This window comes from Meles meles, chromosome 17 (genome assembly GCF_922984935.1).
Source record: "Meles meles chromosome 17, mMelMel3.1 paternal haplotype, whole genome shotgun sequence".
NCBI lineage: Eukaryota > Metazoa > Chordata > Mammalia > Carnivora > Mustelidae > Meles > Meles meles.
The window spans coordinates 7090644-7155126 of NC_060082.1; the positions used below are offsets into that span (position 1 = coordinate 7090644).

Consider the following 64483-nt stretch of genomic DNA (forward strand, 5'->3'; position numbering starts at 1 on the left):
AATGAAGTATACCAAATGTAAGTAAAAAGCAAGACACATTCCTTTGGGAAAAGGCTGTTAAAAGAAACAAAACAAACAGAACAAAAAACCAAAAAAACAAAACCCTCCAGTCTGAATATGCTAAAGTGAAGCAAAGAAATTCAGTCCTTAAATATTTAAAAATCTGTTTTCCCTCAAATATCATTGCACAAAATTGGAAGTGAAGGGCTAAAAGGTGAGGAGAAGGAAGGGAGAGAGAGGGAACATACATCATTAATACCAAAAGTAAAATTGTACAATCTTAGGCAGTTTATCATAGACCAGGGTCATAATCTAGGACACCAAATGTTGGTGTAAGAAATTCACCATTCTGCAGAGCCAGAAGAGTTGGACGGCTGCCTGAAGACCAGTGAGGAGCAATTCACTGCCTTGGAATAATTCCCCTTCCCACTCCAAATCCTGGTTTCTGCACCATGCCTCCATGGAGAGGGCTGCTCAGTCCACCATCCAGCCAACCTCCAGGGCCTCTAGGTCCTCACCGGCAGTTGTCTTGATGGTCTCCTTCCTGGGTCTTTTCTTCCACATTCAGATGGAACTCACCTTTGAACATGATGGGCCTGTGGCTAAGGGGCTTATAATCATCAAATACAACAAACCCTAGACTGGGTAATTTTCTGCCACTGTTAATGCAGAGTTCTACCACATTCCTATGACTTTGAAAAAAAATCTTGAAATTTCAATTTGTCCACTTCACAGGGCAGGTTGGTGGCTATCAGGGTGTTTCATTGTTCTTTGGTGTTTAGCATCACTTTGCCTACCAGCCTCATGGATGGGTCTAGGACCCCTCTGGGGAGGAATATTGATTTGTTGTTCTCACATTCTTTGATCCATCTGAGGCCTCAGCAGTGGAATTTGAGATTCAGACTTAGACTCCATTCAAGACTATGAAGCTGGTACTTGAACAACATGAGGTGGTATCCCAGTAACTGGAATAGCTCCATTGGATGAAAGGTCACCAATTCCCAAGAAAATGTCCTTAAGTCTTCCTGTATGGTCTGATCTATGTTCATAGGAGCTGGGGAAGAACTCTTCTGCATATCCTCAGGAATAGTTTCTTCTAATACTGGCTCAGATTTTCCTGTTGGATTTCAAAGATAGGTTCTTGCTCTGGTTCTGGTTCAGCAACAGGTTCCTCTAAATGTTCTTCCAAGTCATTGCTGACAGTCTGATCATAGAAAGTTCCAGAATCATCAAGTACCACCTCAGGTGTCTTCTGTCTTTCTTCAGGTTTCTCTCCCTCTTCCTCAGATTCCTCCTGAGGCTCAGTGACAAAGCCACCAAAGACCTCATCTTGGTATCTGGAGATATGAATGTAGAACTTATTTGCAACAGAGCCCTTAGGACCAAGGACAAATGTCTTATGAATCTCCTAAAAACCTGGCTGTTATTAGAGAGCAACCCCATCACTTGGACCACCACACCATCATTCTGAGATGGCATGAGGATTATACCTCTTAGTGTGACAATTGGGAAAGTTTTGTGACATCATTTTCTTATGAATTTCTTTCTGTCCATAAACTGCATCTGCTGACTTTCCATTTGAATACAACCCCCCATGGACATAAGAACAGTTCTTCCCATAAAATCTGTGAGGCATGTCTGGGGCCTGGTTTAACGGTGTATAATACTTCTTCACAAGTTCCTGCCCCACCCGCAGGGGACTAGGATTCTCTATAATGATTGCTTTGGTCAATTCAACCTGCACAGCTGAACAGGAGTGGAACAAGCTTTGCTCCACAGCATGGCAGAAGAAAAAATCCCCTCACATAGCTGTTTCCACCTCTACTTGTCAAAATTCTATACAAACTTCAGGCCTAATACCAGACTCATTTAAAAAAAAAATAAGTCCAACTACTTTATCCCTTCTAGTTAAAATGGCTCTTTTGGTGAATGGTGATTACAAATGTGACTTCAAGGTTATTTCAGTTATAATAATTGCTACCATTCAGGAGGCTTCTCTTACGTGTTAAAGCCCTATAGTGAATATGTCATGTGTATGACATGATTTAGTCCTTATCTAATGGGGTGTGTGTTATTTTATTTTTCTTTCGCAAAAGAAGGAACTACCTTTTAGGGCAGGACATCATCCAGCTCAGACCTGGATGGTCTCTCAAGCTGCTTGCCCATACCATACTCTTGCAATTCTTCCTGCTCAACCCATATCCCTGAATCCCATATGTGTGGAATCTGCCAGGACTCTAAATCCAAAGACGGATTTTACCATTAGCATGGAAATCTCAAGATTTAGAGAAAATGAACATAGCTTTCTTCAACCATTTACAAATAGGATCAAAGATATCTAAGTTAAGAGGACAAATTATCTGAAGTTTTCATAACTCTTTGGGAAGGGCACTGTACCAGAATCATAACTCTGGGCTTGGAGCTCTTTTGTCCTGCTCTTCCTTATCAGTATGACTTTCTCCTTTGGCTGGCAAGAATATTGTTGAGCAAGTTAATGTTCAGAACACATGAGTTTAAAGGAATTTTTCACCTCAGCCAAGATTTCTTTAGACTGAACATCTGAATTTGGAGCTCAGTAAAAAGCACAAGGAGAGATAGTTGGCCTAGGTACATTTCCAGTGAGTCAAAAGTGCTATAAAAAAATAGAAGGATAAAGATAATTGTGCTGTGCACGTCAGAGGTAAGCCAGAGGAAGCCCAGGCCAATATGATACTGTCTAGTTAGCTAGCTTGCCCTGCAGGCACCTCAAGGCCTTCCCTTGTGGCAAGGGGCTTTATAAGCTGCTGTCTACAAGCCAAAACAAGGGCCCGGTGCTAAACCAGATGCCATTTCTCCCATACCATGTCTTCCTGGTGAACTGAATTCCTAGGTTAATCAGAGAATGTTGACAAAAAATAGAACTATGAAGAAAAAAAAAAAGAACACACAAAATGCTACTAATTACAGTATTCTTAGAGTATTTTCTAGTGTACCAGAACACTTGAATATATTTTCAAATTTATTCTTTCCAACTGTGTGATGTAAGAATTATTTTATTATATTGGAATATATATTAAATTGGATTTGTTCTATGATGATGGAATTGAAGAATTTGATGTGCCCCCACTTTAGTTTCCCTTTATAAATTGCAGGATTGGGATTTAAACCCAATTCCTTGTATCCCTTCCTCAACACACTCACACACACACACACACACACACACACACACACACACACAACACATGCTAACATGCTCTCACACATGCACACCACTGTTTCAGTCAATGTTTAACCTAGGACTATTTCTAGGAAATATGATAAAGCAAAGAATTTATTTGATACTTCAACCAATAATTATTAAATTCCAACATGTGCTGTGTACTGTTTGAGATGCTTAGGTAAAACAGTGAACAAAAGCAACAAAAACATCTGCCTCGGGGGGTGGGGGGGTTGGGAGGTTGAGGGACCAGGTGGTGGGTAATAGGGAGGGCACGTACTGCATGGAGCACTGGGTGTGATGCCAAAACAATGAACACTGTTATGCTGTAAATAAACAAATAAAAATAAATAAATTAAAAAAAAAAACAACATCTGCCTCTTGAAACTTACATTCTAGTGGGTTGAGGTAGACAATAAAGATGAATAAAGTAGATAAGAAAATTATAAATTATGATAGGAGACAGTAAGGGCTATGGTATAAACAAAGAGGCAGATCATGATGAAGGAAATTAGGATTTATGAGGACAGGGAAGATTACAGTATTAATGAGGATGTTGGGGTGGGGGGGGTGGGGGAGATTTTAAGGAGACACTAAATGTGTCCTTGACATTGATGCCAAGGTTTGAAGGATGCAAATATCTGGGAAATCGTCTTCCAGGAAACTACTAGAGCACAGATGCTAACATGTGAAAATGCCTGACATGTTTGAAGAACAGGAAGGTGGCCGGGTGGGAGTACAGGAGAGAGACAGTAGTAAGAGGTGAGGTCATAGGTAATGGGGACCTGTGGAGCCTCACAGACTGTTACATTATGAGGACTTTGATTGTCTTCTGAGTAAGGTAGAGAGCCAGGTGAGGGCTTTGAGTAGACACATGACAGGGTATGATTTATATTTAGAGGATTATTTGCACTGTTCTGTTGGGAATAAATTTAGGATAAGAGTGGAAGCAGGGAGACCAGTTAGGGGCTGTTGCAGTGTATTTGTTTCCTAGAGCTGCTGTAACAAAACATCACAAACTGGCTGGCTTAACACAACAGATACTTTCTTCTCCCACAGGTCAGGAGGCTGGAGGTCTAAAATCAAGCTGTTGGCTGGATCATATTCTGTTTGTAGCCACTAGGGTAGGATCCTTTGTGTGTCTTCCAGCATCTGGTAGCTCCAGGTCTGTGGCTTGTGGCTGCATGACGCCATCTCTGCCTCCATTTTCACATGGCTGTCCTCTCTATGTGTCTCCATGTTACCTTCTCTCTGGGTGTGTCTGTCCATTCCTATCAAATTAAGCTCCCTCCTAAATGGCTTTTTCTTAACTTGATTACACCTACAATGACCCTATTTCCAAATAAAGTCACATTCAGAGGTACTGGGGGGATAGGACTTTAACATTTTTGTGTGTGTCAGGAGTGAAATTCAACTTATAACATGCAGTCATCTGGGAAGAAATGATGGATGCTTAGAACAGGGTAATATCAGGGGGACTGGTGGGCAGTGGTTAGATTATGGATGCATTTTGAAGGTAGAACACACAGACCAGATGCTAGATCAGGTGTGAAGTATGCGAGAAAAGTCAAAGATGACTCCTGGAAATCTTGTTGAGCGGCTGGAAGAGTAGGGATATCTGAGAGTGAAACACATTTTTGGAGGAGTGTGGATATTAGAATTTTAGTTTTTGAAACATTGAATTTGGGATATTTACTTAGAAAAATGAAGTGGTGTTGAGTGGGAAGCTGAATATGTGGGCCTGAACTTCAGGGGAGAGATCGAGGTTAAAGGTAGAAAGGTTTACATTTGTCAGTCTTCAGCAAACAGAAGAAATTTAAAGCCCAGTGAGTGACTGAGATCACTCAGGGAGTGAGCATCACTAGAAAAGATGACCCCTGTCAGAGCCTTGGGCCACTCCCACATGGAGTTGTGGGTACCAGAAGAACCCATGAGAGACAGAAGAGGAGGAATCAACAAGGCAGGAGGAAACCAAGACAGTGGACATCCCATGAGCCTGGTGAAGAGACTGCAGCCAAGGATTGGAGTGGTCATCTGTGTTCAAAGCTGAGTGTAGTTGAGGTGAGACAAGGAGACTGAGAATTGATCATTAAGTCTGGACAGAGAGAAGATTTCATGACTTTGACAAGAATTGTTGGGGAGGGGGGTTGAGGAAAACCCTTTTAGAATGGGTTCAAGGGAGAATGAAAAGAAAGGCTTTGGAGACAGCAAGTTTGGACAATGTTTTGGAGGACTGGGATGGTGGCATATAAGGACAATGGAGTCAAGGCAGGTTTTTCTCCTTGTTTACAGGTCAGAAGCCCAAACACATGGTTGTGTGTTGATAGGAAGACCAGGGGAAGTTGATCTCACCGTCTCTGTAATTGTCTCTCTGGTCTCCTAACACTTCCACATCCCCTCATCCTCATGCATCCGTGGTCCTATTTGTATCTCTTAGGGTCGCTGTCCAGGAGGAAGGTCCCATGGTTTGTACAACATCCCGCCTTCTTTTTTTTGGTTTCAGTTTCTTCTGAGCATTTCTTTCTAAAATAGTATCATTATATGGGAGAAACCCAAGTGTCCACTGGTGGATTGATAGATATAGAAGATATAAACACACATACACACACAATGGAATATTACTCCGTCATAAAAAGAATGAAATCTTGCCATTTGTGACAACATGGACGGACCTAGAGGCTGTTACGCTAAGTAAAATTAGTCAGACAGAGAAAAACAAACATATGATATGACTTACATATGGCATCTATAAAACAAATGGACAAACAAACAACAAAGAGAGAAATAGACTCATAAATACAGAGAACAAACTGGCAGTTGCCAGAGGGGAGAGAGGTGGGGGAGGGAACAGGAGACATAGGTGAAGGAAATGATAGGTATAACTTTCAGTTGTATAGTAAATTAAGGCACAGGGATGAAAAGTACAGCATAGGGAATATAGTCAGTGGTATAATAGCATTATATGGAGAGAGATGGTGGCTCCACTTGCGGTGAGCATTGCATAATGTATAGACCCACCATGTCATAATGTTGTGCACCTGAAGCTAACATAACATTATACGTCAACTATACTTCACCTAAAAATAGAAAGTAAGGAAGAAAAAAAAGAAAATACAAGAACAAAATTAATACAGGAATGGAGAAAAAGATAAGAAAGTATTTTGTTCAATTTTATGAAACTAAACTTGAGACCTTGGATTTAAGGAAGAAAAAGTAAGATGAAATAGCATCATTAGATGATTTCTCTGCCTCCTTCAAAGTGTTTAGGGAATGACTGACATCAAATCATGACAGTGACAGTGTTTTGCATGCTTGGAACCATACACCCATTTAGTTCCTTTTTCAAATATGATTTTAAAAAATCTACAAAGCATCCAGTGTCTACGTCAGACAGGAGTTCCCTCCTCTCTCCCCCATGGCCTTTGTCTTAGTCAGGTCTTCCGCTGCTCTCACCTGGTCTACTTAAGCAGGTGAATTTCCAAATGGTCATCTTTGGCCCAGATGGCCTCCTTCTACCCTACCCTGGCACTACCATCAGAATCCCCTTTCTAAGATGCAAAGCTAACCCAGGCCTTCTGCTCAAAACCTTTTGTTGGCTTGAGCTGTTCCAAAGTACCCATTATCCTCCAAATGGATCCTTTTGCATCTCTTTGTCTTTGTTTATAGGTTTTCTCTGGACTACCTTTCCCTCATTCTTCTGTACCTGGAATGAGTTCATCTTCATCCTTCAATACCAAATTCTAGTGACCCCTTATCCATCAGGACTTTTCTGACTCCTCCACCCAACTGTGGGCAGAATTCATTGCTCTTGCCTCTGGACTTCCAAAAGATTTTATAAATTACATTCTAATATATGTTCTTCAAGTATATATCTGTGTTTCCCCTTAGATGGTGCTATCTATGAAGAGGGAGACTGTGACTGATGCTTTTTGCTTTCACACAAGCCAGTACACTTCCTGGCACACAGTAGGAGGATTTAACAAAGTGTGTCCCATGGATGCTTCTTATAGCCTGCCTTGGCTCTGTACAGTGTACCCATCTCACCAGGCTGGTGGACATTGTGGAGACTTCTCTTCCACTCACCGAGTTCTCCTTCCCTGGAAGGATTAGTATATATACTGGGTTCCTTCTCTGCTAACAGAGACATCCCCACAGCCACAATTCCAGATTCTTATGTTGTAGCAGCATTGTGAAAACACATGAAGTTCACTGCTGTCCTTGGGTCCATGGAGAGACCTTTTTCAAAGGTCACAAAGACCAGAGATAGAATGCCAGTGACTCATGTGAAAGTAAGAAACATATTTTTGGTGGGAGTAGCCTGCCTGTCCCTTTGCAGGTGAGCAGAGACTCACCCTTTCTGCAACTGAGAAATACGTTTTCTTTGTCCTTGACAGTTAGCAAATGAGCTTCTAAGCTCAGATAGCAAGACATATAGAGCTTCTGACTGTTAGTGAAGATGCAATTTCCAAATACAATTCATAGCTTGAGTGATTTTCACTGCTCAGACCTTCTTCCATTTCTTATGATGGGGCTGACTGCACTGGGTGACCTTTAAGCCAACCCTGTTAATTAACAAGAAACCATAGACCAAACAACTGAAACGGAAGCACTTCAGACCCCCAGAAGGTCCAGTATGCTCAGAAAGTCTAAAATTAGGCCTGATGTTTGTGTATTTGAATTATCATAGATCCCTGGTGCCCTTGGTTATTCAGACACTGTCTGTGCAATTCCTGTGACCCAGAGGGAATATGGCAAAGGGAGATGTACATCTGGTGGAACAAAAGAGTTTGGGAGACTGGAGAATAATATGATCTTTCCATCAAGGCTGCTTTAGGCTATGGTCTAGTCACCGTTGTTTCCAAGTATTTTTAGCTAGGGAATTTGGAAGTTGTTAGTGTCTATTTATCTTTAGAAATGGAAATTTCTTGTGCTGTATTCTCTCTTGTATCTGGAGCCTGCGTCACTGAGTTCTTTCATGCAAGAAAAGGCAAGTGTGTATTGTAACAGGGAGCAATGGATGGGAGGCAAGGGGTTTGGGTTTGAGAACTAATTCTGCCTCTTTCTAATGAATGATTTTGAACAAGTTACTTAAATGCTATGAACTTCCATCGCCTCTTCTGTTAAGTAGTGATAGTATGCCTGCCCACTGCAAAGGTTTGTGGTTCCCTGTTTGTATGCTGTGCTCTGCTGCTCTCAGGGAGCTTCATGAATAAGAAGCCATAGGCCTTTCCTGGTGGGATATCCTCTGTCCATAGGAAGCAGTGCAGGCTCAGGACTTGCTCAGAGTAAAGAAGCTTGAGTCACTGATCAGAGAGGCCACCCAGGGGAGTTAACCTGTATTTCTGAACAGCAACCATTCTAACTCCCAATTCACTCATGGGTGCTTGAAATTCGAATGAGTCAAGCAACACCATTTCCTATGATGTTCTCTGTCTTTGGAGGAGTCAACATTTTTTGTTGTGAAGAGATCCTTGTCCTTGAGGATCATTATGAAGGTGAGACACAGCTGGTTACAGCCTATGATACGGGGAGGCCATGCAGCAGCAGCACAGACTGAGAGCAGGAGCCAAGGAGCAAATAGTCATTGGAAAGTGTTGATGAAGGAGGTGGATTTGAGGTCAAGTTTGAAAGAAGATATCATTATAACTCATAAGCTGAATGATCTTGGCCAAGTTATTCAATGTCTTACAATTGACAAACTATAAGAGACTCTTAACCATAAGAAACAAACTGAGGGTTGCTGGAGGGGAGGGAGGTTGGGGATGGGGTAGCTGGGTGATAGACATTAAGGAAGGCATGTGATGTAATGAGCACTGGATATTATATAAGACTGACGAATCACTGACCTCTACCTCTGAAACCAATAATACGTTGTATGTTGATTAATTGAACTTAAATTTTAAAAAATGGAAAAAAGAAGTTACTCAATCTTTCTGAGCATTCATTTCTTCATATGAAAAATTCAAGTATGAATATATTCTGATGATCAGGGTTCTCATGAGGTTTAATGTGATGTTGATAAAACATTCATAATGTTGTAATAAAACATAAACAACACCTACAAATTAAATAAATATAAATAAAATTACAAATAAATATTAAATTCATAAATAAACACAACCGATGGGAGCTGTTACTTTTGGCATCGAACCACTTCAGTGACGTGCACTTGCTGGGTCTCAGTCTGCAGGCCAAGCAGGCACTTGATGTCTTGGTGATCACTCTACAGAGAATGGAGCCCCGGCTGTTGGTTAAAGTTGAGAAAAATGAAGTCTGAGTTAATCTTGTGAGCAGGATAACTCAGCCAGGACCCAACAACAAGGACTAAGTCAGAAGATCACTTTTAGGGAAGGACTGCTATGGCAGGTAGGAAGACATGGGCCATGGGCAGCTCTGTTAGTCCAGGTCTAAGAGTCTGCTGCTGGGGGTTAGTGGAGGATGGACAGGTGGGGCACAGCTGCCTGCCTTGCTCTGAGCATTATGGCGCCTCCTTTCTGGTAAAGATCAAGGGGGACCCAAGAGTGAGGCTGGCGCCAGGAAATGGTGTGACAGGAAGACACTGTAGCTGTGGGATGACAAGAGCAAAGCAGTGTGTGCCAGGGAACCGAACAAGAGGCAATCCAGACCACTCAGCTTGGCTAGAGTGGAACGGTATATCCTGAGGTGGAGGTGTTTGGATTGTATCACACTGAATAGTGGACATTGTAGCTAGTGAGTCAAGGAAGAGAGAGACCATGAAAAATCCAGCTTGACAAGACTATTTCAGTGACTGTGAGAAGGATTAATTAGAGATGAAGGGATGATGGACAGACAAGTGACTGCAGGTAGAAAGATACTGCCGTCCGTTGTAGATATAAGTAGGACAAATGAAGCATTCAGAATCCAGGCCAGGGTCAGGGCAGGGCAGGCCTCCTGAGGTTAGAACCAGATCTCTTCTTCTTCTTTTTTTTAACTCATGCTTATACTATTCAGTAAATCTTGCATGGAACAGAGGCAATCAAAAAGGTCTCCTTTGGATCTGCCTATCAAACTGAGGTTTGCAGAACTAAGTGGGAAACAGCATGAAGAATGCAGGCACTCGTGGGTCTTCTTTTTCCAAGGGAGCACTTATTATTGTGGCCCAAGAGCAGAGAGGACTGAAGGGAATATAATTGCTTACATCTCTTGAACACACAGGGCCCTCTTAACCAGCTTCTCTGTCAAGATGCTTGACAACGCAATGGGAGAGAAGAGAAAGTTTGGAAGGGAAAAAGGGCTCTTTTTTTTCCAGCAAGAGTTAGATTGTAGAGGAGAATAATTGCAAGATGGAAATAAGGATTGTACCCTCCCTCAGATCAGAGGCATTTTTGGAAACTTCTGAGATGCTGTCAACCCCCACACATCACTATTTGTTTTTGCTGGGATGTGGGGCAGCTGGGAAGAGATTCAATATCTTCCACCTCCTCACTAGATAGAAAAGTTCTGTTGAAGCAGAACATGAAAATGTCAGAGTCTCAATAAAGGTAGCCTAGTGTCATAGAAAAGACAAATTATGGCTTGGCGTACTGGAGTCCTGATCTTCCCTGGGTTCCTTAGGAGTACTGGGACTTGGTCACATCACATCAGCCCTCTGAATACTAGTTTTTAAAAAATCTATAAAATCGTGTTGGAAGAGTTCTTCTACTTTTAAAATTCTTTAACTTTAAAATCTATTATATTATAGAAAGAAAAATGTAAGGGATCAATATTTTCAACATAAAATAGGGTGCATTTGCCATGTTTTCATGAAAAAATCGTTTTGAGAATCATCACAATTTTATTCATTAAATGGAAAGAATTTTGCCTATGTCTTTGTTTCTAGGCTCTGGGGTATTATTAATTTTCTGTGACTCACCAGAATAGTAAACGCACCATAAAGATAGGATGATTAGACTTTTTGCTTGTTTTAGGTTTTCATTCTCTGTTCTTTTAGAAGGCTTATCTTGATTTAAACTGATTACAAACTATCCCCAGGAATTTTGGTTGAGTCTTAAGTAGCTATGGATTTCAGTTTAATTATTTGCAAACTGATTACCCTTCCTTTTAGCTGCTATGACCTAAGTTCAAGTTATTGGCCTTATTGTTACCATGGTAATGATGGATGACATCACTGAATCCAGAAGCAGGCAATATCCCCATATAATAAGTATGTTGTAGCGATTACTCAAAGAAGATGTGGGCTTTGGGACTAAGCTCTGGAAGATAAATCTGTTTTGCCCACATAACTTTCTACTTTAAAATAAAATATATTAAATCTTTTACCATGACATCTTTCTCTAAGCAATACAGGGTATTTCAATCTTGATTCTTGCCTTACTGGAGAGAAGCTATCTGTGCGCATTTCTTTTTCATTCTAAGAGAAATAAATTCTACTGATTTGGGTGCTTACCATATGCTAGATTCTGGACACAGTGCCTTGCATGGATTGCATCATTTAATCCTCACAAAAGCCCTAGGAAGTGAGTAATTGTTTAAAAAATTACTTTCATGTTACAGATACATTTTGTTTTCACTGACCAGAGCCCATGCACTTCATCACCTATTGTACTGCCTCTGGGGAAGGGAGATGCCTGGAATCTGGTGTTTTCATCAGCTCGTGTCTTCCTCTTTTTAGGTGAAAAAGTATAATGGTGACATGGAAGTAGAGAACCTTCTTTTTTAATAGATTTAAGAAATCTGAAGAAGACAAAGAGCTCAGTAATTTGTGTTCTTCGTATGAATTGTTTTCTCGAATCAGGAAGCTCTTACCATGAAAATCTTTGCAAGACAGAACATAGCTGGTTGGCAGTCTCCACAGTGTGTATATCTTGCACACGGAGCTGGGGGAACATGAAGAGATGTTGAGGCTCTTTCGGGAACTTAAAAGCCAATCACATTTAGAGCAGCCTGAATTAAGTCTCTCTTTTCCAAGTGTGAGATAAGAAGAGTGCCATATAGATTGTGTTTGTAGCAAGAATGCTGGACTGGGCTTCAGGAGGCCAACACAAAGTCTCAGCTCTGGTGCAGACCCTGTACACAACTGAGGATTAGTCGCTGTACCTCTTTAAGGCTCAGTGAAATGGAGGATGGAATTACTGGTGTATAAGATCCTTTACTACTAACACTCATGTGTTTTTCTAGATGCCCTCCCCCTTCACAGCAAAGGTAACATGATGAATCTTGAGTGAGAGTAGCACGGAAACCCTGGGCCTCTTTACTAGTTTCTCTCCTGGTGTCTGGCTGCCCAGTCAGGCACACTCATGTATCTTTCAATGGCGGGGTGAATCTATTAATTTCTCAGAACTTCTGTGAGGCTGAAGACAACAGTTCCAGTGAAGAGATCAGTGAATTGGAAGCAGAATTCTAGTTCCAATTTCTAACCCTCCTCAACAAGGCTACTCTCCCCCAACTCTACATTAGGGAGTTTGACCCTATGTTACCATGAATTTAATAGAAGATTCTCCTGTGATTCCTGCCTCTGTGTGTGCTAATAGTTCGGGGAGGTGCATGAGCTGTATCTTTGCAAAATTTCTCTCTAGAAACATTGAAGAGAGTGGTTCTGATATTTCAGTTCATTACTCCACTACTTGATTGTGAGGTGTGAGTGATAAGTTACTTGAAGGACACATTTCAGAATAAAATGCAGATTAGTCACTCTAGGAGCCCCCCCCCCCCCCCCGCCGTCTCTTATGTGGCCAGCTTCCCCAGCCTCCTCACTTTCTTCTTGCCTGTAACTTTTCCCAACTTGTGCTTCCCCCTCCACATTGCCACAAATCCTCCTTCCTTAAATACAAATCTGATCATGTTGCTTTCATTATTAAAATCTTCCAGTAATTAACATTGTCTGTAAGGTAGGTATATTAGTTTTCTTGGGCTGCTATAACAAAATACCATAGACTGGGTGTCTTATGCAACAGAAATTGATTTTCTTACGGTCTGGAGACTGGAAGTCTGAGCTCAGGGTGCCAGTGGGGTTGGGTTCTGCTGAGGGCCCTCTTCCTGGCTTACACATGGCTGCCTTCTTGCTGCTCAGATGGCTTTTCCATGGTGTGGGTATGGTGTGGGCTTCCAATCCTATTAGCTTAGGATCTCACCTTTTATGACGCCATTCAATCTTAATTGCCTCCTAAAGTCCTTATGGGCAAATACAACCCAACCACACTGGGGGGTAGAGCTTTAGCATATGAATTTGAGGGAGACACAATTCAGCCCATAGAGGTAGGGTTCAAACTCTTCAACAAAAATCTTAAGCAACAACAACAACAACAACAACAACAACAACAAACCAAACAGAAAAACACAACAAACAAACAAAAAACACTTTACTATCCATTTTAATGGAGCTATATCTCCTACCACTTCCTTTTTTACACTGAAATATTCCCCATTCTTGCAACACTCTATTATTTATATAATACTTGTACATATGTGTTATTTGGATCTCATCTCTAAAATGGGAATATACATACCTATATTCCATGATGTTTATAAACCTAGCAGGACTATAATAAGTTGTTACTTTAAGAACTGAGCTTAGAATTCCTTTTGAAGAGTGGGAGCTCTCATTATTTAAGAAGCAGATTACTATGGAAAGTGTTACTTGGAAGGTGAGGCCTCTGGGTGTAAGCTGATGGGCCAGAGTCAGTTTAGGACTACTTAAGAAATGAAGAAGGGTTTGAGGAGTTGGACACAGGTAATAAAGGAAGGAGAAAGCGTTAAAGGAAAGTGAAGAGGCATCAACACCAAGTAGGATGACCAACCCTCCATGTCTGCTCAGGACAGAAGGATTTCTCTGGATGTGGGACTTTCAGTGCTTAGAATAGGGAAATCCCAGGCAAACAGGGACAAGTTGGTCACCCTAACACCATGTCAGGAGGCAGGAGCCCAAGTGGAAGAGAAAGCATCTCAAAGAGGAAATCTATAAAGTGGAGAGCAATAATTTATTTCTACTATTTTATAACCATAATGAAGTATTGGGCCTCGGAAAGGATCATTAATGGCAGGTAACTTTATTAAGTTTATTAAGTGAAAGGGTGTTGAGAGACGTTATAATGATTTGATCAAGGGGACAATGCCTGTACCCAATGAGTTTTCTTAACATCCCCCAAAACAGATTCTAGATATTATGAGTTTCCAGTATGATGCAGTCAGACGTACATAAAAATATGTAGAAAGTAATCTTGTCCTCTCAAAAAAAAAAAAAAAAAAGGAGAATCTAATCACACCTCTTATTCAAAATATAGGGGTTAAAGGATCATGTGAACACTACTGAAAGTCAAACAGCTTTAGAGAAAAAGAGAGCGAGAGAGAGAGACAAACTAAGAAACAGACTCTTAACTATAGAGTTAACTTAACTATAGACAACAAACTGATGGTTACCAGAAGGGAGGTGGGTAGGGGATGGGGGTAACAGCTGATGGAGATTAAGGAGGGCTTTTGTGACGAGCACTGGGTGTTGCATGGAAGTGTTAAACCACTGTATTGTACACCTGAAACTAATATACTGCATGTCAACTGTACTGGAATTCAAAATAAAATAAAACAAAATAACATAAAATAACATAAAATAAAATAAATGAGCTTTATAGATTTAGAAAGTGGAGAACTCTGTAGGACAAATGACCCAGTTATTCAATAAGTAAATGTAAAGAAAAAAAGAGGTAACCTCAAAACTAAAAGAGATTTAAGAGACATTGCAACTGAAAGTAATATGCAGACTTTTTAGGTCTTGATTTGCATAAACAAACCGTAAAATAAAATTGTAATTGGGGAAGCTTGGATAGAAGTTGGATATTTGATGACATTAAGGAGTTACCTCTCAATGTGGTCGTGCTATTGTGATAAAATATAAAAAGAAGTCTTTATTTTTTTTAAAGATTTTATTTATTTATTTGACAGAGAGAGAGAGAGAGATCACAAGTAGGCAGAGAGGCCGGCAGAGAGAGGAGGAAGCAGGCTCCCTGCTGAGCAGAGAGCCTGATGTGGGGCTCCATCCCAGGACCCTGAGATCATGACCTGAGCCAAAGGCAGAGGTTTAACCCACTGAGCCACCCAGGTGTCCCTAAAAAAAAGAAGTCTTTATGCTTTTATTGTAGTAGTTAATTAATGCTATGTAACAAATTACTATGCATTCAGGGGCTTAAAATAACACACATGTACTATCTCAGTTTCTGTAGGTCAAATCTGAATGCAGCTTAACTGGGTTCTCTGCAAAGCTATGTCAGGGTGTCCGCCAGGATGGGGAAGGGTCCATTTCTTTTTTTTTTTTTTAAGATTAATTTATTTATTTGATAGAAAGTACAAGTAGGCAGAGAGGCAGGCAGAGAGAGAGGAGGAAGCAGGCTCCCTGCCAAGCAGAGAGCCCGACATGGGACTCGATCCCAGGACCCTGAGATCATGACCTGGGCCGAAGGCAGAGGCTTTAACCCACTGAGCCACCCAGGCACCCCGAAGGGTCCATTTCTAAGCTTATGTGACTGCTGGCAGAATTCGGCAAGTTACCAGACTGAGGGACTTGGTCTCTTGTTAGCTCTCAGCTAGAGGCCACCTTCATTTCCTTGCCCTGTGACCCTTTCCCTAGGAAAGCTCATGACATGGCGGCTGGCCTCTGCAAAGCCACCAAGGGAGAGAGTCTCCTAGAAAGATGGATATTGCAATCTCATATTACTTAATCATGTGCATTCTGTCTCTTGTACCATGTTTTATTGATTAGAAGTAAGTCTGGTTAGAAGAGTGTCCTGCCCACACTCAAGAGAGGGAGATTATACAAAGGTGTGAGCACCAAGGAATGGGAACCATGGGAACCACATTAGAGTCTGTTTGCCATATGTACTGAATAAAATAAAATATATATGAAAATAGTATCACTTCTGGTAATAATACTATGTTTGGAATCTGCTCTAAAATGATCTGGTGATGGGGGCGCCTGGGTAGCTCAGTAGGTTAAAGCCTCTGCCTTCAGCTCAGGACATGATCCCAGAGTCCTGGGATTGAGCCCTGCATCAGGCTCTCTGCTCAGTGGGGAGCCTGCTTCCCTCCTCTCTCTCTGTCTGCCTTTCTGCTTACTTGTGATCTCTCTGTCAAATAACTAAATAAAATCTTTAAAAAAATGATCTGGTGATGGTAGGAAGGGGAAGAAATTGATTAGTTAAATTCAACCATGGATGGTTGAAACTGGGTGATTGAAATGTGAAGGTTTGCTACACTCTTTTCTTTTGCATCTGTTTTGCTAGTTTTCAGAATAAAATGCAAGATAATGTCACATACATTATTTAAAAGAAGGAACTGAGAACCAGGAAGGATTAGAAAAAATATGAGCCCCTTGAGACTCCTTGGAGATACTGAGAAGGGCTCTGAGTATCCGGATACACTTAAGATGGACATTCAAGCCAACTGTTACTTCCATGTGGAAAGACAAGACTTTAGGAAGCTGGAGCACTTAGGTACTCTCAGGCGCTGACTCTTAGGTGGTATAGGCTTAGATCTATCCTAGCAGCTGGCGTATGACAGGTGCTAATTAATGGTCACTCTTGTTACCAGATGTTCTGTAAGGTGACTAATAAGGGGCATAGAAGTGAACTCATGTAGATCCTCTTGTCCTCAGAGGTTTTGTGTTTATTCTTTTTCTTTCTCTCTCTGCAAGTTCCCATGCCATATTTGGGTTTTATATCACCCTTAAGAGCTACAGGACATTAGATCTACTGTAAAAACCTACTACTAATTGATGACTTCTAAAAATATCAGGTGTGCTTCTGGTGCCCCATAGGTGATATTTAATTCCCCCTCTATCTCTGACTTTCTCACCAAGACACAAAGCACCAAAGATGAAGGTTAGTGATAAACTCTGTCCCCCAACCCCTCACTGTCCCCACTGCCCTCTCAGACTCTGGAAGAGCAGCAGATGGGATCCAGATGCTCAAGCTAGCCCACAATGCTGTCAATAAAAAAATGCATTAATTAGTGGCAAAACCCTACCAGGAAAGGAGGAAATGTTACAGATACTCCTGAGGAGGCCAGAATTAGGGGAGGGGAGGAAATGGAGTGTGACCTCGCTTCATCACAGAAATCACTTTCAGACTGGCAAGAACACAAACATGGTGATTAGAGGAAGTGTGTGCTGGAGGGTTTGTTATTCCTGTGGCTGCCTTAACTGGCTGCACTTATCTCGTTAGCAGGCAAGGAGAGAGAATGCTCTGTCCCAGACTCTTGCACGTCTTGGAGTTGATGTGCTTCTGGAAATGAACTGGGTGCTGAGAAAGTGATCCAAATGAGAAGGAATCGGATGCATAGTCATCGGTGTTTCCCCACGGAGCTTTGCTCCTTAAAGTAAGAACCGGAGGGTCAGATGATTGGAAATGAAGAGGCTGGGTTCCCACTTTGAGAAAAAAGTTGTCAAGAACCCAAGAGATCTGGAAGTGAGTTAAATCCCACTGAAATCTTCAATCTGGGCTCTTATATTGGTTCATCACATGTAGAAAAATGGAACACAAAAGAGTCTGCAATGATCGGCAAGGAATTATTTAATGATTTACTGTGTTTTTCAATTAAATGTTCAACCTGAGGATAGGAGAGAATTTGATGAAGATTTCATAGTACCCCTCTTACAGTCTCATCCCTCACCACACACATACACACACTTTAAAGAATGATATAATGTGCACAACCAAAATAATAGCTGTCACATATATGCCTCTTAGAGATCAAGACCTCACATGTTACTTCATTGAATCCTTAGATAGTATGGTATGTGGCAGTAAAATGATAAACAATTCCCATTTTCACAATAGGAAACAGAGATTTGCAGTCTGGGGCAATAGGTCTGAGAACAATGACTCTGATAGAGTATTTGTAAGTATCATCTGGAGAAAGCTTGTGAGTGAGATCATCCAGTTCCCAAGTTGAAGATTCTGAACTTGGCTCCAAGTCTACCTTCCTGGCTTATATTATTTCTTGCCAGTGTCTCTTACTCCATCATCTCCATGCTCAGAATGGATGGGGACTTAATCAGAAAGGGGAAGGTACGCTTACAATCCTGAGCCATCCCACAGAAACATGTAAGCACTCCTGAGTCCCGCAGATCCAGGTCTCAGGCAGTTGGGGTGATGCTCTGATCCATGACTTGATGGGATTCTTTTGTAACTAGATTCAGAGAGGCATCCAGCTGGGGAGAAGACGACGAGTTAATTGGTGGTAAAAATAGGACAAAATAGATATAAACGTTCAACATATAAATACCTCGTCCACCTCAGCAAAGTCCTTCTTCTTTCTCTCACACACACCTCCTACTGCCATTTGGTGTCAAGTGTTTTCCTTTGATCTCCCTGAAAAAAATTTAACCAGTTTACACCCTAGGAAAGTTGAGAATATAGGGGGCAGAGAGGTTATCGATGATAAGTTCTGCTCAGGGACTCTCACGTTCTATAAATTTCCTGGGCTTGATTCAATCCCTACAGACCTTGGCAGGGCATTTGTTTTGGCCTGACTGACCTTTCTTTTGGCTGTCATTGGGCCCCCTCAGGGGTCCCAGTTTGACTTCTTCGGGGTCTTGTTCTTAAACTGATGATTAACAAAGATAGTAAGGTCAAGGTTCCCCAGAGGTCTGGCATACAAAGACACAAAAACAAAAGGTCTTGAGATTCCACAGGTAGAACTCAAGTGACAAACTAATGAGCCTTAGGATAGATATTTGGAGCAGTTTTACCCAGACCTTCCTTAGGTCATACCATAAAAGTGTCTGTTTAATGATAACATTATTCTCGTGATTGAGAATGATATTCCGCATGTAATTTTTCAGTCCAAGAGAAGGAAGATTGTGGAGCAAGCACTGAATTAGGAGTCAAGACCGTGAGGTCTAAGTCCAGGCTCTATTTCTAACTAGCTGTATCTCTGAAGTACTAGGAGTTAATTTCAATAGCCCTCAGTTTCCTATTTTGTCAAGCAAGTAGGTTTTGCTACATGCCTTTAAAATGGCCACATTCCCAAAGTCTTGTCAGAGTCAATGGATGAAAATTGTGGAAACTGGTTCTCTCTAAAATTGTCATTGGTACTTTGAGACCATCTGTTTTCCACCGTGCCTCAGGTTCCTCCTCTGAAAAGTGTCGGGTTCCCTTGCCCCTCTCTCTACTGCTGGACTGTTAGTAGAAGACCTGTGGAGTGAGGACCCACAAATCACCCTGATCTGGTCAATAGCTCTGCTAACAAGCAGCCATACACATGTTGCAGTGTCCCCCATATTAGATGGCCTCCATCACAGGGTAAAGAGTGCCTGCCTGCACAACTACTGGGCAGAACTGCCCTTCTCGTAACACACAGGAATATTTAACAGGAATCTAAATGTTCTATATGATGAAAACCAGTTCCTTTCCAGGTGATTTTGACTACATAAAACTCCATCCTATTCATTAACAAGAACATGTTCTGCCTCAGAATTCATTTTATATCTACCTGAAATCATCAGCTTTCAAATACAAGCTTGGACTAGGGCTTTGGCAGGGCTAATAGAAGAGACATGCTTTTGCATAAACAGGAGTGTATATTTGGAAGGAATACATTAACCTTTCCTAATGCAAATGATAGATCGTTTCAACAGTCTCATGATAGTCTGAGCCCTTAAAGGGGCAAGGGACAAAAACTGCCCCCAAAGTATACTCTGTGCACTGCAAGATGACCTTAAGGCTGAAAAAGAAAAATCCCATAATGCCTGTTTCACTTCCTCATTTTCCTTCATAAAGAATCTATCAGTCCATGAGCCTCAAAAAAAAAGTTTTGGGAAATTTTTTGAATTCAAAGATAGGGATTGTGCAAGCCCTAATTCTGGAGGGATGATGAGAACAGCTAAATATGCTTATCAAGAAATAAATAAAGGACACACCTCTTCTGCAAAATTGGTAATCAAGTAGTTTCCAGAAATAAGTTAATTGAATGGAGTACTGAAGAAAATTAGTTCTTGATATAATCTGCCAAATTATTATTAAGATCCGAATAATTTGGTATGAGCATAACTCTCCATTCTGATGCAGCCAACCACCTGCTGTCAGCGTGGGCAACACTCACACTCATTTACACATTCAAGAAGGTTCACTTAATGGACTTATCCTTCAGAGATCCTCCCTCTTGACTCTTCTCTCATGAATTCCTCCTAATAGTGATGGAAAATGGAGAATATTGTAACATCTGATTACCAGGATTCTCTCCTTCATTCAAGAAAGGACAGGTATGTTTACGTGTTTAGCTCAGGCTGGGGAAATGTTCCCACTCTCTTCTGGGTATAAAAAGGGAAATGGATGATCATCATATCTTGCACATCACCAAACAGAATATACACAAAAACTGTAGGCTCAGATTAATTTTTATTATCATATGTGAGCATAAATTAGATGAAAATCTCTCAAAGTATGGTCTTCAGACTGGACCAGCAGCATCAGCACTACCCAGGAACTTATGAAAAATGGAAATTTGCAGTCCCTGCCTGCTAAATAGAAAGTCTAGTGGTGAGACCTACAGTTGTTAACAAGCCCGCCAAGTAATCCTCCTTCATACAAAAGCTTGAGAACCACTGACTTAGACCATATACCCACCAGAGAGATCCTACCCCTAGAGAGAAGACTCCTTAAATGGTGGAAAATTAGGATTCATAAAGAGAGGCCAGTATTCTAAATTTATAGTCTTCAGTGGGCTAATGTTAGTGACCTTTGGTCAAATGCAGGAGTACGCAGTCACCTAACCAATGATCTCAGAAGACGTGTGAGATATCAGGTCTCAGTATCTAGTTTCTAGTAGGTGATGGCATTTGGTTTTGACTGAGGGTTCACGTGGGTTAATTCAGAAAACCAGTCAGTGGCTAAGGGTATTGGGAGCAGGGGAATCTCCTGGGGGCAAAGACTTAAAGACCTAGACATTGGGTTAGGGCCTAGAGAACAGGATTTATTGGGTTTCTAGTCCCATCTTATATTATGCACAAGAATTTCTTTGAAATGGATTAATGACTTAAAAGTAGGACCTGAAACTATAAAACTAGAAGAAACATAGAGAAAAAGCTCAGTGACATTAGTCTTGGCAGCAGTGATTTTTTTTTTTTTTTTTGGATATGACACCTAAAGCAACAGAAGCAAAAATAAACAAGTGAGACTGCATCAAACTCAAAAGCTTCTGCCCAGCTAGCCACCCTGCACCACTCCAGGGTTTCTCCATATCTCAGGATAGCAAGATAGAGGGATCTTATAGGTTATCTAGCTCAAGCCTTCCAAGCCTGGATAATCAGCAGAATCATCTATGGAGACTCTTGAAAATCAATTTCTGAATCACACTGCATATCTCTGAGATGGGAGCTAGAGGTGCGTAATTCCGAGAAGTTGTTTGGGTGGTTCTTGTGTTGTCAGTATGGGAACCACTTCTCACTCGTTTGACTGCTGAGAAAATTGGGGCACAAAGGGGTTACATCCAAGGAAAGCCTCATAGCCAGGGGATGGGAAGACAGCTCTCTCCCCACACTGTCATCTCTGGTTTCTTGTAAGACTAAACTGTGTTCCACTTGCAAACTTCCAAAGTCTGGGCTCCATACACCTGGATTTTTACTCTTCTAGTTTTTCACATTGGGCCACCTGTCTTCCCTCTTCCTCATCGCTGAGGCTCATGCCACACAATGGGAGAGTAAAAATCAGGAGAATCAGATTTTAGCTCTGGTTCTTTCTCTAATTCCTTGAGAGAGATTATGAAAGCCTCAGTTTCCTTGGCACAAAATAACGTTATAGTAATATCTGCTCCACTGAACTTGTAGAATCTATTTAGATAAGTATCAAATAAAATAAAGGCTTTTTATACCAGAAAGGAGGACACAAATATACGATTAATATAATGCTAGTGGTGGTTAGTGTTCTATGTACCTTCTTCTTAAATTGAGATCCAATAAATCCTTCATAGGAAATCATCCTACATCCTTTATGGAGCATCTGTTATATTATTTATTTTTATTTTTATTTATTCTTTTTAAAGATTTTATTTCTTTGAGAGCCAGAGGGAACATGAGCTGGGGGGAGGGCAGAGGGAAAGAGGGAGGGGCAAGCAGACTACCTGCTGAGCATGGAGCCCAGAATTGGCAACGGGGGGGCAGGGGGCAGGGGGCGCTTGATCCCAGGATGCTAAGATCATGACCTGAGCCAAAGTCAGACACTTAAATGTCCAGCCACCAGGCGCCCTATGAAGCATCTCTTATTTTAAAAGACTGCACTAAAAACTGGGAATTCTGGAAATAAATAAAAGATATGGCTTTTACCTAGTAGAATTTCAAAATTATTTAGTAAGATACACCATGAGCACATATAATGTATCCTCCAAAGATCCACATCAACACATGAATATTGAACAGATAATATGTAGAACTAGGTGTGACTCATTCCTAGAAGGGTGTCCAGGGTATATATTTCCTGTGATGCCACCTTCTCTGGGTCATGAATCCCTTTGAGAATCTGATGAAAGCCTGGGATCCTATCCCCAGAAAAGCAAACATGTGAAAAAGTGTACATATTCATCAGGACTCAAAATTTGTGTAAAAATACCACTTCAGGTTACTGACAAATTCCCTTGAAACTCACCTATAGACTTCTTGGTTAAAAACTCTTGATTTTGAAGAAGGTAATGGATAGTCATTCACAAAAAGAAGGAAACTGTGTTTCCTAGAGGGCTTTGTGAGAATCCTGTGGTTGATGATGTCCATGCTTTTCCTGTGACTCACTTTAACCAACAGAATATGATAGAAATAATTCTGTGCCACAGCACCTAAGCCTTAAAAAGGCACGGTAACATTGATTTTTTTGTGCTTGGGGGGACCCTGAGCTGCCAGGTAGAAAGTTTTGCTTGCCAGCAAGAAGACTTGGAGAGACCAAGTGGAGAGAGAGGAGGGAGAGATGGCCAGTTCTACCAACATCCCAGATCAGCTCAGCTCTTCATCTGTCCTTGCCAAGATATATGATATTGGATATTCCCACCAACCAAGATGCCAGATGACTACAGTCTCAGCAGGGTTGATGTAGAGAAGAAATGCCCAGCTACAGACTCCAGGAACCCATCAAATCATGAGAGATAATAAAACTCTACTTGTGTGAAACTATGAAGTTTTGGGTGGGTTGTTATATAGCAACAGATACCAGAAACAAAAGGCTACCACAAAAGCAGGGAACTAGGAATTCATGAGCTCCATGATGTGATGACCAACTGGCCCAGAACAGGGAGAAGTGAGGCAGTAGGAATGAGAAATGCCAAGTTTATGCCAGGCTTTGAGAGTTACAGAAAATTATTATGTTCCCAGGCATCACTTATGTCTGGGAGCAGGACGTGTGTCACTTTCTAACAGGCTCATCTTTAGGGTGAGATGAAGTAGAGGGTGCCAAGGGAGAGCAAGAACTATCACAGTCTGCATTCACCCACACACAGCTGATTCATATATGGAACATGGGACACCCACCCCAACATGCTCTAGCCCAGAGAGAGCTTTGCTTTTGATCCCTGAGAAAGCCAAAAGCATCTGATGTCTCTTTATGTCCCTCATTTTCACTTGTTCATTCATACAATTATCAGGAAAAGGTCTTATTCCAGCTTTTAGAAAATGAAAGAAGAATTCCTCTTTGGAGTAATTTACCAAGCCATCAGTTGCCTCTATTGGAGTCGTGCAGAGAGGGAAGAGAAGGGCAGAGACTCAATTGCCTCTGCTTTCATCTTGAAGAGAACTTCTGTGAGTTACTTTCACAGGCCAATGGAGCACTCGCAAAATTGGTATTCAGACTGGTCAATTCAGGCACAGCAGGGCTAACGATATTGCCAGTTTGAGGTTGGAAGGGACAGTGCCAGCAATGACATAAAACTAAGGACAAGGTCAGAAATTCTTGGATGCCGTTTCTTTCTATTAAAGATTTTATTTATTTATTTGAGGGAGAGCTGAGAGCTGGACTTGTGGCTTGATCCCAGGACCCTGAGATCATGACCTGAGCCCAAAGCAGATGCTTAACCAACTGAGCCACCCAGGTGCCTCTTGGTTGCCATTTCTAAAATTCTTTCCCAACCACAGCTTCTGAGAAGCTTCATGGAGTAGTGACAAAAGTTTCACCCTCAGAGATACTGGAATTTTGTTCTGGTTACACTACGGATCCTCAGGCAGGTCTTGGGCAAGTCACTCCTTCTCTCAGGGCTTGCTTTGTGATCCCTTGTTGGTAAAATTAGGAAAATGTGTTCCCCAAACAAACACAACCTGAGACCAGTGTTTCTCAAACTTCATTGTGTAAACAGATCACCTGGGGATCTTGTTAAAATGTAGATTCTGATTCAACAAGTCTAGGAAGGGAATTGAGATTCTGCATTTCTAACTATCTCCCAGCTTACACCAATGCTGTTGGTGCATGGGCTGCACTTCAAATTGCAAAGGACCAGTGGATCGCCCAAAGACCGTCTTTCAGGTATGTGCTTATGATGCCATTGGTTCTTTGAGCCCTGTATCCATGAGCATCGCGTTTCCTCCCTACCTCTGCAAAAATACAGGCATTTCTTTGGGTAAAGACACCCAGGGAGTTTCCAGTGTTTGTCAGGTGTTTGTCAAAAATATGGTGCCAAGCTATACACTCTGACCACATGCAAATGTGTGGCTCCCAATCTGACCTGGACCATGAGTCTGGCGTCTGATGAGAAGCACAATGCTTGGATCCTCTCCCAGGCAGCCAAATCATATAGGATTGCAAAAAGAATTTAGGCCCAGAAACAATGGGAAAAACTGTCCTTCGGCAAATCAGCTCAGTAGAGCAACACCCCACACTGGAAGTTATCCTCTTACCAACAAGCATGCAAATGACTTCTGACACCCTTTTGCTAACACCACTTTAATGCAGACATATGGGAGGATATTGAAGTAGAAAGCTGCCCTTTCAGATGACAGCAATTATTATTACATTTCCAGGAACTCCTTTCTTCGTTCCCATAGCAACTCAGACCAAATTAGCTTTACTGGCACTGATCGGGTTTGGTTTGGAGAGGCAGCCGTGAGACCATCCTCAAGCAGGAAGAACCATTGCCTGCTTTGCCTGCCACTTTACCCCTTATGTTCACCCTGCTCACTTTGTATGTGATTCATTTGAATTTGTGGGGATCATAATATGGCTCTCTAGTCCAGGAGACAGATATTCTGGCTTTATAGAAATAGAAATCTTTCTTCATATAAACATGAGTATAAAGGGTCCTGGTTCAGAGGCTTGGGTCTCCCTTCCTGAAGGCCCCTGTCACAGTAGAGACTATCAAATAAAAGATGCGCTCATCAGGCGTCATAGAGAAGAGTAGTGAGATGCCGCCCCTAGGGATGGCCTCCCGCGTCCACGTGGCCCATCCGTACCCATGGCCACGTGCATATTCGGTCCACCCATACCAAGGGCCACTCCTGCAGAGGTGGGGCAGAGACAAACCAACCTGCTCCAAGGGGCTTGGCCGTGGTTTCGCCCAGACTGCGTTCGCTGTCAGAATGTTCGGAGCAGACAGAATACAAATCTCTCTCACTTATTTTGTCACTTTAATGAACGCCCATTTTCTTTTCTTTTCGTTTCTCTCTTTCTTTCTTTCTTTCTTTGGAGTGTGAAGGGCTTCCTGGCCACCGGAAATCCCTGTTTCTGCTGTAATACACTGAGAAGGGAGACCCTGCCCTGCAACAGTGCAGAACTAGAAGTCTGACCATTCTTCTAACTTTGGCTTCACCGCTGAAGAGCCATGCGACCTTTAAAGAGTCACTCCCTCCTTTTTGGTCTGCAAAATGGAAGGCTAAGAATAGGTCCTGCTAGAGTACCTCCTTAGTAGTAAGATTCCTGATGATAAAATGGCAAATATTAGTAAGGGAGATGATGAGGTCAGAGTGTTCATTCTTTTGGATAAAGAAATGAAGAAAAGATTCCATTCCACCCCCTCTGCCTCTATCTTTACCTTGCCCCTCTGTCCATGACCAGCATTCCTCCCTCTACGCCCACTTACACAGCAAGAGCTCCCATGATGACCAACAGAAGCAGACCACTGAGGAGGGAGTGTGGGGGGAGGTGGGTAACCAAGGGCATATGGATCCCAGATTAGAATGCCCTGGTGCATCCAGGTGTTTGGAAAATCAGTTACTCAAATGTGAATGTGGTTTGGGAATATTGACTGGTTTGAGTACAGAGCTTCTGGCCCCTTTTTCTGGGCTTCTTTGAACACTCATCGAGACAGCCGGTTTCTTGTCTCTCTTTTTCCTGGCTTGGCATGGATCTAGGAGGAGCTCCTCAACTTTTTTTGCCCAAAGTCTTAAATGAGATTGTGCATGTTCTGGAAACTCAGTTTCACTGTTACCCTGTATTTCGGGGTCCCTGATTTGAAACGGTCATGTAAGTTGAACATCTAATGAGGAACCCACGGGAGATTGAAAACCAAAATGACCTGTTCCACAACCAACTTAAAATAGGAGAATAACGGGGTTGCATCGAATCACCCATATGGGCATTATTCTTTGTATTTTTATGTACAGTGCCTGGCCCAGCACGGTGAGTAAAGCACTGGCCGAAGCTGTGATGTGGTCTTGCCTGGGTCATGGATCCCTTGGAGCATCTTAGGAAATCAGATCCTATTGGGATCCTATGCCCAAAGACGTGCCCATGTGAAAAGTGTGCCTCTGGAGAGCACCTGCATTTCTGCTCCCATGTGTGGGGGCTGATGGCATTTCCTCATTTGGTCCTCTCTGCAGCTGTCAAGGCTGTGTTCTTTTCTTTGGCCTCAAGGGAGTTCAGGGACTAAAGCAAAAAACAAAAAACAAAAACACAAAACAAAAAAACAAACAAACAAAAAACTAGGTCACAAATTGCTTCCACCTCTGAGAAGAAAAGAGTTAAATGACACTGTTGTTCTTTCTGCTCCTCTTATCCGGAGATAACAGTGAAATACGTGTTACTTCAGAAGAGTAATTATGAATGTGTGAAAAGCTACAGTGATTCAGTGCCAGAACGCATTAGTCAAAAACCCCTTGGCAGAGCTGAAGCGTATGGCCTACCTACACCCAAAAGCTTCCAGAGCTGGAAACCAGATGATAATGAAATTTAATCACCATCATCCTGTGAGTCAGAGGCAAGTAAGCTGGCAGCCCCAGGCGTGGTCCAGGTGCTCCTGGCCGTCTCAGGCAGAGAAAAGAGAGCTCTTCAAGAGCTTCTCCAGCTCCTCTTCCTCCCCTGGATTCTCCCAGGCACCAGCACCACCCCAAGGATAATGATCTGCAAGGGGCTCTCCCCTGATGTGGCCGATGCAGCACCTGCTAACCCTTGAGGTTTTGATGTAGCTCAGATCCCTGGCCCGTATGTAGAGCCCTGGTGTGAGAAAATTTTCCTGTGTGGAGACATGAGGATGAAGAAGGAAGCAGGTGGTGAAGTGGCTTAACTACCCTCCCCTTCCCCCCCACCCCGCTCCCTTCTGTTCTTACGCCACAGTGCCAAACCCTGCTGCAGGTCAGAGAGTCCAAGACCCTTGAGGGAGCTTGCTCCTGGTCCCCAGCCAGAGCTTCCAGTGAGGACCATCTTTGTGATTACCTCTCAACACCTATCTATTCCTGAGCTCCTAAAGGGCCCCCAGAAGGTCAGGAAGTGAGGGAACCATGCCTAGGGGTAGGATGCATACATCTGTGCATGAGCACACAGGACTGTGTCATCTGAAAAACCAGGCTGCCATTTGCAGCAGGGAGAAGGATGTGCCAGACTCAGCAGAACACACAGCCATGACACTGGGTTTTGGCAAATCAGGTAAGGAAGATGTGTGTCCCGAGGAAATAGTGACCTGGCATAGCTACCTTTGATTCTAGGGATTCCCCAGAAGGCAGAAGGGGGAGAGGTGAGAAAGAATTCTACGCTTGGAAACTACATGATATTTAAAGAGTTTCAATCTAATGCCCCAAGATGGGGAGGGGAGATCGATTAATCACTTCCCCTACTTTGGTGGGAGACATTGGGCACAGCCATTCCTGATCTAATACCAGCCAGGTGCCCAAGAGTGTTCCAGAGGCATAAGGGATAAAGATAAAGTGGCCCCTGGAAGTGGAGAACCTGTAATGTCATCTTCCCTTGAGGACCACTAGGGCAGTCCAGTCTAGGGGTAGACAGCAGGGTGTGCTGAAGGTAAGGCCACGTCTGGCTTGGGAAATGATATGCCAAATGGGACAGATGGGTCGTGCGCCCCATTCAGCAAAGCCATCCTGCTTTGGAATGCTCCACGCCAAAACAAAATAAAGTTCTAATGGAAATCTCACGGGACAAAGTTCAAGTGGTTTCTTGGCCAGTTCAAGTGCACCCACATGCTTTTCTGCAACCAAATAAAGTGTAACGTTGAAGGACTGGAGCAGGGCTAAAGCCCTTCCAGTGTCCTATATCCTATGAACCTAAATACTCCCTCCCAGGCACCTCACCCAGCCAACTACAAACTCTCATCATTGCCAAAAATTCAACTAATCAGAAGGAATTGGCACATACTTAATTATTTCTCCCCCCACTTTTTATCGTGAAGAATCATACAGTTATGGAACTTAAGGGTCCAAATGGGTCGCTGGAAGAAAAATGGTAGCAATTGTGGAGTATATGCTCTCTGTGGAAAGAAAAGGGGTGTCCCCGAATCAAAAAGGCAAGAGTGGGGGGGGTCATCATTTCCAGTTTTCAAACGGGAAATCAGAGGATGTTAGAAGAAAGATAGGGTCCCTTTGTACCCTTAGGACCAGTGACAACATGTTCCCCAATCCACCAATCTCTTGTTGGACTCTTTCCCTAGTGCTTTCTCCCTCTAAACTGCATCTGTCATTCTCTGCTCTGCTCTGTCTAAAATCAGCTCTCAGCCCTCCTTGCACAGACTTTTTCCTTCAGACTAAAGCGTAGGCATTGGAAGGCCACTCCTGACTGAGGGCTTTGGAATGTAACCTGGTTTCAGTCCTGGGGAGCTCACTGCCTGAGAAGATCCATATTTGGGCAAAGGTAACTCCATGGAAATCCCTCCCACCCCCATCAAATCCTCCCCATTCCAGGTTCGCCATGAGCAGCACAGCCAAGCTATGTGTCCAGGGTGGGGCTCTTTCCTCAACAGAACTGATGAAGCCAGAAGGCAAAAAGATGGTGTTGACTTTTTTGACCAGTTCTCTTAGGCCAGGGGGCAATACTTGGACCACCGGTAAACATTCTTCCTTCTTTGGCACCTTCCACACAAAAGGAACACTGTCAACTTGGAGGATCTACGTTTTCCAAAGACTGGAAATGTTCTTTTAAAAATCTCATTACGCATGTATTTGCAGAGCCCTAGGAATTCATGTGTCTAAAGAGACAAATCGCCCTTGTTTCATCTCTGGTCTTGCAAGGTTGCACGCATGCCCGCCTTTCCCATCTTTGCGTGTCACCTCTCCCTCGAATCTCTGGAGTCAAGGCCAGGGCACTCTTCTGAAGCACTTAGCAAGCCTCCCTCCGAGCAAATTGCGTCAATGGAAAAGTCTATCGGTGAAGCAAGGAAGGTGACTTCTGGAGAGAATCAAAGGTGGTTTGCTGGGCTTCTTGCTGAGGATGGACCTGTCAGAGTGAAACACATGGCTTTTTTCAGTATACCCAAGGCATCTGGCTCTTGCCTTAACTGTTGTCACTCTCTTTAGCACACTTTACAGTCATGAGCCTTAAAGGCCATGGGCACTGGCCTTATTCAAGTCGGTGGTCCACATTCCCCTAATCATCATTGTCACGCCATCTAGGACTCTTGCCCATGAGCCATTGTGATGCTTTTATTCCCTCCCTATCTTATTTCCTGAAAACCACATGAAACACATATCAAACCTCAGATGTGCATTCATATTAGGACTCATTGGTTGTGGCCCCCAAATGACAAGACATCATTCCAGCCACCAAAGAGCTGCTACTCAGTTAGAGGAGGACAGCATGACAGAATGACAGTGTGGTGAGTACAAATAGAGGCAGATACTCTATCACATGGTAGCTAGAGGACAAATGAGTTAACTGTGTGTGTGCACAGGGAGAGGGTCAGAAGGAGCAGGCTGGGGGGAGGCAGAGAGGGGATGTTGCTCAGAGAAAATCATTAAGAAAGATGGGGTGTGAGTTGAATCTGAAGGTCAAAGAGGTTGCCAGACAAGGCAGAAGGAACAACATGTGCAAAGGAGTTGAAAAAGCCTTTTGGGTGTTCAGGAGACCACCAAAAAGGCACAGCATCACCGGAGGGTATATTTGGTGTGCGATGGGGTAGGGGAGCAGGCCATCTGCCCCCAGAAAGCAAAGGCAGGCAGAAACCAGCCTAAGAAGGAATGTGTATGCTGTATAAGACTTAAATCTCCCTGGAATATTATGGTCTGAGTTAAGGAGGTGAGAGAGTAATTTAAGGATTTATTTATATTTTGGGGAGCTGGGGGGTGGGCTTGATCTCACTATCCTGAGATCATGACCTGAGCTGAAACCAAGAGTTGGATGCTTAACCAACTGTGCCATCCATGCTCCCAGAGAGTAATCTAGAGCTAGTAATCTAGAGCTTCCTGAGAGTAATCTAGAAAGTACTTCTAGGAAGAAGTAATCTAGAGAGTAATCTGTAGTAACACACTTCAGTCTGTGACAAGATTCCTCTGGATCAGTGTTCTCAAGGGATAATCCCTGGACCAGCAATATTAGCCCCATTTAAGAACTTTCTAGAAAGGCAAATTCTCATACCCTGTACCCGACTCGCTGAATCAGAAACCCTCTGACTGGTTCCAATATGCACTGGAATTTGAGAACCGCTAGTCTAAATCAATCAGTTCCTATTAAAGTTTGTATGGGACAGGCAGACAAATGAGGCAGGTAGAGAGATCAAGAAGAACACAGACTTCATGTCACTTGCTCCATTAAAGACTAGATTACGGAAATCTTCCTTTAAGTAGTTCAAGAATCGGGCAAGAGGGTTTCATGAAGGAAAAATAATTTGTGAGATGAGTGCAGTTTAGACAAAGAAGCATTTAGTAAATAAAGCCACAGGCCAATAGATAAATAAATGTTCAACATAAGTCAGCACTTGTCACAAAACTTGATGGAGCCCTCGCCCGATGTAAGAGAAATGAGACTACAGGGGAATGCCTTCAAGGGAATAAACCAGTGAACTGTCCCTCAGACTCCTGTAATTCTCCCTTGTTATTCTTACTCAGATGCAGTGGAAAATTTCTGGCTGTTACCCTAATCCTTCTTTGGAATCAAATAGAATGCATTTAGGCCATGAAATCTTTGGGTGCTGGTTCTTGGCCTGGGAGTAGGGGAGGGCTGGCGAAGGAGGCTTGTGCTATTCACCACGTGAGAGACCTGACACATGGGGGTGGCTGGGTGAGCCGGAGCTGCTGCAAAGAAAATCACTATTTTATAGAGATCGAAACCTATTTCCTACAGGGATTCATCAAGACAAAAGCAATCTAAATCCCATGAAAACACCCTTGATCGATTCTCCCTTCTGTGTTCTCTGATCATGGAGGGAAATGAACTGCCTGAAGCCCCCCTTCTCCATCCTCCCTTCCTGAAGCTCTGCTTGATCTTCTTCCCTCTTCGTGTTCGTCCATAGGGGAAGCTTATTCTCATAAAGACAGTAGTTGCCATGCACCTGCGGTGATCTTGGTGAGGGCTGGTGTTGAGAATGTCTAAGGAGAAGATTGCCTGGGGGGATCCCCCACCACAGTAGGGGGCCTGCGAGTCACTTTATAAAAGGGAGCCATTCCCGTGCCCCATCAGATGACTCATTTCCTTTTTTGGGGAGTTCTCTACAATCGTTAACCTCATGCCATAAATCCTTCTCTTTTCTCTTGGACAAATCTAATTCAAGATATGGTCCAGGTGCAACAGGGAATAAAAAGTTTAAATAAGATTATTCAGGATAGTTAACACTAAACAGAAGCGTGAAGAAATACTATTGGGGCAGAGAGAAAAAACGCTTTCTAATACTAGGAAAATTTAAGGAGGACTTCCTGGAAGAGGTGACATTTGAGCTGGTCTGAAAATAAGAATGGAAATAAGAATGGAATGTGTGAAGAGGGGAAGGAGTCATCCAACTGAAGGGAATAAGATGAAAAGTCACAAAGTCGTGACAACCTTTAGCGTGCTGCGGGAAAATGAGTAGCTTGATGGGATAATATTGGCGGAAGGAAAAGAGGGAATGAGGTGTGAATGGGTGGCTGGATTCAGACTTTGGAAGATCTAGAAAGCTATGGGTTTGTAAACCGGAAGCCAGTGTTCGTACTAAACTCTTAATGATTTGCTAACAAGACTGTAAATAGATTGTGTATGTTTTTGCACTGAAATCTGAAGGTTGGGCTCCAAAACAGTACTTTTTTGGTTCTACAAAATTCCATTTAGTCTATGTTCCCCATTCCAGTCCGAATATTCCAGTTACCTCTGTAATAAAAGTTATCTGTTCTCTTCCTCAAAGAGCTTACAGGGAAAAGCTGAGGGGTGGGGGCTACTGTTTATCATTTTCCTTTTCCTTTTGCTATAGGAAGAGTACTGCTTTGGGTTGCTAATTTGCTTCAGAGAAACAAATTGGTCCCCCAGCTGTTGCAAAACAAGAACGTGTTCCTAGAAATGAAACCATTACAACAAGATTTCATTATATGGAGTTTGAGCGGTATCCGACCTTCCTCCTCATTTCTGTGAGCTGCGTCTCCAAACCCCGGGGATTCACAGTTTCCATGTGACATTCCTTCCACGTGTGCGTGGTCTGGTTGCTAAGCCACAGGGAGAGCATGACCTAATGCTGTTTTCAAAGAGATCAATTATTGTTTATCTACTCTTATATCTCTGCCCTTTTAAGATATAATACAAACAAATCTTTCTCTACCAGATTCTGAATAAGGGTCATTCGGTCCTTGCTGACATACCCCTGGCAGCTGAGAGTAGCTTTGGAAGGCGGACTGAGGGGTCGTTTGAACTTAACTAGAGATTTTCCACTGTGCGCGGACCTACGTCTGAATAGTTCTGATAGGAAGCCCACGAGACAAGGATGGGTATAATCGAATACGAATGGGGGTATAGATCCTTAGAGATGTTACTATCATGATGTCATGCTATACACAATACGTTATTACTTAGTAGTAGTGGTAGTGGGGTGTGTGTGTGTGTGTGTGTGAGACAATTGTCAAAGAATAGTTGTATAGTAACCAGGCTTGGAAATTTCAAAAGTTGAGAAGGATTTCAGGGCTTTCTTGAGAAACAGTGTAGAAGAAAGAATCTGGATCACTCCGTTGAGGCTCTGGGAAGCTTCTATAAAAATGGTTCTCAAACGTGGCTGAACGTTAGACATCGGGGATGCTCTCATGAAGCCCACGCCCAATGGTACATTGGCAGTTCACATGTAAATTGGTACAGCCACTTTTGAAAAACTCTTGGCAATCTTTACTGAAGGAGTCTGGAGGCATCCTCTACGACTCAGCAGTTCCACTCCCGGGGAGGCACCCAACGGACATGCACACGTGTGCTCACCAAAAGAAACACGTGCAGGGGTGGTCACAGCAGCGTCACTGCAATAGGTCAAAGCTGAAAACTAACCCAATACGTATTGCCAGAATCCTAAATCGTGGTGAGAATGAACCAATGACACACATGGTTGTATTTGACTCCTACAGACGCAGTGCTGAGTGAGAGAAGCCAGACACAGAAGACATATTGTGTGATTCTACGCAAATAAAAGCAAAAAAATGAGGTTTTTCTAAAGAGTTCTGTCTCAAGACTGTAGTAGAGAAATCCTGCCCGAGTTTCTAGCCTATTGCCTGCCCTGCAGATTTTGGACTTAACAGTCCCCACAGTCAATTCCTTAAAATAAATTTCCCTCTGCTCTTTCTCTCTCTCCATAAATACTTAGAGAGGGCTCATTGGGATATCACTCGGGGTTCTCTAGAGGTCACACACACACACACACACACACACACAGGTTTATATGCACCTCTTAAGACCTAGGCTCAGAACTGACATATTGTCACTATTACACAAAACAAGCCCCAGAGCCAGGCCCAACATCAAAGACAGGAGCGTACCCTTAGCCCACAGTCAGGACACGGGAACAGCGCAGATGCAGGGAGGGAAAACTAATTGAGGCCAGTACTACAGCCTTCCATGCTAAGGAAGAATTTCTCTGTAAAGAAGCAACACTTAAGTTGAGACTGAAGAGACAAAGAGCAGTCATTACAGAAAAGAAAGGGAGAAGAAAATTTCAGGACGTGAACGTAGGGTAGGGTAGGGCTTGAGGAGAGAAAAGAGTGGCCTACTTGTCCAGAGATGAGTGATCATGACAGGCAGTGGGAAATGATGCTTGAGATGTCATGGGGCTGGTCTCAGAGTAAGAGTTCAGATTTTATCCTGACTGTAAATAGAAGCTGTGACGTGTTTGAAGCACGTTAATGATATGATAAATTTGAATTTTACAGATGTTGACTCTAGCCATGACATGGACATCACATGGCAGCAGATCATGATTATTCAAGAAGTAACTGTAATATTCCCGGCAAAAGGTAACATTTTTTTTTTAACTGATTTGGTGGTAGTGGAAGAGAGAGTACAGAAAAAATATATATGTTGTGGGTAAAATTAATAGAACTTGGCACCCCTGGATGGAGATGTCATTGGCTGAGAGAGAGAACATTAGAAGAGCAGCAGGTTTTGGAGAGATCACGAAATACAACTTTCACCTAATTACGAAGAATTTCTTGAGGGATAATGCAAAAGCCACTTTCATCAAGAATGTCATTTATTTACAAGTACTGAACAAACAAGAGGGAATACCAGCACACTACTAGCTTGAAGAAAAGCTCAAGCTTATTTTTCTCCTTTATGAAACTCATTCTAGAAAATGACTTTTTAATATGTATTTTGAGATCCATTAGTATAAATGAACATAGACTAATTTAACAATTTGTTGAGTACGTGTAATGAGCCAGAGTCTTGAGTTATATAACTGTTTCAACCAAATGACCTACTTAAGGGATATAGAAGCTGGTAGCATGACTGGAAAATACCTTCATGAGGTTCGAGGGCAATGGACTTCAATCTGATCATTAACACCAGGGCTTTAAAATAAAGCGTTCTCAGCTGTTTCCATGACAGCCATTAGAACATGTCCAGGAAAACGCTTTAAGGTAGACATGTGTCATAGAGTGTATCCATTATTTAAAAGCTGGTAGAAAAATAGAAATGTCAGAAGTGCTAAAAGAAAAGAAGCAGAGTTTTGCTGTACTTTGTGATGATCTCTGATTGGTACGCCATCCACACGCTTTCCTTGGAACATAACCCCCAGGCCTCATGATTTCTTATCTCCTTGTGTAGGAATTTTAAGAGACTTACCTATTCAATAGAAATAGAATCTTTTTTAGTTTTAATCCTGCTAATAATACATGTTATGCACGGACATATTTGCATAAATATTCAACTTTGAAACTCTTCAAGTAAGTTTATGCATTTCCATTTTTAGGAAGTGAACACCCAAGAGAAGTTCCCACACAGAAAAATTAAAGGAGGAATAGATAAATGGGTAGATTTAAGCACAGCGTAGGTGGGGGAAACCTTGCCTGGCAATCGAGTGGCAAGCAACTAGCTCTTAATGTTCTCCTTTAAATAGGTTGGAAATATTTCAAAACAACAGATGCATCCATATTTAGCTTAGGAACGTATTTATATATGCAACTTCCAAAATGTATAATCCTGAGATTTTGGAAATCCACAGTATTTCCAACAATGTACCGGAGTTACAATAGGAATTGCCTTTGGGCAAAGACTCTTGGCCTAAGTGTCTCTGACTGTCATGGAGGAACATGTCCCAGATCTCTGTCTCGAGAGAGAACTTGTCCCAGGGGCAGGCAGTCAGCTGACGACCTCCAGCTGCATCACCTTCAGGATCCTTTGCAGCACTGAGCTGAAGACACGCTGTCTCTAAGCTGTGCTGGCTGTTACCTAGCCGCGGTGGAGGTACGAGGACTCGGTTACTGCTGTGCAGTGTGGACATCCTCTGGTGGCTATCAGTTCTGGAGATCCATGTTGGGTCGGCTGAGACCTCAGAGCCACACTTCAGTCTGGGGTTTCTCTTGCCCAATCTGTTGTACTTCCCTTTTTATTTTCACAGGTACTAAAGCTGTACTGTTTCTAAAGATCTCCTTGCCCACCTCTCCCTCTCCCCTAATTTCATAGGCATTGCCCTCCAGTAAATACATTACATTTTTACCTTTTTTTTGGCATCTGCTTCCCACGGGACCTGATTTGGAGCAATCTCAGACCCCTTTGGTGTTTAAATTCCCTCTTTTGTTATTTACCGTCACTGTTCGACACCTGCCTTAAGTCTGCAGTTAGGAGTCTGATTCATTTTAAAGACATACGAAGGAAAACTATAAATCCCAGGCACAGTGCTAGGCATGCTAAATACACCAAGATGGATAAGATACCATGTCTGCTCCTAGCCACCCGAGAAGCTGGGAGGGCGCAGGAGGGAGGGTAAGAATAAATGCATGAGTAGCAGAAGCACAGGGGATTTGGGGGGTGGTGAGATTTTTCTATATAAAACCATTATTAACTGTTATTAGTAATAGCATGTCAATACTGGTTTATTAATGATAAGAGTTACAAATACCTGTCATTATTCTAATGTAACATATAGAAGGGGAAACTGTGCAGGAGTCAGGGTGAAGGAGGGAAACATATGGAGACAACTCTAGGTGCCATTGGCTGAATTATTCTGTAAATCTTAATGTATTAAAAACAATAAAATCTTAATTCTTTTTAAAAAGTAATCCACTGGCCATTTCTACCAAATTGATTGCAGACATTATCATTTCTCTTGTCCCTGAACTTTCTGCTCTACGACTATTTATTTATTACTTATCAGAGAGAGACACAGAGAGAAAGTGAGAGAACAAGCAGGGGGGAGCGGCAGGCCGAGGAAGAAGCAGGCTCCCTATTGAGCAAGGAACCCAATGTGGGACTCGATCTCAGAATCCTGGATCATGACTGGAGCAGAAGGCAGATGCCTAACCAACTGAGCCACCCAGGTGTCCTCATTCATTTGTCCTTAAGAATAGTTTAATTATATGCTTTGAAACTTCATCTTTTAAAAGACATGCTTAAAGATTTTCAGTATCCTTCCCTAAATATTTATTAGAGTATTTTTTTAAACCAAGACGGTTGCCTTCCTAAGAAACATATTGGTGCCCCCTGAAAAAGTTTTCCACCCTGCTATGGATCTACGTGAATCATCTCCTCTGACAGATCAGTAAAGTGTGTCTTGTTTAGGATCAAATAATTCTGATTTTGTCATCAAATGTGCAAACTGAGATGTGATGACTAGAGACGGTTTACTTATTTAAAGATGTGTTAACTGTTAAAAATTTTATGCCTCGCAATTTTTCCCCCTTCTGGTCAATTTTCTTTGTGTGTGTGTATGTGTGTGTGTGTGTGTGTGTGTTTCTTTACTGAAAAAAAATCACATACACACACAGACCTACACTCAGACACTTCCGCAGGAATGCTCAAAACTTACAACATATTGATTCATCTTAAATTAACTATAGGTAGTGAGCCTAGAGGATGAGTCTTCCAAACCACCTTTTTGTGGAGAATTTAATGAAGCATTTTGGTGTAGTTTCATTTTATTTGTAAGCTTCTTCATACTCTGTTATCTCCAGGGTTCATCTTTTAAACCATCATGTTGGATATTTATACCCTTTGTTTGTCTGTTTTTGCCCTTAGCATTTCCCATTGTCTTAAATTCCTAAATCTTCAAAGAATTCTCAAATTCCTTTGGATTCATATTCTCTTTATCTTAAAAGCTTGGATTCATTTCAAATATGAGTTTGATGGGTTGATGTTCTGGTCATAACAAGCTTGGCCAAAGACATCGGCTGTTGGGGATATGGTACGCCTGGTTTGCTCATTCAACACACCAGAATGTCACTTAAAATTTTCAGACAGGGTCCAGCTGTTTGCAGTATACAGTAGTGTTAATGTCTGGGATGCTTGTAGACTCAATTTTGCAACGATAATGAAAAAAAAAAAAAGACAAAATGATGAAAAAGGACCCACCTACCCCATGGAATGACAACAAAAGATATTTTGGTAAAGTATAACCATATCCCACAATGTATAAATAATACAGTGGGAACTGCTTCCAAATATATTAATGACAGCTCTCAGCTAGTTGTGGGTAAGGGAAATGTTTCTGCTTTGTCGTGTTACTGGTGTGAAAAAATTCCTGTATCGTATCTTCTAGTGCTCACAGGTCCTGGGGTGCCGGTCTCCTTTAACAAATCTGTATCCTATCCAGTGTAGGTAACTATTTGTTTCTGTCTGTCAAATTAGCTGAAGTTCCAGTTTTGAATAAAATGGCCCAAGTCAACCTCTGTTTTTGTTATGGATTGAATGTTTGTGCCTCTCCTCCCCCCAGCCCCAAATTGTATGTTGAAGTCCTAACCTTCAGTGTGATGCTGTAAGGTAGGGCTTCTGCTAGGAAATAGGTTCAGATGATGTCATGAGGGCGGTGTCTTCAGTGTTAATGATTACTGTCTTCGACTGTCTTCTCATGCCATTTACATAAATCTGAAGCTTGCCACTTTCCTATAAGTGAACTGCTCTCTTTATTTTGTCCAGCTGCCTTTTTTTTTTCTTATGCTCTGGAAGGAATGGTTTCTAGGTTAATTGGAAATGGAAGGACTTCCTTGAGTTTTGTTTTTTTAGATGTAAAGCGAAGTTGTATGTCTCTGATCTCTTGGTTTTGCTTTCATGTTCCTCAATTTTCGATGAGATCATATAATCATTCTGTTTGGTCCTGATTCAATAAGAATTGGGTCCTTTTTCCTGTTACCTTCTCAGGAGCAGGCTCCTGGTAAGCCAGGGTGGAAGCCTTGTGACAGATCGTGGTGGTATCAACAGTGATCCTGAAGACATCTCTCAGTGCATCTGGCTTTGATTCTGCCCTGGGCTGCTGACCAGGAGTGAGATGCTGGCTTCTGAACTTGCAGGATCCCAGCACTTGTTTTCTCCACACACCCTGGAGCTCCACCCTCCATCCCTGCACCACACCTAGTTTTGCTCCTCAAAGGATTCTAGCACACTACTCTCATCCTGCTCCTGGAGGAAGCGAATGGATTTTCTGGGGGCAGGGAGTGCCTATTAATTTCCTAGCAAAGAGACTTTGGAAATACAGTTTTTTAGAAAGAACACCCTCCCTCTTAGTTAATAGTCTACTTGCAAATTAATGTCCTGACCTTGATTCACTGTAGGTTGGCCATCGCATATCATTGCTTTTCTCCCAATTGCTGTGACTCAAGTGCCAAGAAATGTATGAATTTCCTCATGTTAAACAGGAGTTTAAGACATGACATGAGTCACCCAAGAGCTCACAGGAAGTCGGTACCTCTGTTCCTTGGAGCAGCCAGCCCCTCAGAGAAACTGAGTATATTTGTTAAGCTCCTACTGAATGCTCCCATGAATGTCAGACTCTTTGGAGTGGACAGGAAACAAGAGTCTGTGAGAGATGCAGAGGTAAGGATATAATTCTCGTATGTGGAAATCAGCTAGCTAATAATGCACCACGTGTTAATGAGTGCTGAAAGTTATGGCACTTAAAAATAAGTTTTTTTAAAGGGAAGTGATTCGCCGGTAAAGAAAGCTTCATGGAGGAGGTTCTGTGCCACAGTGGAAAGGGTACAAGCCTTGGGATGAGATGATAGAATTATGAGTCTCTGTTACTACCGATCAATTCAAGAAACCTAGGCAAGGTATTTAAAGTCTTCGAGCTCGGATCCTTGAATCTTCAAAGTGTAGCAAATTCTATCTACCTCTCAAGGTTGTGAGAATTAAACCTGACAATTAATGTAAAGTATGCTCCATGGTTGTGAATTGGGAGGTAGAATCAAAAGTGGGCTGGAAATACAGACCTGTGGGGAGTCAGAGATTGCCCTGTGACTGGTCCCATAGGAACAATTATTAGTATTTCATTTTTGTCTAACTTAGCATTTCATTTCATTAGTATTTCATTTGTCTAACTAAGTGTGGTCCATGGGCCACTAGCATCAGAATCCCCTGAAAGTGCTTTGAAAAATAGATACAGATGGGATGGCCTGGGTGGCTCAGTTGGTGGAGCATCTGACTTTGGTTCAGTCTCAGAGTCCTGAGATCAAGATCCAAATTGGACTCTGCACTCAGCACAGAGTTGGCTTGTCCTTCTCCTTCCCTCTCTGCCCCTCCCCCAGCTCAAGAGTGCGTGCCTTCAATCTAAAATAAATAAATAAAATCTTAAAAAAATACAGACATGGATACATATACAAACCCAGACCTATGGAATCTGCTGGTGCTGATGGGAATCGCTGGATCCAGCCCAGCTGAATGGCTTCCAGAATGGGCTAGCTACCCAATTCCCACTTTAGCAGAAGGTGAGTCAGTGGACCTACATGATCTGTACAGGGTCATAGACCACTCCTGATTAATCAGAAAGTTGTACTTACCTCCTGTTTTCCTACCCCATGTTCTTCTGGATACAACCCAAGAACTTTCAATGTTAACTGCCTCAAGCAGAAGCAATGGTGTCCAACTTTGACTCTCTTCCTCCATTCCTCTTTGTCCACCTCGTTATCCAGCCTAAACTCTGGAGATCACCTTCTGTTTTTCTTTTTCTTCGCACTCCCTCCAGAATCTCCCTGCTGGTTGGTCACAATTTCATGAATGTTCTTTCTATTCAGTGGCCGTCAAATGCATCCTTATCTCTCGGTTTCCACTACCATTGCCCTAATTCACATTTAGGAGTGCGATGTTTGTTTGTTTTAATAACTAAGCTATATTATTATTTCTTCATTTGCTACAATATTTTAGAAAACTATATTTGGAAAAAAAAACACGGACCCTAACTTGTGACAGAATATGCAGATCATATCATGTCACTCCCACACTTAAACCCCATCGTTAGAGTGATGATGCTCCCGTCCGTCATGTGGGAGGACTTCCTTCGTCTGTTCCTCATCTCTCCCTCTCACTCCAGTTCCTACTGCTCGTGCTTGGATCCAGACCTGCCACACTGCCCACAGAACCCTGTCAGCGGTGCTGCTTCTGATTTCCATGTATTATATGAATGCTTCCTCCTCACCCTGCTAGTCCAACAATCAGTTCAAATGTCTCCATCTCTGAAGAATTTCCTATCTCTGCTTCTTCCCCTCCACTATTAAATACTTTCTTCTTGAATTCAATAAATATTTCCTGAGCACTCATACGGCCAACATTATTTTGGGTGCTAGGGAGGCATAAGTACACAAAACAGATACAAATCCCTTTGCTCTTAAAGCTTATATTCTACGGACAATGGAGTGGAGTGGATGCTGAAAAGAGTGAAATAATGAGTTGTATGGTGGCAGCGCTCTATGGGACAAGAGAGCGGCAAAGGGGAAGAGAGCACTGTGATAGGGTGGTCAGAAAGGGCCTCTGAGAAGTTGACATTTGAGCAAAGACCGCAAAGAGGCCAGGGAGTAAAGCATACAGATATGTTTGAAAGAAGGGGATTCCAGGGAACAGCAAGGTCTCACAAGTGCAGGGAAGAGAGTGACTAGTGTGGCTCAAGTAGTGAGAGCTGTAGGAGATGCAGCCGTGGGGTCCAGATCTTGAAGGACTCTATAGCTACTGAAGAATTCTGACTTCTATGTGATATCTGAGGGCTTTGGACAATTTTGCAAAAAGGAGTGACATGACCTGATTTAGGATTTTAACAGAATTACTTGCTGCAACTTGGCCAGTAGACCACAGTTTGGGATGGAGGACCAAAAAGCAGGAAATCCCATGACAGCTCCATTGTGCACATGTGTGCCCACATGTGGGTGTGTATGATATAAAAATGGATACATGTCTCTACATTCATGTTTATGACACCCATAAAATGATATGTTGATGAGTCTCTTTCCCTCTGAGTTCCTTAACTGTAGGTCATTCATCTTATGTACAACCCTGCATACATTGTAGGTGTTCAGCGAATGGAAGAAAAAAGTGAGAGAGGGGAAGGAAAGCACAGAGGAAGACAGGGAGGAAAGGAAGAAGGACGAATGGAATAATATGGAATGGAAAAGAACAAAATGGAAGGAAATTGAGGTATTACAGTCTAATGGCCAAGAGTTTGTGCTCTGGAGCCAGAGTAGCTAGATTTAAATCATGATGTAGTTGTGTGATCAGGTAATAGTTGTGTAATCGATGGCACATCATTTAACTTCCCTGTACTTTAGTTTTCTCATCTGTAAAATGAGAAAAATAATACCTCCTTCATAGGGGGGTTATGAGGGTGAAAAGAACTGAATGGATTGAGCACTTAGAATAGTGCCTAGATTGTAATGTTTCAATAAGTTTTCTTATCATCTGTATTTAAGGACTGGATCTCAGAGGCAGCAGAGTACAGTAGAAAGAACGTGGAATTTTCCATCAAATAGACTTGGTGTTGAATCTCCTCTTTGACATTTACTAGGTTGGGAGTCATGCTTACCCTTTCTGATTTTTTTTCCCTTAAAAATTGTAAAAGTGGGAGGCAGTAATTAAGAACCTACCGAGAAAAGTTTGATGTGACTAGTAGATGAGATAAAGCGTATGAAGGTGCCCAGCAGAGCCTAGCATGCTGCAGGGCTTCCTAGTCCTAAGACCTGTCATTGTTTCTTTGCTTATTCACCATTTGGTGCTGATATTTAGGAACACAATGAAAATTGCGGTAATGAATTTCCTTGTCTTGTCCACTTACAGCAATGATCTCGATAGATATATTATTTTCCCACCTCAACAAGGAGGAACAAATGTGATATTATATTTTCTCATTTATATTCTCTAAGGTGCTTCTGTGTTTAACAATTTGTGGCTAGGAAATTCATGATGCAGCCACAAGAAGAGATTAATTTAAACGTATTCATCATTCTTGCTGCTGCTTCCATGGTCTAAGAAGCCAGCCCCCAACTATTCAAAGAGCTGATGCCTAGAAATGTTACCAGTGCTTACAAACTTGGCTTTTCATTAGTGTAGGAAAAGCTCTAGAAATTTCCAGGAAAGGTATTACTCTTGAATTGGGAGAATGCAGACATTGGCCTCGTTTGGGGGGGGGGGGGCGGGTTTGGGCATGAAAGGTAAGATAACCTTAAAAATGGAAATGAGCATTGAGGGCAACTTGGAAAGGCATTGGAAGGCACTGGAAGGGACAGAGAAGTAGCTGGGGGAGGGGAGATGCCGCTGGGGAGCGAGACTGTGGAAAGAACGTTATAGACAGTACATTTACAGGCGTCTCAGCATTCCTCACATCATCTTGTCATCTCGAGGCTCTGCATCTCTGCTCCCAGCCTCCTGCCACTTGCCACCCGCTGGTCACCGGGTGTGCAGAGGGCTTTCCCCAGCCTCCTGCTGCTCTGGGCTGTGAGAAACTTCAGGCAGGGTGTGGAGTGATGAGAAGTTTTGAGCGGAATACTGATATGATCTGAAAATAAAGAGACCTCACATTCTGGTTCTGGTTCTGATTCTGCAAGAAACTAACGCTGGGCTTGGGGCAAGTGGTTGTATCTCTTGGAACTCAGCTTCCTTCACTTTAGAATGAAAAGGTTGGAGCCAATGATGTTTGGTGTTCTCTCCAGACTGAAGGGTCCTTCTTTCTACTGTGCTTTTCTTATATGTGTCTCCAGGCAACCTTCTGGATTTAAGACTTGTGCCTGTTCCAGCTTAATGGATGGTGTTCCTTGCCTGGGGCCCAAGTCTCCAAACTGGCTCCAGTCTCCTCTGGGAGGGAAAGAGTCCTATGTAGACAAGATTGTCATTTCACAAGTTCATTCAGGGACAGGTTTCAATGGTCTTAAAACCAACAACAAACAGGCAAATGATAAAACAAAAATATCCCCCAGGATCAAGTTGTTGTTTTAAACTATTGGTTGGGATGAAATCCAAATCTTACTTCTTATTTTGTACCCAGCTTAAGGCAGTTCGAGTGTGACATATTAAAATAGGCCTTTCAGATATTGGATATTTAAACAAAGAATAACATTTTATTCTCTTCTTTTTTTCCTCCAACAGAAATGTGGTTTTGATTCTTTCTGACATCGAGCAAATGAAATTGAAAAATATATATATATTTCCTAAAAGCTGCCTTGGATCTGAGATTACCCCTCAGAAACTGGGACCAGGATAAGTAAGTATGAGTCCAAAGTGAAGACCTTAATGGAAAATGTTTTGCAACCTTAATTAGAGCAAATTGCAACCTGATCTGCCTAACCAGCCTGCAGGTTACAGAGATTCTCTGCCCAGTGTGGTCATTAGCTGTTAGCTCCTCACTGCCTCTGCACCATTGGGATTTACAGCCTCCCTCTTTGCTTACAGGAGTTCCCTGTCTCTAGTCTATCTCTCTCCCATCCATCCTCTCTACTATCCGAAGTCCTTCCTGCCTACACCAGGAGACCCCCTTTGGGAATGGAAAAGCTTTAGGGGATGATTAGGTAAGCAACACACACACCCATTGCCCAAAACCCCATGGTAACTCTGCTGAATCACAAGGCCCAGTGTCCTTACCATGATGTTTAGGTTTCTATAAGATCAAGCACAAAGCTGACTTTTCAGATTGTCTTGTAGTTCCCCTCCAAGAGCCTTCACTCCCAACCATACAGAAAATTCTCAAGACTGAACCATACATACACTATCTTGTATGTTCACTTTTTCCTTACCAGGGCTTAGAGTATTTTTCTCCACCTCTTCTTCAAAGCTCAGCTCAAATCCTTCCTTTTCCAAAAAGCTTTCTTGATGGCCACAGACAAAATGATTATTCCTTGTTCTTCATTTCCAAACCGCATTGCTCTCATTTCACCATGTCTTAGAATTGCTTTTAACTATTTTTTCTTCATTCAAAAGTCAGTGAACTCCCCACAGTAAGGGTGAGAGTATCCTTTGAGCATTTCCACAACCCATAGGACTTAGCACAGGTCTAGATTACAGTGGAAAGTCAAAAGATATTTATTTAAATTTAAGGCTATTCCTTAATTCCAATTTACTCCATGGCATGACACCCACATTAAAAATCACAAGAAGAAGATGGAATGACAAACAGAGATTAGCATTGTTTTTCTTAAGAGAGTGCTTGGAACAGACCGAGCCAACGGAGAAGAGATTAGAGAAAAAGAAAGCCTCAGCCAAGTTGGAGAGGAGGGAAATTCTAGAAAAAGAAAATTCTAGAAATTTGGAGTTTGGAAAGGAAAAGCAAGTCAGCCTTGAAAACCAAACTGAACCTATACTATTTGGAAGGAGGAGCTGATTTGGTGGTCATGCTCATGACTCACATTTGTCATGGCCAACGTGGTGGCCAATGTATGCTTAAATGCCTGAGTGGGACAGAGCTTCGTGGGATAGGTCTCAGTGATCAGAGCTGGAAGTCACAGGGAGGAGGGACTGGTAGAGTGATCAATTCTGGCTCTTTCCAAGGTGAGTTATATGCTTAAATTTCAACCTATTAGGTTTTAAATTGTCTTCTGGGAGCTGCCTGCAACTACTGTGATAATAATAGAAAATTTTCTGTTAAATACAAAACAAAATAAAAAAAAAACCCAAGAATTGTTTTAAAATTTAGACGAAACTTTCTGCTTCATGCTCCTTACTGCTTTATGGAAAAGACAGAAGTAAAGGCTCGCTTTTCTGCGAATTTTTGACCTGCATTATATCTGCTTGTCCTTAAGCCTTTTGCTTTTCTCTTATTGCAAATGACCTGATGTTTCCTGCAGTGCAGCTACTTAGCTTAGCTGAAGGGACAGTGTGGACTTGCATCCTAGCCCCATCCATTATCTGTGGATCTGTGCCAATGTCTTAATTCCCACAAGACTAACGTTTTTCTCTGACACATGTGAACAACATTCAACTCCTAAGATTGCTGGGAAGACAAAAAATAAAAGGTTCGCTTGCTGATATTGTGATGATTAACAATAAAGTTTCTATGCAGTCTTGCTTTTAGGTGCCCAATGTAAATAAGCACTTGACAAAAGGATGATTGATGGATGGATGGATGGATGGATGGATGGAAGGATTGATAGATTTAAAGATTTATTTATTTATTTAAAGATTTTATTTATTTATTCAGGAGAGAGAGAGAGAGCATTACCTAGGGGAGGGGCAGAGGGAGAGGGAGAAGCAGACTCCTGGGAGCCCGATATGGGGCTGAATTCCAGGACCCTGGGATCATGACCTGAGCAGAAGTCAGATGCTTAACCAACTCAGCCACTCAGGTGCCCCTAAAGGACCCTTTTAAAATAACACCATTTAGTACTTTGCACCACTGAAGTTTCCTGCTCAAATTTTATGTAATATAATTATTATCTTGCCAGCTTCCTGGGCCCGACTTTCTACAACAGTGAAATGCAATTATAAACCCTACAAGGTTTCTGGAAAGTTAAAATAGTCCTTATAATTACTTTCTAAATTCCAAATTTTAGTAATTTCCCTTGTCCAGCCAGTGGCTTTGAAAAATACAAATTCTGCATACGGAAAGAAATACATGCTCATTACAGGCAATGTAGGAATACAGAAATGTAGGGGCGCCTGGCTGGCTCAGTTGGAAGAGCTTGTGATTCTTGATATCAAGGTGGGGAGTTCGGGCCCCATGTGGGGTGCAGAGATTACTTAAATAAAATGTAAAAAAAAAAAAGAGGAAATAAATAAAAAGGTAAAAGCAAAAAAGAATATGATAAAAATATTTCATGTTAATAATTTGGCATGCTTTTTATATTGTTCTTTTTTTCCTTAAGTATTCTTTTTTTATATTCTTATACCAGTAATAATTTTTTCTATACTGACAGTCAACGGATGTAAATATTGTTTCCTAAGAATACATCATCATTTAATTAATCATTACTTTGCACTTTTGGAGCAATTTCTCATCTTTATAAAGGAAATCCAGATGTTAACTGAGGGAATTTAAGTAAGATTTCCTTAAGTTTCTCTTAACTCTCTCCCTAATTTTACACCTTGTGGAAGTGAAAAGCCCTAGTGTCAGGCAGATTTCCAGGGAGAGCGCGTCCTCGTGGCCGGCTGGCTTTGGCTCTCTGCTCTTCCTGATACCAAGTTAGTTTAATGTCTGGATATTTTTGTCTGCCTCACCCTCTGCATGCCTGCCCCTCCCCAAGATTCCTCTGGCATGGAGCACAGACAGGACAAAGCCCTTCACACTTTTCCGGTGTGTGATAGCAGAAGGAAGAGAGGCTGTGCTGGATCCCTGTCGGTGCTCTCCCAGAGACGGAATTTGGATTGGGACTGATTTTAGATCCATTTGGTTGCCAGGTTGTATTTTCTGAACACAACACCACGGGGAGATGATGTGGCCACGTGAGGTCTGGGTCTGTAGGAATTACGTGTCCGATGACCTCATATGAGTGAAGCTGCTTGGCCAAAGGCCATGCACATTTTTAAGTGTATGGAAACATTTTGCCAGGTTCCTTTCTAGAAATGTAGTGTGAATTTAGACTCCCATCAGCAGGGCATGAGAATGACCATACACAGCCAGGGACCTTTCAAGCAGCGGACACTCCTAGTGTGTACGTTTCTATACTCAGCCCCATGGAGCTGTTCCCGCTGTCACAAACAGGACCCATAACTTTTAGCCCCACACTGCACAAGGAGCATCCCACTATTCAAGAACTAATCACAGGGCATAAGAATGGCTTGTGTATGTGTCCAGAGTCTCCTTAAACTGCTCTGTCACAGTTAAGATTGAGTCTTGCCCTGGTGCCGAGCAGATGTTCAGTGCACGTGGCTGCCAGAGGCAGAGACCAGGCTGGTGAGTGAAATTAGCTACATCTGAGCCTTCAGGGGTCTTCAGGTGAAGAAGGCTTATTCATGGTATGCTTGTCCTTGGCCTGATGACTCCACGCTAGCATTCTCCCGTGATCGTCTGCGATGCTTGGGCCCCAGGTGTTTGGCTTTCTACCATACCGTCCCACCCACCCATGCTGCTGTCTTCCCTTGGAGTGTCCTTCCTCCCATTTTCCACCTGGAAGTTTCCTTCTCATTCCTCTAGGCTCAGTTCAGAGTTTAGCCTCGTGTTACCTGTCCTAACATCTCCCAGGAAGAATAAAAAATCTTTCTTTAAGGTCCAAGAACTCAGTATCTATAGGGCTCTTAGAATATTCCCATATTACATTGAATTTATCAATTTAGTTGCCTTTCTCAACCCATTAATGTCTTGAAATAATGCTAGTTGGGGCATTCAATGTGTAAAAAACAAGCAACAATTGAGATAGAGTAGGTTAGAGAAGGAATAGAGTACAGTTGTATATTCTGAGAAGAACAGATAGAACCAGTGTGCATTGCATATCTACCATTGATTAAGTGTTGTCTAATGAAATCTGAGTGTGTTGTGTGTGCATTCTCATCTGTGTGGTGTACGGGATTGTGATGTAAAACATATGTCTTACTTTGGGTTGTGGTTGACCTGCTTAAAACCCACCCCCTAACTGTGACTTTTTTTTTTTTTAAGATTTATTTATTTATTTGACAGACAGAAGTTACAAGTAGGCAGAGAGGCAGGCAGAGAGAGAGGAGGAAGCAGGTTCCCTGCTGAGCAGAGAGCCCGATGCGGGGCTCGATCCCAGGACCCTGGGATCATGACCTGAGCCGAAGGCAGAGGCTTTAACCCACTGAGCCACCCAGGCGCCCCCTAACTGTGACTTTTCAGGATAGGGTCTCTGCCTTATTTATCTTTGTACTCCCAGACCCTTGACGGGAGGCCAGGTTCAGTACACCATGAGCAATCCAAAATTGCAATGTACAATGAATGAACAAACACATAAGTGAATGAATATACATGATCGCCTTTACATCAGAAGGAAGCTTCTCCATTAAGAGCAAAATAGGAATGAGATAAGAGCTTGAGGCTGTATTTGGTGAGGCTTTAGTGAATAAAATGTCAGCTCACAATCTAGTCCCTCTAGTAGAACGTCTATCTGCAAACACACAACTGATGTCATCAGTAATTCTATCGAACAACTGACCCCTTCATTTTCAAAATGCAAGCCTTCCTATTGGTATTTTGAAAATCCACTAAAATGTGGTATGAGAGTCTTCCTCTCCGGCCCTGGAAGGCAATTCATGGAAGCAAGCTGGTTTTGACCCTGCTTGGTTCAAATCCTGGTTTTACTACTTATTAACTTCCCTAAGTCTGTGTTATTTCATGTCTAAAATGAAGGATGGGGAGCCTGGTTGGCTCAGTCGGTTGAGTGTCAGACTCATGATTTCTGCTCAGGTCATGATCTCAGGCTTGTGGGATTGAGTTCTGTGTTGGGCTCTGCCCGGGGCATGAAGCCTGCTTGGGATTCTCTCTCTCTCTCTCTCTCTCTCTCTGCCCCTCTTCCCCCGCCCCACCACTCATATGCACACACACACACTCTCTCTCATGCACAGAAGTAAATAAAATAAAGTAAAGTAAAATAAAATAAAATAAAATAAAGTAGGGCAATGGAGCTACACTACCAGCCCCAAAGCTTGCTTTAATTGTAACAACTATGAGCGTGCATCAGCTGTGGGCTCTTGGTGTTGTTTACTCCATGTTAACTATTGGGACATGACTGGAGTTATTGGTGGCAGAGACTGCTGATTGCCCACCTGCTCGCAGTTCTTTCCTTTGTCCTTATTCCCAGGGCTGCATTTTTATTTGGGGCGGCCCTATAACCAACTAAAACATTTTACCCTCAGTTTCTTTGAAGGTATACCATCTTTTGGAGGAACTTCAAGAGCACTCTTTAAGGGAGGATATTCTTTGGACCTTGCCTTTTCCCCTTTCCCTCCACCTTCTTTCATTCTGCCTGGAGTTTAAATATGGCAGCTGTAGCATGAGGCCACTCAAGGCAACCCTGAGGGTGAAGGTCATGGGCTAATGATGGCAGATCAGAACTATGGAAAGAACTTGAGTTTCTTGGATTCAGCTTTGGACCACCATCTCCAAAGTTCTCTTATAGGAGAACACATTTTAACTTTAATTTCAGCCACTGTTTGATTCACATGGTTCCAGGGGGATGGAATTACTATGTTCCTTCTACAGATGAGGAAGATGCTGCTAAGGGAAAGAATATCATGAACAAGGACAGCAGACAAGCAGATAAAAGCCAGGTCTGCCTGGCCCCAAAAGCTCTCCTCTTCCCAGTAAGCATTATACATGCCTTAAGGCCCACACACTGTTAATTTTATTAGTCAACAGATATTGTTGAAAATATGGGGAATAACAATTATTTTTCTATTATAACCAGTGCAGATGAATTAAATAGAATTAAATATTCATAAGGATATTAAGAAAATACAACACTTCAAATGCAATTTATAAGGAGGTACATCTTCTCTGACCACTGATGTTAGAGATTCTTGAGAAACAAAGTTCCAAAACCAAGGGAATTCATCCTATTGCCTCCTGAGAAACGGAGTTGGTCCTCTTGTTCCCAAGGTCCTTTGCAAAGCAGTCAGCCTCTCATGGTGGGTGGGACAATTCCCACATGTAATTTGTTGTTGTACTCATCAGCCATGATTCACTTAACCTCTGCTTCTAGCATCATCCATCCTCTTTTCTTCTTTCTGGAGAATTTGTCCCCTCCTGTCCATTCACTCTTATTTGCAATAGAAGTACCTTGACCTCAGCCTTGGAAATGAAGCTTTTGAAAAGCTTCTGTTTTTACAAGATAATGAGCGCTGATGTTATCATCATGAGTAAGAGAAAACACTGTACACTTCATCACTAATGATGCTACAATCTTCTGGTGTCTTCTCAACCCCCACCTTCTCTCCTGGAGAGTGGGAAGGCTGACAGTGCCTGCACTGGAAACTTTGCTGTGCCGCAGAAAAGCCTTGTTTCTGCTCGGGGGCAGCATGGCATGAGAGACAGAGCCTGGCTGTTCTGTTATTGACTGTGTCACCTAAAAGGAAACGACTTTTTAAAAACCAATCTTACAAAGTATATGTATGTATGTGTGTGTATATATATATGCATATATATGTATATAAAAATATATAATATTATTTAAAAAGTATTATAGGAGTAATACATATACTCATTGTACAAAATGTGACAAGTTAAAGCTACTCTTTCCCTTAAGGCTATTTATATTTGCTAGAAACATACACTTCCAGATCCTTTTGTTACTCATGGTATAGATAAACACACACACACATATATATGTAAATATATATATGTGTATATATAAATATACGTGAGTGCCTCAGCAGGGGGTCTAATATACATGTAATTCCATTTTCTGGCTCATTTAAACAATACACCCTGGGAATCCTTCCAAATGGGGGCAGATAATTTGCCTTTCCAATTGGATGGATATACCATAAATTATGAACTTATTTCCCAATGAAGGAAACTGTGATTTCTTTCAGTTTGTTTTATTTAAAAATATATTTTTTTATTTTACCTTATTTTTTTCTTCAGAGAGGAAGAATGAGTGTGTGCAAGCTGGCGGGGTGGGGGGGGGCAAGAGGAAGAGGGAAACTCTTAAGCAGGTTCCATACCCAGCTCAAAGGACTCCATCTCCAGGCCCTGAAACCATGACCTGAGCTGAAACCAAGACTCAGAAACTTAACGGACTGAGCCACCAGGCACCTTCAGTTTGTTTTAAATTAACAAAGATATTTGCCACACACTTGGAAAAGTCAAGTTGTCTTTGACAAACAACCAAAGGGGGGGCGGGGACAAAGAAAAGGATAAAAAATGTAGTCAAAAGAAAAAGGACACTAAGTGTCCAGAAACACTTTTACAAGTTACTAAATTCTATAAACTAAAGCATGCTTGATGGGATGTCCTTTTTACCCATCACATTGGAAAATTAAAGTATTTAATTAACAGTATTGCCAAAGTGTGGGAGAAAGTGACATTCATTCATTGTTGAGAAGCATTAATTCTGTGCAACTCTTTTTGCAAGGCAACTTGACAAATCTATCAAAATTTTAAATGACCATAGCTTTCCACCCCTGATTCCACTCTTGGGTGCTCTTGCTCCAGTGAGCAGACATATGTATACAATGTTGCATATTGCAGTTTATGATTGGGAAAGTTAGCTAAGACATGTGAATTGTTATTGTCCCATCTCTAAGAGGGGAATAACTCCAGTAATAATGACAAAGCCGGTTCTTGTGAGAGTTAGAGACAGTACACTTCAGTGCCCTAGGAGGGTGCCTGAGCACAGCCAGTGGTCAGTAAATGACAGCTATGAGAGTCTCAGGAGATTCAATCCTTTCCCTTCTTGGAGGCATAGGCTGGGTGACTCCATTACCATCAGGCTGCAGGGGTTTCATGTTGGATAAAGCCCCTCTGATCCCTGCCTCATAAACGGTCAACTTGTTTTATCTACCAGTGAGGAAGCTGCAGCCGTTGGAAGTATTTCAGAAGGTGGAAGTTTAGAAGGAGGCTTCTTGGTTTGAAGCTGCTTTCATACAAATAGGTGCATGCCATCAAAGGGGCTCTCCACTCCCACTGTGTCAAGGACCGCTCAGCGACAGAGAGCTCCTGAGTGGGGACCGTGGTCAGGAATGAGCACAGTGTTTATGAAGAAGACCTGAAACTTCACGACAGTCCTGCAGGTAAACGACATGCTCCATTTCCAGATGAGGAAGCTGCCTCTGATGGCTACATGGTTAGGTTTAGGGTTAGACACCAAAGCAGCTGAAGGGATGAGATTCCAACTCAGATCTGTCTGACTCTAGAGCCAATGCTAGAATTTTCCTTTTGACTCAATAGATAAGAAATGTGGCGGTAAAAGAAAAAGAGGTAAAAATTGCATCTGCCAAACTAACATGTCCCATAGGAGAGGCAGCCCCTCAGGAGTTAGAAGGCCAGTGCCATAATTCTGGTTCTGCCACCTGCCATTCAGGGATGGGGAAGTCACTTGACCCTACTGAACCTTTTTCCTTTCTATGAAACAAAGATCATACTTTACTACTGATCTCACAAATTGCTGGGAACAAAAATGAGTCAAGGCTTAATGAGGTTGTGGAAAACAAAAAACAAAAATCAAACCAACCCTGCAGAAGGAAATTCGGTCATATTCTTTATTAGTCAGTGACCAAATTCTCTGAAAAGAAATCACATTCAGTCTTCTCATTACTATTGGGCTATGATGCATGAAGAGGAGGTACCATGAAATGATTAATAAAAATTGTTGGTTTTTCTCCTGTCAATTTCCCAGAACATTCTCCATAGAACTGGAATTCTTTGGTATGTTTATGGGCACAAATTAAAGGGAGAAAAATGAAAAAACAGAAACCCTTAACCCCAAAGAGTTAAAAATTTAAAAAAACCTAGCCAAAAAATAAATTTAAACGGTTTCCTTATTTTTCCTTAAACAGACTTCTCACAGCACTATTCTGTGGAAAATCTGTTAGAGAGGGGTATAATATGCAGCCTCCCCAAATCTTACTTGGTTATAAATGCCATTTTAATGAAATCCTTCAAAGGACTCTGTTACATAGCACACAGGCTATAAAATGTTATAAAAAATCTTTTTACGAAGACTTTGCTTAAAGTTGCAGCAACTCAGATTTTCCTTCTGAAAGTTTCATAAGAGAAGGGTAATGTTTCTGATGTTCCAAAACTACTTGTGCCAAGAACAGTGTGATTTATGTCCTGGGGGAGGAAAGGGCCCATGAGCTGTCTTGAAGGATGAGTAGGCATTTGCCAAGTGGACAAATCTCTAGTCTTTATTTGAGGTCATTTAGAGAAATTTCACAGTTACAATCAGTGAGATTTTATGGCTGATTCAACCTGATGAATATGTATAGCATTCCAATCACTGGAAAGAACAGAACTCATGAAAACACCTTCACTCTCTTAGAGCAGCGGATAATCTAATGATGAGAAAGACGTAAAAATTAACAAAGAAAACACATTTTATATATGCTATTAGTGGAAATATAAGGTGCTATATAGAAGCACAGAGGAAAGAGAATTTAACTTTGCTTCAGTTGAGTGATTGAAGGGAAGGATCCGGGACGATGGCTTCCAGTGGTGGAGATCGATGGAATTCTATTACCTTTCGCTCTCCAGGCTGGTAGCGGAAATAGGACAGACTTGCAGAGTGGTATGAATGAAGGCTGAGCAACGGTAATCACACTTTATTACCCTTTGGATGACACATTTGTAACCCTTTACTTTCTTTTATCAAGACTTCATGGAGAGAATTAACAGGGGGAAAAATACAGGAAGAAAAAACTTTTTCATCTGTCCTTGGAATTTAAGATCAGTAAAAGGAAGATTAGACAGAATTGTTTTAGAATCTCTGTTTCAGTTTGCTGGTGGGAAGGAAAAGAGTTCAGTCAATCTCATGTAATGTGCTCTGAAAATTTTAGGGTGTTTTATGCTTTTCAAATTAGTTTTGATTACTCAGGAAAAACTTATTTCCACCTTTGTGCAGTGTCCTGTGGATTAGGAAGGAAACAAGAGTCCTGGAGAGTTTGCATTACATGGAATCCAGCCTCACTCTCTTGGTTAGAGAGACAAACTGGGGTTTGGAGACAAAAGTGATTTGCCAAGGAGTCCTGTGTTTAGACCCAGGGAAGAGTAGGAAGACAGCCTGGGTTTCAGAGGGCTCCCTGGGACCCTTCTTCAGCCCACACTTCCTGGAGACGGGGCAGAGGAGTCTGCCGGGCAGAGGAGAAATGCTCATTTGGAACCTGTTCCCACTGCTTTGTATCTAAGATAAACCTCAAGTCCCTGGAGTCCTGCATTTCCTCCCAAATGGCCAAAAGCCTGGCTCCAAGTCCTGCAGGGGTCCTGAAGGTGAACACCAAGGTCGCAATTCCAAGCAGATACCCTCCTGCTGCAAACAGCTCTCCCTTTAGGACCCTTCTGATGGTTTGTGTGCCACCAGGCCTAAAGGGGGAGCTGTTTGCAGCAGGAGGGTATCTGCTTGGAATTGCGACCTCGGTGTTCACCTGCTGATCTTTTCTTTTCTTTTAAAGATATTTATTTATTTGTTTGTTTAACAGAGAGAGAGAGAGACAGAGAGGGAACACAAGCAAGGTGGTGGGAGAGGGAGAAGCAGGTTCCCTCCTGAGCAATAGCCCTTGGAATCATGACCTGAGCTGAAGGCAGGCACTTCTTTTTTTTTTAATTTTTAAAATTTTTTTTATTTGTTTATTTTCAGTGTAACAGTGTTCATTGTTTTTGCACCACACCCAGTGCTCCATGCAGTACATGCCCTCCCTATTACCCACCACCTGGTTCCTCAACCTCCCCCCACCCGCACCCTCCCCCCCCCCGCCCGGCCCCTTCAAAACCCTCTGGTTGTTTTTCAGAGTCCATAATCTATCATGGTTCATCTCACCTTCCAGTTTCCCTCAACTCCCTCTCCTCTCCATCTCCCCATGTCCTCCGTGTTCTTTGTTATGCTCCACAAATAAGTGAGACCATATGATAATTGACTCTCTCTGCTTGACTTATTTCACTCAGCATAATCTCATCTAGTCCCGCCCATGTTGCTACAAAAGTTGGGTATTCCTCCTTTCTGATGGAGGCATAATACTCCATTGTGTATATGTACCACATCTTCCTTATCCATTCATCCGTTGAAGGGCATCTTGGTTCTTTCCACAGTTTGGCGACCATGGCCATTGCTGCAATAAACACTGGGATACAGATGGCTATTCTTTTCACTACATCTGTATCTTTGGGGTAAATACCCAGCAGTGCAATTGCAGGGTCATAGGGAAGCTCTATGCTTAATTTCTTGAGGAATCTCCACACTGTTCTCCAAAGTGGCTGCACTAACTTGCATTCCCACCAACAGTGTAAGAGTGTTCCTCTTTCTCCACATCCTCTCCACCTCACGTTGTTTCCTGTCTTGCCAATTTTGGCCATTCTAACTGGTGTCAGGTGGTATCTCAATGTGGTTTTAATTTGAATCTCCCTGATGGCTAGTGATGATGAACATTTTTTCATGTGTCTGATAGCCATTTGTATGTCTTCATTGGAGAAGTGTCTGTTCATATCTTCTGCCCATTTTTTGATATGATTATCTGTTTTGTGTGTGTTGAGTTTGAGGAGTTCTTTATAGATCCTGGATATCAACCTTTTGTCTGTACTGTCATTTGCAAATATCTTCTCCCATTCCGTGGGTTGCCTTTTTGTTTTGTTGACTGTTTCCTTTGCTGTGCAGAAGCTTTTGATCTTGATGAAGTCCCAAAAGTTCATTTGCACTTAATGCCTGAGCCACCCAGGTGTCCCTCACCCGCCCATCTTGAGCCCCCTTGGGGTACCTGGAGAGGAAAATAGAGCTGGGCTTCAGAGTGAGGGCTAGGAACTGCCCCTCCCTACACTCTTCTATTCCAAAGGAGAAAATTTCCAGATTCAACCCTGAATTGTCGAGGTAGGAGGACAGATTACATTTTATTTCATGGTTTGTTGGTTTGATTTATAGTAAATATTTAGACTAACAGTTCTCAAAGTTGTTGGCCTTAGGACACTTTTACACTCTTAAAAATTAGTGAAGACCTCCAAAGAACTTTAAAAAAATACGTGGATAATATCTGTTTATACTTATCACTTTAGAAATTAAAATTAAAACTTTTATTTAAAATTCAATATTCAATATTAAAATATGTATGTATTTAAAATAACGATTAGAAACCCATCTATGTTAATATATTTTTCTAAATTAAAAATACCATTCTCTTATACCATTGTCCTACACCATACACAACGATATACTCGAAATGGATAAAAGACCTCAACGTGAGACAGGAATCCATCAGAATCCTAGAGGAGAACATAGGCAGTAACCTCTTCGATATCAGCCACAGCAACTTCTTTCAAGATATGTCTCCAAAGGCAAAGGAAACAAAAGCGAAAATGAGCTTTTGGGACTTCATCAAGATCAAAAGCTTCTGCACAGCAAAGAAAACAGTCAACAAAACAAAAAGGCAACCCACGGAATGGGAGAAGATATTTGCAAATGACAGTACAGACAAAAGGCTGATATCTAGGATCTATAAAGAACTTCTCAAACTCAACACACACAAAACAGATAATCATGTCAAAAAAGGGCAGAAGACATGAACAGACACTTCTCCAATGAAGACATACAAATGGCTATCAGACACATGAAAAAATGTTCATCATCACTAACCATCAAGGAGATTCAAATCAAAACCACATTGAGATACCACCTGACACCAGTTAGAATGGCCAAAATTAGCAAGACAGGAAACAACATGAGTTGGAGAGGATGTGGAGAAAGAGGAACCCTCTTTTTTTTTCTTTTTTTTAAAATTTCTTTCCAGCGTAACAGTATTCATTGTTTTTGCACCACACCCAGTGCTCCATGCAATATGTGCCCTCCCTATTACCCACCACCTGGTTCCCCAACCTCCCACCCCCCACCCCTTCAAAACCCTCAGGTTGTTTTTCAGAGTCCATAGTCTCTCATGGTTCATCTCCCCTTCCAATTAAAGGGGAATCCTCTTACACTGTTGGTGGGAATGCAAGTTGGTGCAGCCAATTTGGAGAACAGTGTGGAGATTCCTTAAGAAATTAAAAATAGAGGGGTGCCTGGGTGGCTCAGTGGATTAAGCCGCTGCATGATCTCAGGGTCCTGGGATCGAGCCCCGCATCGGGCTCTCTGCTCTGCAGGGAGCCTGCTTCCTTCTCTCTCTCTGCCTGCCTCTCTGCCTACTTGTGATCTCTCTCTCTGTCAAATAAATAAATAAAATCTTTAAAAAAAAAGAAATTAAAAATAGAGCTTCCCTATGACCCTGCAATTGCACTGCTGGGTATTTACCCCAAAGATACAGATGTAGTGAAAAGAAGGGCCATCTGTATCCCAATGTTCATAGCAGCAATGACCACGGTCGCCAAACTGTGGAAAGAACCAAGATGCCCTTCAACGGATGAATGGATAAGGAAGATGTGGTCCATATACACTATGGAATATGATGCCTCCATCAGAAAGGATGAATACCCAACTTTTGTAGCAACATGGACGGGACTGGGAGAGATTATGCTGAGTGAAATAAGTCAAGCAGAGAGAGTCAATTATCATATGGTTTCACTTATTTGTGGAGCATAAGGGATAACATAGAGGACATTGGGAGAAGGAGAGGAGAAGGGAGTTGAGGGAAATTGGAGGGGGAGATGAACCATGAGAGACTATGGACTCTGAAACACAATCTGAGGGTTTTGAAGGGGCAGGGCATGGGAGATTGGGTCAGCCTGATGGCGGGTATTATGGAGGGCACGTATTGCATGGAGCACTGGGTGTGGTGCATAAACAATGAATTCTGGTACACTGAAAATAAATTGAAAATATTAAAAATTATAACATGGAGGACATGGGGAGATGGAGAGGAGAGGGAGTTGAGGGAAACTGGAAGGGGAGATGAACCATGAGAGACTATGGACTCTGAAAAACAACCAGAGGGTTATGAAGGGGCGGCGGGGGGGGTGGGGGGTGGGGGGGGGGTGGGAGGTTGAGGAACCAGGTGGTGGGTAATAGGGAGGGCACGTACTGCATGGAGCACTGGGTGTGATGCCAAAACAATGAACACTGTTATGCTGTAAATAAGCAAACAAAAATAAATAAATAAATTAGAAAAAATTTTAAAAATCCTCCTTCCAAAAAAAATACTATATTTTTCAAAAAAAGGGCAGAAGGGTAGTATTATTTTACATTTTTACAGATCTCTTGATTGCTTGATTTAAAAGAAGGCAGCTGGATTCTCCTGTTTCAGGATTCAATGTGTTATAATAAGTAATCTTGATCAAAGTATCTGAAAAGACTATGGCCTCACATAGATACATAGTTGGATAAAAGAAGGAATATTTTAATAATCTTTTCATATAATTGTTGATATTCCGCTTTGTTTTACACCCAAATTTGGTTAAGTCATAACTTCCCAAAGAGTTTGTGCAGTGTAAATCTGAGTCTATATCAAGGACCTTTTAGTATTTTGTTACATTAAAATCCTCCAGTCATCTTGCATTGTGAATGGGTTTTTTTCTCATGCATAATTTTGGTCTTTTGGAAAATAATAGTTTGCTGAGTTGTGTGGCTCTTCCAAAAATTGACATATGTCCTTATGAAATATTTTTAAAAATCTGCAAATATCACCAATCATCTCATCAAAAAAGTCAGGACGTATTGGAAAGTTGTTAAGTGCATGGGAGACATGAGTTTTCTAAAATTTTAATTTTCAGTGGAAAGCTGCAATTTTACCTTTGGTAACAAATGCTGTCAGTTGTTTTCCATGAAGGGATGGACTCATTTCGTACATTTTTGAGAAAATATCCATCAAATACCTGTGTCCGCATTGCCGTAGTTTCGGTGTCAGTCATTTCTTCAGGTAAAAATAATGTCGACGTCGGAACTGATGCTCCGAGAGAGTACTGGGCAAATCTTCCCATGCCTCAGCGGGAATCCAAGGACCATACTGGCCTCATGGTCATTACATTCTTCACCCACAGAAAATAAAAAGCATTTTTTCTCTTTTAAAAAATATTTCATTTATTTGAGAGAGAGCAAAAGAGAGCATGAGAGAGAGAGAGCACACAAGAAGGGGGAGAGGCGGAAGGAGAGAGAGGAGGAGAGTCCTCACTGAGCAGGTTGCCTGATGTGGGGCTCGATCCCAGGACCCTGATATCATGACCTGAGCCAAAGGCAGACGTTTAACTGACTGGACCACCCAGGAACCCCAAAAGCCAGTATCTCTTAGAAATGTTCTTGATAAAAACAGTAAGTGGTAAAATTGTGGATTTTCTCAAATCTTAGCCCTTCCATGGATGTCTTTTAAATATCCTGTGAGTAATGGAAAGTGCTCTGCTGGGCTTGTCTTGAGGAATAGCACTTGTGTGAGGCAGAAGATGAACCCTAGCCTTTTTTCAGGAAACATGGTTTTTTACCTGAAAAAAATGACTGCCATTGGGGGTTTTTTTTCCTTTAGGCCATGGAAAGAAATATGAGGGATTGTATCTGTTCTGTTGCCAATGGTTATTTACAAAAAATAAAACAAAAGAAAAACAAATAAAAAAACACCCCAAACTCACAAAAACCCAGAACATATGCAATATAATTAAGTATACATATTTTTACTATATATTATATCTATTAGTATTTGGTTTGCATGTATATATACAAATTCCAACACCTGTGAGCATCTTTATCAAATGATACTCAGATACCTCAGTCTCAATTTGGCCTAAAATGAAATCACTATCTGGGAGACTGGGCTCCAGGAGAGTTCCCGGAAGGAGGGTGGGGGGGGGATTGAAACCGCATGGGGAGAGCCAAGCACATTGTAACCGCACTTCAGAGGAGGCCACACTCCTGTCATCCTTCACTGGCCCCTTCAGGCATTGTAACAGCAGAAGTTTTTAAATCAGATTTGGTGGTATTCAGAAAACAGTAATAAAGCCCAGTGCTCCAAGCAACCCCTTGTCTAGGCAAATGTTGCCCCACCCAAGGTCCAGAGCTCTCCCCAGACCAACCTGCTGTTCTCTGTTCCTACCCATGACCCTCCTTTTCACCCACACTTTGTGATCAGTGTTGAGTCCCCTTGCCTCTACATCTCCTTGCTTGTTTCCATGGTTTGACTCTGACTCTGCACAGATCTGATCATGTCACTCCCCATGTTCAAATTCTACAGCAGCCTTGCAGCACCTGCTGGAAAAAGCTCACATTCCTTAGCTGGTGTATCTGATAATTGTTTGAGCCTAGAGAAGAACTTGCTGGTCTACCCCCACCTTACCTCATGGTCTGAAGTATGTGCTTGTAGTTTTCCGAATGCCCGGGCAGTTCAATGCCCTCTGCCTTTCTATAGGATGTTCCCTGTCTGAGATATTTTTCTACTCATGTGACACGTCTGAAAGCAGCTTTTTCAGAACGCCGTGCAAGAGTCAGATCCTCACAGGCTGTGATATTGTGATATAATAAGAGATATTTATTTGGACTTTGCCCCTGGCTCCTGACATAGAACTCCTAAATCCCTTGGAATTTCCTAACTGATGGGAGCATCTTTTGTTCTAATGAAGGGACTTTTTGCAGGTCCCTGGATAGCTTCAGGTCACCAGAAAGACCACACCATGATTAGAAGCATAGAACTTCCAGCCCCACCCCACCCCACCCCTCACCTCCACAGAGGGAGAGTGGGGACGGGGATAGTTAATAACCAATAATGTCTGTGGGCTGAAACCTCCATAAAATCATCTAAATGATGGAGTTCGAGGAGCTCTGGTGAATGCATCCACACGCTGGAAGGATGGTGCATCCCAGCTCCAGGGGGACAGAGGCTCTTGTGCTCAGGTTGCTTCTGGACCTTCCTCTGTATGTCTCTTCATCTGGCTGTTCATTTGTATCTTCAGTAATAAACTGATAATCGTAAGCAAAGCACTTTCCTGAGGTCTGTGAGATGTTCTAGCAAACTGTCAAACCTGAAGCGGGGGTTGTGGGGACCCTGGCTCATAGCCATTTCAGTTAGAAGTGCAGGTGGTAAATTGGGACTCAAGGCTGGTATTTGAAGTGGGCACAGTTTTACGGGATTGCGCCTTTAGCCTGTGGGGTCTGTGCTAACTTTGAGGAATCAGTATCAGAACTGAATTGAATTGTAGGACACCTACCTGGTGTTAGTAGAGTTGGAGAATTGGTTGGGGTGGGGGAGAAACCTCACCCATCTGGTGTTAGAAGTGTTGTGAATAGAATAATTCAGTCAAGATGGCGGAGAAGTAGCAGCCTGAGACTACATCAGGTAGCAGGAGATCAGCTCGATAGCTTATCTAAACATTGCAAACACCTACAAATCCAACGGGAGAGCGAAGAGAAGAAGAACAGCACTCTAGAAACAGAAAATCAACCACTTTCTGAAAGGTAGGACTGGCGGAGAAGTGAATCTAAAACGACGGGAAGATAGACCGCGGGGGGAGGGGCCGGCTCCCGGCAAGCGGCGGAGGAACAGAGCACAAAATCAGGACTTTTAAAAGTCTGTTCCACTGAGGGACATTGCTCCAGGGGCTAAACCAGGGTGAAGCCCACGCGGGGCCAGCGTGGCCCCAGGCCCCGCAGGGTCACAGAAGGATCGGGGGTGTCGGAGTGTCGGAGAGCTCGCAGGTATTAGAACGGAGAAGCCGGCTGCAGAGACAGAGCTGAGGACTGAACTCTCAGCTCGGGGTTACCTTGAACTGGTCGCAGGCTGGGTGAGCTCGGAGCGCGGCTAGAGGCTGGGGATACGGGAGTGATTGGGTGCTGTCCTCTGGGGGCGCACTGAGGAGTGGGGCCCCAGGCTCTCGGCTCCTCCGGGCCGGAGACTGGGAGGCCGCCATTTTCATTCCCGTCCTCCGGAACTCTACGGAAAGCGTTCAGGGAACAGAAGCTCCCAAGAGCGAACCCGAGCCGATTACTTAGTCCGGCCGCTGGTAAGGGCGGTGCAATCCCGCCTCGGGCAAAGACACTTGAGAGTCACTACAACAGGCCCCTCCCCCAGAAGATCAACAAAATATCCAGCCAGGACGAAGTTCATCTATCAAGGAGAAAGCAGATTCAATTCCTAAGACAGCAGAGCAATTCCAGAGGAGGAGAAAGCAAAGCACGGAACTCATGGCTTTCTCCCCATGATTCTTTAGTCTTGCGGCTACTTCAATTTTTTTTTCTTTTTTCAATTTTTTTTTCTTTTTTCAATTTTTTTTCATTTTTCTTTTTTTCTTCTTCTGCTAAATTTTTTAAAACTTTTACCCTTTTCTTTTTTAACGTTTTTTGACTAGGTCATCTAAATATATATATTTTTTCTTTCTTTTTTATATTTTTTTATTTGTTTTATTTTTTAAATTTTTTTCTTTTTTTTTTTCTCTTTTTTTTTTTCAGAAGCTGTTTTTATCCCCTTTCTCCCCCCCACAATTTGGGGTCTCTTCTGATTTGGTTACAGCGCATTTTTCCGGGGTCTTTGCCACCCTTTTAGTAGTTTATTTGCTCCTCATATTCTCTTATCTGGACAAAATGACAAGGCGGAAAAAATCACCACAAACAAAAGAACAAGAGACAGTACCGAAGGCTAGGGACCTAATCAACACAGACATGGGTAATATGTCAGATCAAGAGTTCAGAATGACGATTCTGAACATTCTAGCCAGGCTCGAAAAAGGCATGGAAGATATTAGAGAAACCCTCTCTGGAGATATTAAAGCCCTTTCTGGAGAAATTAAAGAACTAAAATCTAACCAAGTTGAAATCAAAAAAGCTATTAATGAGGTGCAATCAAAAATGGAGGCTCTCACTGCTAGGATAAATGAGGCAGAAGAAAGAATTAGTGATATAGAAGACCAAATGACAGAGAATAAGGAAGCTGAGCAAAAGAGGGACAAACAGCTACTGGACCATGAGGGGAGAATTCGAGAGATAAGTGACACCATAAGACGAAACAACATTAGAATAATTGGGATTCCAGAAGAAGAAGAAAGAGAGAGGGGAGCAGAAGGTCTATTGGAGAGAATCATTGGAGAGAATTTCCCTAATATGGCAAAGGGAACAAGCATCAAAATCCAGGAGATGCAGAGAACCCCCCTCAAAGTCAACAAGAATAGGTCCACACCCCGTCACCTAATAGTAAAATTTACAAGTCTTAGTGACAAAGAGAAAATCCTGAAAGCAGCCCGAGAAAAGAAGTCTGTAACATACAATGGTAAAAATATTAGATTGGCGGCAGACTTATCCACAGAGACCTGGCAGGCCAGAAAGAGCTGGCATGATATATTCAGAGCACTCAACGAGAAAAACATGCAGCCAAGAATACTCTATCCAGCTAGGCTATCATTGAAAATAGAAGGAGAGATAAAAAGCTTCCAGGACAAACAAAAACTGAAAGAATTTGCAAACACCAAACCAGCTCTCCAGGAAATATTGAAAGGGGTCCTCTAAGCAAAGAGAGAGCCTAAAAGTAGTAGATCATAAAGGTACAGAGACAATATACAGTAACAGTCACCTTACAGGCTAATAATGGCACTAAATTCATATCTCTCAATAGTTACCCTGAATGTTAATGGGCTAAATGCCCCAATCAAAAGACACAGGGTATCAGAATGGATAAAAAAACAAAACCCATCAGTATGTTGCCTACAAGAAACTCATTTTAGACGCGAAGACACCTCCAGATTTAAAGTGAGGGGGTGGAAAACAATTTACCATGCTAATGGGCATCAGAAGAAAGCTGGGGTGGCAATCCTTATATCAGATCAATTAGATTTTAAGCCAAAGACTATAATAAGAGATGAGGAAGGACACTATATCCTACTCAAAGGGTCTGTCCAACAAGAAGATCT

At 42.2% G+C, this 64483-nt stretch overlaps 1 pseudogene; it reads right to left on the reverse strand.

Moving 5' to 3' along the window:
• Positions 1 to 400: 400 nt before the first annotated feature.
• On the reverse strand, positions 401 to 36196 carry LOC123928283 (annotated as a pseudogene).
• Positions 36197 to 64483: the final 28287 nt, after the last annotated feature.